Source organism: Meles meles, chromosome 10 (assembly GCF_922984935.1).
Source record: "Meles meles chromosome 10, mMelMel3.1 paternal haplotype, whole genome shotgun sequence".
Taxonomy (NCBI): Eukaryota; Metazoa; Chordata; class Mammalia; order Carnivora; family Mustelidae; genus Meles; species Meles meles.
In genome coordinates, this window is record NC_060075.1 from 17,514,537 (window position 1) to 17,586,625 (window position 72,089).

The window sequence follows — 72,089 nt, forward strand, 5'->3', positions numbered from 1 at the left end:
TCCCAAGGTTGATAAGGGCAGTGCCCTATCATTTAAGAGAATTCTAATGTTATAACCAGTCACTGTGAAGAGTAGTCTGCTTTTCCGCTTCATAAGGTGCTTTTATAGCAATATACCCTTGAGCCTCATTACACGTTTTGGTTTGAGTGTTCCTGGTTTGCAACTGTCTTTTTGGTATGTGTACAATAAACTTTGACTAATGACTACTTCCGGTGATTCATTCGTTTTGCTTCTGTTATGTCTGAACTTCTGACAAACTATTACATAGGTAAAAGAATCCAATGTGAAATGAACTCAACTTTGATATGTACGGAGATGAATGGGTATTTTAGAGGAAGAATGAGAGAGGAAAGCGGAGGCAAGGGGGGGCTCAACTGAGTAAATGCAAGTAGGCCAGCTGTGTATGCCTGCTGGCAATCACTGAAGTTAAGGTTCTACCTTCCAACAGAGACTGGGAGACAGAGGCTTTAACCTCAGGTATCAGCCGAAATGAAAAGAAAAAAAAAATTGGCAACCTTGAGTTTTCTCAGGCAGACACTTTAAGGGGTCTGGGGTCATCTTAGATGTGGCGTTGATCTGTTAGAAACTACATTAGTGTTGGTTCAAGTTTTTTTTCTTTTAAAGATTTTATTTATTTATTTGACAGAGAGAGATCACAAGTAGGCAGAGAGGCAGGCAGAGAAAGTGAGAGGGAAGCAGGCTCCCTGCCGAGCAGAGAGCCCGACGTGGGACTCGATCCCAGGACCCTGAGATCATGACCTGAGCCGAAGGCAGAGGCTTAAACCACTGAGCCACCCAGGCGCCCCTGGTTCAAGTTTTTATATGTCAAGGTTGAGACCTAGTTGAGAACAGGCTCTCAGAGGATCCTGGCTTCAGTTTGGTCAAGGAGAGAATCTTTGCCATATGTTTCTGATTCTGATGACATGTGGTTGGTGATGTTATTCATAGAGAAGGGGAGAGCTACAGGGACAACTAGGTTTAGAATCTAGAGGAGACCAAATCCCATGTTACGTTTGAAACATTTGAATGGCTAAGAAGTGAAATATAAGAATGATTCATAGTAGAAGTCTGAGCTAGAGATATAAACATAAATCAAGGGCTATCATGATCTAACTCAAAGATCACACAGGTGGGAGTGGGAGATCAAGAAGATGTAGGGACTCTAGGATTTGCCTTACAAATTATTCCTTGAGATTTTTTCTGGAAATGTATCACCATTCGGTGGATGGATCTGTGTTTTTGTCAGAAAGTCAAATTAACAGAACATCAATCAAGTTAGCCACTAAATATTTGATTTTTCTTTTGATTTGAAACCTATCTCCATTTACTACTTCTAAACCATAGCAAAAAAAATTACATTTATTGAACATTATTGTTCACATTTAACATTTGTGGCAAACTGAACAGAGAAGGGTTAAATAACTTTTGCCTTACAAAATTAGTAAGGATTGAGTCCTGTATACAAAACCAAGCAATCTGTTTCCAGAGGCTATGATCGGAACCCCTGTACTATATGGCAAGCGTATTTAGTAGCTTGTCTTATTTACTTAGTGGGTCATAAGTAATAGTCTTTTATATACATGTAATAGTTCCAGTAAGTTTTTATTGGATCTATGTTTATGTGTGCATGTCTGGGTCATTAGGGTTGGGCACAATTCACCTAGAGGCTGTGCCCCAAGGTAAAACACACACAAACTCTAAGAAGAGTAGAACTGGCTTCACGAGAATGGCCCTGAAGCTTCAACCCATTAAAAACAAAGGAACGAACTGAAAATAAAAAAAAATAAATAAAAACGCTAATTGTACAGTTGGGTTTGCTTTACCCTACGGCATCAAGCTGAATTCCTAGTCCTAGACGTAATTTGCTAGTCTGGGAGATGAGTAAAAATTTTCCCCCACCACACACTGACGTTTTCTCTCTCCAAACAACATCATACGTGGTTATTTTACTGAATTCACGCGGTTATCTTAAGTATTGAAGAGGTCTTTGATGGTAGGCTTTGTTTTATCCATCTTTCTTACTATACCCTCAGTGGCTAACAGAGTTTAGCATGCAGGAGGAGCCCAGGGATGCCTGATAGTGGAAGAAGAAAGAGAAGTAACAGAAAAGGAAAGAAAGAGGGTAAGAGAGAGAAGGGTTTAAAAAAAAAAAAAAAGGAGTAAAGGAGGGAACGAAAAGAGAAAGGAATTCAAATCGAACATTCCTACTGGACACTTAGAATGTGAGCAAGGTGCCTTCCAAGGCTGTGTTTTAAAAAAAGGTTTTCCCCACGTGTGTGGTCTGCAAAAACCATCCTGGTTCTACCTGAAATAGCCTAACTTGGGCCCCGTCGTGGGCCCCTGCGGCGCACGGACTCGCTACACTGGCATCTCAGTCCCGCCCACTCCCCCCGGACCCAGTCCATCAGCCTGCCTCGCCACTGCGCCTGCGCACGTGGAGCGCTCGGGCGGGGTCCCGAGCGGGACGTTCCGCCCAAGGGAAGAGGAAGAGGAAGTTGGGGGAGGATCCTAGCCGGGAGTGAACCGGAAGTGCAAACGCTCCTGCTTCTCTTCGGCCAGGCGGAACCTGCTCTGCTGGGCCCGGTGGCCGCAAAAGAACTTTCTTTCTCCCGCCCCAACGGTCGCCGCGGCCAACTGCCTCGCCCGCCTGGCAGCCTTCCCCGCCTTCTCTTCCCCTCTCCAGCTCCGCGCGGCCCTGTCTCCCTCTCGCTCCGCGGTATCCGCTTGCTGCTACCACCGCCTCCTCGTCTTCTGCCCGGCCAGGCGGCCCGCCCCGCTGCAGTGATGTGCGACAAGGAGTTCATGTGGGCCCTGAAAAACGGAGACTTGGATGAGGTGAAAGACTATGTAGCCAAGGTAAGCGGCGACGAGTGGAGTGCGCGAGAGCACGGAGGTGGGATGCCGATGAGGACGGGAGCTGGGCTGGCGGGGGTGGGGGTTGGGGTAGGAGAGACAGCCTGGATGGGGGTGGCACCGAGGAGGGAGGGGAGTCTGGGAGCGTCTCAACTGAAGGAAGGGTCCGGATACCACGGTCGCATTCTGTCAGGTAACTGGTCGGTGTGATACAATCAGACTCTTCTTGTCCGCCTGCTCCCTGGGGGAGGGGAGGAGTGGTAACCCTCTTTGAGAGTCACTTCCGAGCACTGGTCATTTGAGTTTGGCCCTCTTCTGTGGCGGAGTTACTTAAATCTTTCTTTGAATGGAGGTAATTCTCCATCTTGGACCTGCCGGTTGCTGAATGAAGTAACCTGAGTGATTGGAATCAGAGGAACGTTTTCTTGAACTTTGAACCTGTTGAGAATTTAAAGTATTCATTGACCCTGGAAAAGAGTGCCGAAAATAGCAATGGTTGAAATTTTGAAACTCCCTATCACTTCACTGTGAAGTCTTAACTTTGGGTGTGGCCTTTTTCCTCTCCCACACTACAATAAATAGGTATTTGCTTCAAGTGGTGAGGTTGTCAGTCAGCACCTGGCAGTGTTTAAGATAATCAGAATCGTTTTCAGACAAGCACGCTGACTTTAGTTACTCCATGTTTATCCTCGATCCCATCTGAAATACTCAAATGTGTAATAAATAGTATGCAGTGTAGTCACGGTGAGTTTAAGGGTAAAATCGTGATGAAGAAAGCTCATCTCAAACCTAAACTCAAAATAGAAAGTTGAATCTGCTTGGTGGTGGAACGGCAAGCTTAGAATCCCAAACTGACCTGCCTCTGGGCCCTGAAACTGTGCCTTTTGTAATCGTTAGAGAACTGACCTGCGATTATAATATGATGGTAATGTAAAAACAAATCTCCCAAAACAAAAGTATGACCTTATGAGGTAACCATGGAGGGCGTCTTCTGAAAAATACAATTTTATGACATAACCAAGGAGGACATCTTGCTCACCTCCTAAAAGTGTGAGAACTGGATCTGGATTTTAGTTCTTCAAAGGATATGACCACTGGTATGTTGTTTTTGCTTCAGAGATCTGTGTTAGGAAGCAACTAAGCAGAAGCAGTGTTTCTTAAAACTTGCAGGATTGTGCAAGGCAAACCACTGCTAGTTTTTACTCATTTAAACCATTACAGTTTAGATTTTTGCGTGCAGGATATGTGTTGTTAATTTGCAGTGGATTCGTAGGACACCATTTGCTGTCTTCTCAGCTAGTGGCAGTCTGAAACCTGACTTATTGGATGTTTCAATGGAAGATTGAAAGGAAAACATTGCTGGGATAACTTTAATCCATGGTACACTTCCCAGTGATGGGACACTGTGGTACTCTGGAATCGAGTGGGCTTTTGTTTTTCTGTTATGGCAGAAGCTAGGTTATTTGATATACCTGAAATATGAAAAGTTGGTAAATATTAATGGAGCTTACAGCTACAAAACAATACCATTTATGTGGTGCCTTCCTGATCCATTATTTTATATCATCCTTGTGAGTCTTGTGAAAGTCCTTTTCCTAATCCCATTTTACAGATAGGAGTACTGAGATGCAGAGTACTTAAAAATCCAAAATTACAGAGATAACAATAATGAAGCCAGAACTGCTGACTCCAAAACTTAGGCTCTTTTAACTGCTCCATGCAGTCTCCCAATATAAACTGTAATTATGAAAGTATATGATATCAAGATTCTAGTAGGACATTACCCAATTTTTTTTTTTAAGAGTATCAAAATCAGGTCATTATGTTCAGTTTGATTTTGTTCTTTCCCTGTTACTACCCTACTGCCTATTCTCATCAAAAGAGAGATGCATGAGCGGGAGGCTGGGCATTCAAAGAAAAGCAAAAGGAAGTAGTAAGAACTGGCTTATCTGAAAAGTTTGACTGTAATGTAGTCCTATGAACAATGAGCTTTTTCCTTAGTTTTATTGAGTAACTTGAGTCTCTTAAAATATCTTTTGTTAGTGAAAAATACCCCCAAAACCCAAAACCGCCAAAACCCACCACTCTAGTGTTTACTGAGTTCCCTTACAGTGCTGTTCATACTCAGGTGCTTGTAACATAGTTTCTTCTGCTCAGCAGCCATCTTCCCTGCTTATTCATTGCCTCATCCTTTTCATCTACCAATTTATGAACACTCATTATGATACTGAGTTTATGTAATGTGCATTTATATGAGTAGAAGTATGTAAACAAAGTACATAAAGGAAGTTTGGACTCATCTAATTTTCGTTGTAAGCGGTGAGTCTTTAAAAATATTCTCCTCAGTACTCCTATGAAGATCTCTCACATTGTTAATACATAAGAATGGACCCATAGGTGAAGTATTTTAGTATTTTCCCTTTTTAAGACTAGTATTTTAAATAAATCCATAATCTGGGGCCCCTGGGTGGCTTGGTTGGTTAAATGTCTGCCTTTGGCTCAGGTCATGATTTCAGGGTCCTGAGATCGAGCCCCACATCATGCTCCCAGAGCCTGCTTCTCCCTCTCCCACTCCCCCCGGCTTGTGCTTTCTTTCTCTCTCTCTCTCTCTCAAATAAATAAAATCTTTTTTTAAAAATACCAATAATCTTACTTTTCTACCTGCTATTGACTTCTATACAGAAATCTGAAATAAGGATAGGCATAAATTACTGGTTTAGAGTGAGTTCTTAACTCTGAAAAGTAAGTTCAGAGTCCCCAGATCATTGAAAAATCTATGTTACTAAATGTAAAAAGCAGCATATAAAGAAAATTTTAGGTTAATCTGTATTAAATGTTCATCTGGAACATTAAAACAGTATCTAAGACACTTTGGCTTCTTGATTGACCTGAAGACCGCACTTGCTTAGCTAATTCATTTTTATTAGGCATCTTTCAGGTCCCAAGCACTCTGCTAGGCCTGGCCCGATAGTGAAGCTGGACACGGTACTCAGTAGACTTAAGCATTTACATTCAGCAGACTTGTAGGGGGCAATTTTCATACTTTTAAAGAAGTATGAAAACTATAAGTAATATCTCACTTACATAACATTCAGTTTGTCCAGTTGGAAAACAAGCGAAAGCCAGAGAGTGAGATCTTCTTGAGCAGCAGTAGTAGAGACTCGTAGCCCCATCCTCGATCTGTATACTTCTGGGTGACATTACCTTTGCCTCATCTGCCATTTCTACCTCTATGTCCATTTCTTCTGTCGCAGTTAATTCTGCTTTCACCTGAGCTCCCATCTGCCAAATGGACGCCTTTGTTCACATAAAATCCAGATTGAGCCCACACTGTCTTCTCGGGAACTTTTTCATTTTTGTTGTCTCCATTTTGACTAATGACCTCCTGACCCAGCAATTTGCCCAAATGAGAAATTGGGGGATTTTCCCCAACTACTCAGTGTTGTCAAGACTACCCACTTCATCTCTCTCTTTACTCTCATTCTTATCACTACTACTTGTGATTAATTGCTGCATCTTTCCCGCCTGAGAAATTGGGGGATTTTCCCCAACTACTCAGTGTTGTCAAGACTACCCACTTCATCTCTCTCTTTACTCTCATTCTTATCACTACTACTTGTGATTAATTGCTGCATCTTTCCCGCCTGAACTGTATTTTCCTTGGCTTTGGTAGTCCTCTCTTTCCTGGTCAGTGTGCACATCTTAGTTGGGGAGATCCTCTGTATTGTGAATTCTGACCATGTTATCTTTTTCAGCCAACCTCTTCCATTGTCTTTAAAATACTTTGTGATTCCCCATTATTATTTTTTCCCCATTAATTAATTTTAAAAAGGGCCAGTTACTCCTTGGTTTGGAGGACTAGGCCATTATGACCTGGCCCATGCCTACCTTTCTAAACTCTTCTCTCTACAAACGCTCTGCTTCAGGCTGTGCCAGGCTGTTTCTTGTATATCTTTACACGTGCTCTTTTTATCCTCCTGGACCAAGTCTGCGCACCTCAGTCCCTAACCCCCAACCTGGTGATCCCTTGTTTATCCTCTGAGCTTAAATTTCACTTCTTCCAGAAAAAAAAAACAAACTTGACTTCAGATGGTGTACTGCTTCTTTTACTGTTTGACTTCTCAAATTGCTGTGACTTTGTTTACATGTCTGTCTTTAATTAGGCTCTGAGCCTCTGGAGTTTGGATATTACATTCTTTTTCATCTTTGTATCTCTAGTACAGTGCCAAGGAATTTCACACATTAAAAGCATATGTTCCAAGAAATTCTTTTTATTCTTGACTTAGCTACAGTTTCAATATACTTCATTAGCTGTATAATAAAGATTACCATTAACAGAGTGATTTATATTGCCAGGTACTAGAAGACACTCTGCACGATCTTTACCTAAGTTTTCATTTGCTTTTTACCCCAGCATTTCCATATAGCTAATAGTATTCCCATTTTAAGGATGAGGAAATTGAAACTTAAAGAAGTTAAGCAACTTAACAAGGTCGTAAAGTCAGCATAAGGATTTAAACATAGAGCTGTCTGAATCTACTGCCCGTATTTTTTTTCACTGTATCAGTCTGCCTTGAAATGGTTATCTGGTTTCTTAGCTCAGAGTGGCTTAGCATCAGCACCTTAAGAAAAAGAAAGGGGCTTGCAAGAAGGAGGTACAACAAGTTATCTCTGATTATAAATAAAGACATAGAAAAAAATGGCTATAATAGAAATAGCATAAAGACAGCATCTCTTATAAACTTTTAAATCTCCTCAGAGGCTCTCTTTGCTCAAGGTACTCTCTAAAGAGACTGATTATTTGATAGCTTGTGGAAACTTCTGTATTTATAGTCACACAGTCTTTTTTTTTTAAGTTTTGTTTTATTTTTAAAATATCTACACCCCGTGTGAGGCTTGAACCACAACCCTGATTCAAAGAGTTGCACGCTCTACTGACTGAGCCAGCCAGGTGCCCCTGTAGTCATACAGTCTTATAATTTATATTCCTAGTGATGACCCTGTGCAGTGCAGAAAAGGTTAAATTGTGTCTGCATTAAGAAACAAAGTAGACTAAAGTATTGAGCTCTCTATCCAGAATGGTTTCAATTAACAAATAGCACTTTTTTTTCCCAAAAAGTATGTTTTTAAAATTTTATTTGAGTACTGTCATGCCATGTATAAATATAATTTCATTTACTTATCAAATCAACCCATGAGCATAGTTAATGTTGTCAAACCCCCATTTTAGAGATTAAGAGACTGAAGCAAAGATTAAATAGCTTCCCTAAGGTCATAAATCTCGAGTAGTGAAGCTGAGATTTGAACTCTTGACTTCATAGCTCCTTGCTGTATACTTCAGCATACCATTGACCTCATTTCTCAAGAATGCTATGTAATTCAGGGGATACTGTTTTATGCAAGTCTTAAAAATTATCACAGCAGGATGGTAATTATCCATTGAGACTACTTAGTGGTGAACTTTGTGGTAGATTTTGAGGATCCAGCTATCCTAGGGGTGAACGTTTTTGAGTTGTATTAATGGTCCCTTATAACCTCCAGTAGGTCTGATGTGTGTACTCTCTTGTTTACATGTGCTTCTGTTTCACTTGCTGTGAAATACTATACATCAGGTCTCTTACTTCCCTTTCTCTATGGTTTCCTTTCCCTCTCCAGCCTCCATTCTAATTACATCTGCCTTTGACACTCTGATAGGTTTGAAAAGCCACAATTGTGCACCCTTTGAAAGGATAGGATCTCTTGAACCTGAGAAAAGTATCAGCTTTAATCATTCGAAATTGCAAGACTTATTGGGATTGCTTTTCACTTTCCTAATAAAATAGGCAACTTAAAAGCAGTCTTAATTTAATCTGTCTTGCATTTATTTATTTTAGGCAGTTTCCAGTTTTCCCATTCGTTTTTTAAATTAGCGACTTCTTTCTTAATAAAGATTTGTCACTGTATTCTGCCCTTTCTGCATCAGGGCTAGTGACTCAGTCAGAAAAGCAGATATATCGGCTTGTATAAATAAATATAGGTGCCCTCAGAAGACAGAGAAAATTTAGTGTAGATACACTTTTCTGTCTGTTAGCCTTTTTTTTAATGTAAAAGAAGATCTTTTTATGTTGGAAGGCTAGTGTTCACTCTGATATATAGTGTTTGGTTTGTAAATTGTAGACATTATCCTTACACTAGTGCAGGCAGTTAAAAGTATAATATATTAAAGCTGATTTGATTATAAAAATATGTAAAAGATAACACTGCACTAAATAAAATAAATTGAAGCTAAGTGTCCCATTGCCCATTTTCCCTGCCCAAGTAGTTTCTTAAATATAGGTTGTATTAGGTATTTCTAAGACAGAAAAGCATAAAAAGGACAAAAATTGCCCCATTATTCTACTACCTAGATAATTCCTTTTAACTTTAAAAAGTGAAATTAATTCAGGAACAGATTAAAAAATGCAGCAGCTATGACTTCCTTCTCTGGTCTCTGTGAACAAAGTGAACCGACAATTTCACATAATTTCAGAAAAACACTGGAAATTCAGTTACTCGTCTGTTTCCCCACTTAAAAACAGTTCTGTACATACTTCTACACTTGCGTTTTTAATTTCCTTGATAATTTTTCTTAAGTTCCACAGTGACATTTATTCATTCCCCCCCCCTTTCGTTCACTGGGGCATAGTAGTTTATTTTATGGATATACCGTAATTTATTTGACTAGTGTTCTATGATAAATATTTTTTCCAGCTTATTTTTGTAATTAAACAGTGCTATCATGATTACCTTTGTATACATACCTTGGCAGCTTTTGAGGTTGTATCTGTATTACTCTCCTGATAAAGTTTTATAAAGTTGGGCACACATCAGTAAGCACATTAGACTGATTATTCCCTGACAACATCAGCAGCACTGGGTATCATCACACTTTTAGTTTTTGCCATTTGAATAAGTTGCTTCAAATTCCATTTTTTAATGAGGAAATCAAACATCAAAACTTTATTAGCATTTGTGTTCTTTCCCCAAAATTTTTTGTTCATATCTTTTGTTCATTTTTCTATTAGGTAGTTGGTCTGTTTTTTATTGATTTGCATGAGCCCTTTATAAATTAAGGAAGTTCGTTTTGTCCCATACTTTGTAATTTTTTTTTTTCTATTTTATCTCTTGACTTCATCTGTTTTGTTGTTGTTCTGTAACAGTTCTTACTTTTTATGTGGTAAATATATCACTCTTTCCCCTTTTGTGACTTGAATATTTTCTCCTACTTACAGACACCTCTTTCTTCTCTGTAAGATTATAGATAAATTTGGTCTTCTAAAACTTCTTTTTTCTTTCTTTTTTTGGTATTTTAGGCATTTGATCCTTCTGCTATTTACTTTGAAGTGTTTGGTTTTTTAACAGTTTGTTTCCATACCATTTACTGTGTAATTCTTCTTTCCTTACTAATCTAAACTGTTATCTTCATCACTGGCAAAATTCTGTGCTTGAATTTCTTGCTCTGGTTCTATCTATACTAAATTGTTTTAATTACTGTAGCTTCATAATATATTTTAGCATGGAATGGAGCCATTTTTCTCTTATATTCTCTTTAGAATTTTTGCATGAGGGTTCCTTTAAGATTTTTTTTTCCTTTTTTCTGTTGTCTCAGTGAAAATATGAGCATTTTTCGAACTACCTCAAGTTTAACCCTTATATCTCCATAAGCATTATACATTTTTCTCTTGCATGTTGACATGTAATCTGAAGGATTACAGATCAGAGGATATAGTACAGTGTGGGAATATTCTGTATCAAGTATTTGAAGTAGTGAAGTTGTGTTGAGGTAATCCGATCATAGCTGAATTGATAATTTTAAGAGTTACTCTAGGTACCATAGTAAGGCCACCTTGTAATGAGAAGTAAGATAAGAATTAATTTTTTTGCAGCCGTATCTTTACTATATTAATAGTTTTGATAGCTTGGAAGCTTGATTTTTGGCGGGGGGGGGGGGGGGGGCGGTGGTCCACAGAACACTACCAAGAGTGGAGAGGAGCTGTGATTATTGAAAGCAGTGAAAGAGGAAGCAAGCATAAGCTTATCCTAGAAAATGAAGGAGCAACGAGTCATGTGACCTTAAAGTTCTAGAGGCCCATACAATAATTAACATGTATGGATGTAACCTTGAGCTTCAAGAAAAGTTTAAGTTTAGTCTACTTTTCTCTTATTTAAGAAGTCAGAGATGTATAGGATTTATTTTGGAAAGATTTCTATTTGACCGTACAAGATAATGAACATTTTGATACTTAGATCTAAATTCTTGACCTTCTAAAAAATTTAGATATCAAAGAAAGGGGATTGTAGATAATAAACACTTTACCCATAGTATAATCGAAGCAATAACAGTCTCCTTAGGGAATTTGAAATTTCATTGTTGGGTTAGCCATAATGTTAATGGCTTTGGAATTAGACCCTCTTGGCTCTGGCTCCCTTAACTAACTGGATTGTGTTGAGCAAATTAGTTCCCTGCTCAGAACCTGGGTTTCCTCAACTGGGGAAAAATGAGGCTATTAATAATACCTACTTGGTATATGTCAACTGTGAACCATTTTCCCTGGCATGCGGTGATTGTTAGCCAAGAAATGTTAGCCACTGTTACTCATAATAATAACCATAATTTTTTTAGAAGCAGAACTACATAAATACCATGTAGTCCACCTCCCTTATTTTGTAGATGAGAAAAAATAAGTCATTAAACAGCTTGACCCAGATCATACTGCTAATTGGGATTAGGACTTTATGGCAGTTTTCTGGAACCAGAACAGGTGCTTCCCCCCCACCTACCAAACTATGGTATTTTATAATAAAGTATTTTGTACTTTATACTAGTTACTACCTCTGTTGGAATGTTCTTTTTTGCCCCACCCTATCTGCATAGTAAATTTCTGCTTATTTTTTAAGTTCTTGTTCTGTATAGCACTCCCTGTTTGTGCACTTAACTCCTCATTTATGCCAGTGTGGTATAACATAGAACTTTTTTAAGGTGTGCTGCTATAGTGCAGTTTCTTTAACTGGAGAGCTATAGGCTCCTGATTTGACTGACAAGTCCCTGGACTTGAATTAGAAAAATAGTGGTTTAAGAAATTCAAATCTTGTTCTGTGGAAGTCCTGCTCTTGTCTTTAAGTTTTGAATATTCGAAAAGAGTTTTGTGTTAATGACTGGTTTAAAAAAAAGTGCCATGTGGGAGTGGCTCATTTGTTACCATTAAGATGTTTGAATAGTTTGTCTCAAACTTGAGAACTCAGAGATCACCTCCCCCTGAATATTTCACATCTTGATTTAAGATAAAGTGTTTGTAGTGGGCCTTTTATCTTTGGGGGGGGGGTGAGGCTTCCCAGAATTTGAAGGCCCTTCCTGTGTTTGAGGAGTTCACTCTTACATGGTATGAATCTTGGTGAAATGCAAGACCTACCACAACAAAAGCCAAAAAATACAGATAAATTTCTTTTTCCTGCCTACACTTAGAAAATAGGCCCCAAATTCATAATCCTTGTTGGATGTTTTTTTTCTGGAGCTGATACAAAGACTCTGGCACTGTAAAGAATATAGCAGCAGCAGTGAAATATGCAGTTTCCAAAAACAGAAGTCATGCTATGCCCGTTGTGGTATCTTCTACGCAGGTGCTTCTTGTGACAGATTTTGGGTTTATTTCTTGTTTTGAAGCCTCCTTCATGCCTGCACATTTACTGAGCTTGGATCTTGCTTGATTTCCAAACTCTGGAATCTCAAGAGAAGGCTAGTTACTGCAGTTTTCATTGGTTCATTCATAATTCATTCAGCATATCATTTGGATGCCTATAATACCAGCCACCGTATTCAGTAAGCCTAGGAATAGTGATTGTTTCTGAGGATCCATTTTCTTTAGTAGGCTCAGTTAAAAGGGTATACACGACAAACAATAAATAAGATAGTTATATGGGTTCTGAATAAATTATTTTCTTACTTAAAACATGACATGAATAAAACTTAGAAAACAAACATACAAATACGTTAAGGAATATACAACCATATAAAAATAATAGACTGCTATAAGAGCCAAGAAAAAGTCATATTTGATTACAGTATAGAGGAGAATCAGTGCTATAGAACATCAGACTCAAAATGGAAGATAATGGGAACAGAATCCCTTCTCTTTGAGGGCTTTCTCTGTGTCAGGTATGGTCCTACAGAATAAGGTAATATACATGTAGATAATGCATATAATTTAAACTGTCTGCCCAGGTAGGCTTTATCTCCATTTTGTAGGTAGAGAAATGAAAATTCAGTAACTTGCCTGAAATCCTACAGCTAATAAGTGGAAGGACAAGATTTGATCTCATTCTAAAAGAGTATTCTTTTCCATCATTGGCACTGGAAATTTTCAGAACTACAAATGGAATACATAGATGGAGATAATTAAAGATTATTATGATATGTAAAGCATTGAGATAGAACCAGCAAAAGATAGCATAAGCAAAAGAACATACAAGTTTGAACTGATAAATAGAAATACAAGTTTTCACAACTGAAAAGAATACCCACAATTGGAAATAGAGGGTCCCCACATTTTATTCAAAATCGGTGGATGTAAATGAGGAGCATAACACATCCTGACTAAAATGATTAACTTATGAAGATTTTTTTTTTTTAGTTTGTATGCTTATAGGCAAAATAATAACATGAATTTTGAGGTTAAATTGTCTTACCTTTAGATTTTCTGTGATAGTACTGGAAAATAGTGAAACAAGCAATTCTGTCAGGAATAAAACATATAATCAAGTTGTCACTCATATATGATCGCGACAGAAAAACAATCTTAAGATATATACACCCCCTTCCCCACTCAGTAGATTTCTGCAGAGATCATATTTCAAATTTTAGAAATTGAATTACTTTTTCCCTTCTGTCTGTCTTCTCTCTTGCCCCCTCTTTTCCTTCCCTTTTCCCTCTTTCTCCCTATTGTGGTTTTTTTTTTTGCAGATATAAACTTTAGGAATGTAAACCATTCGATCCAGACACGAAGATATTTCCCAGGCTACATAAGGTTTTAGGAATAAATTCCAGCTGTGGAGCCATGACTTAGTTTCTTGAAAATGAAGCTAATTTTTTATCATACTAAGTTTTCTAAAAATTGAGGTACTACCATAATATTTTGAATGGATTTTTTTAATTTTGGTAGTCTTTTTTCATATAAATGCATACATTTTGTTAAATTAAAATTTTAATTTTATACCACCAGTAAGAATTTTAATACTTCACTGTTTCCATCTGAAAATTTCTAAATGTGACTGATTGCTTTAAAATCTTCCAAAGAAGAAAAATCAAGTGAGCTTTTAATAAGTAAATCAGCTATATAAAATTAATTTCAGTGCCAGAAGTAGTCATCTTGAAGAAAAAAAAAATGAACCTTACATTGAAAGTTCTGTGTAGTGTACAGATGAGGGACTCTACCATAAGATTTGAGCTCTTAACTCTCTGGGCTTTCATTTAAAAACATTTTTGTTAGTAAAAAAAGTAGATGCTTAATATTTCCATTAGGTAAAAAATACTTAAAAACAGTCATGCATTATGTTTACACTTAAAATTTTTTCCAGTTCACATTTTGATTTTCATTTGTGTGATACTAGTAAGTAAATTAATGAAAATGAACTATAATTTGAATGTATACTTCCAGAACCTTGAATAGTCCTAACTAAATTAAGAGTCCTGGAGACAGAAAAGCATTGTTATTTGCATAACTATTTTAAAAACACAGAACATTGTTTTATTTTATAGTTCTCATCTTTACACAAGGTATATGTGGTTTTTTTCTGTGAACAGTTTTTTTCAAAATTTTTTGCCAGATTCTCAGGCATCCATTAACCATTGAAATATGTTAAAAGTACTACCATTTATGGTAATTTTTTCAGTGAAAATAACCTGCAGTTGGGAATGTGTTTGGGGTGACTGATCCTGATAGATTTTAGAAGGTGATTATTTTGGTCAGAATCAGTATAGTAAGGATTTTAACTAGTAATAAAAAATTGTTCTTCAAAACAATTTAAAATGTTTTCTGTGGATGCATTATTTATGTACTAAGTAGGTGCTCATTAAATGAATGCTTATTATGGATATTATTCTGTTCTTACTTTGAAATGAGTTCATTATAATACTGAAAGTTTCATGCATTTGGTATGGCAGACCTTTACTGAAAACTGTAGAAAATATGTAGAATTAAGAGCAAGTGATTAAATATTTCTCAGACCGTCTACCTTTCTCCTGTGCTGTCTGCTTGTGTTACCAACTTTTTTGTTTTCTTTGGTCCTCAGTGGTAAATTATACATTTGAATCCACTGCTTTGTAATTTATAACTCTGGTACTTTTTATCCACTAATATCACTAGTGGAGTATTACATAATTTTTTTTTGGCAAAGTTGTATCCTGAGGCAAGGACTTGTACCCTCGTGGGGCAGGAGAGAGGACAGAGGGACAGTTGTAGGAAAGAAGAGGCCATAGCATTCATCCAGTTCTCAAAAGGCTCTGTCATTATGAATATACTTAATACTACAGTCTTAAGGAAATTTTGAACTCTGAGTGGGGAAAGGTTAATACTTAGCTGTAACTGAATTACTGGGTACATTGACTCAACTATATAGAATTTGTTAAATTTAATAGTTTTACTGCATTCTCCTGTCAGTCAGGTGTCCAGTATTAACTTACCTGCTGTGCTACAAAATGGTCACACATATGCTGATTTAGTCTACTCTTTGTTGAGTAGCTTTTGAGGACACCGGTTTCTTGTGACAGTACAGTCTGTACTTAGGCGGCTAGAACTCAATTGCAGTAACATCGTAGGTATCTTGGAGATCAAAGGAAGCAAATTACCTGTGTATTTTCGCCTGAAAATAGTCCTTAAAAAGAGTTCTGTGCAAGAGTCAAATGACCATTTCATTTGGAAATATTGTAAAGAATGCTATCCCAGTCTGAATGTTTATTATTCAAATGAACCTAATGTGTTGTAGAGAGCTGCAGGAAGTACTGCATCTAGTAAATATCACGCCCAAACCCCACTTCTGCAATGCATATGAAAGGTTTTGCCATTGGGACACCTAGGTGGCTTAGTCCCAGCATCTGTCTTCAGCTCAGGACATGATCCCAGGGTCCTTGGATCAAGCCCCACATTGGGCTCATCCTGCTTAGCGGGAAATTCATCTGGTCAAGTAACACCTGTTACTTGACCTTCTCCTTCCCACCCCACCCTCCTTGTGCTTGCTCACTCATTCAGATAAATAAGTAAAATCTTTAAAAAAAAAAAAAAGATTTTGTTGGGTTATGGATATTGGAGAGGGTAGGTGATATGATGAGTGCTGTGAAGTATGTAAACCTGACGATTCACAGATCTGTACCCTGGGGCAAATAATATATTCTGTGTTTAAAAAAAGATTTTGCCATTAAGGACAGGCAATCTGAAATTATTGAAAGTATGTACGTATTTATAAATGTGTTTTTATTCTATATTAAAACCATTTAGGAGAGTAGATAAGGCAAATATTGAAAAAAGCTGGGGAAATCTGGTGAGATGAAGATATAGAAAAATAGAAATACAAAGTGAACTAGACTAGGTGAATGGACCTACTCTCTATTTGGACTGTGAATGATAGAGATAGAGCACTTCATATCACAAAGCCCCTTGAATTGATTTTTTAAATTCTCTATTGTACCTACCTTTTGCCACTTATTTGCCTCAAACTTCCAGAAGATACACTTAACAGTGAGGTAGTACTAGCACCCACCGGAAGAAAAATTACTCTCTGGACCATATAAGTGATTAAAATGACAATATTTCTAGAATATAGGTAAAGCAAACCAAAGACCTATACTTGTCCTGTGTTACAAATAAATATAATGATATTCTAATAGCCACCAGGTAATAGTAAGTTATTTGCAGAGTGCTTTGTCTACATTTTCTTAAATTCTCATAAAAATTGGTTTAAAAAAGACACCATGAAAGATTGCTTTGACAGATAAGGTAAATGAGAATTGAAGAAATTTAAGTAATGTGCCCAGGTTATAACCAAGCTGGTAAACGACAGAGCCAAGATTTGTCTCTAGGGGTTTGATTCCATAAACCACTCTCATTCCATGTCATGAACAGGAGTTTTTTTGTTGTTGTTTTTTTTTGTTTTGTTTTGTTTCTTTTGAAAGACTGAGGGGGTAGAGAAATGGAGTTTCGAATTTTTTTTTTTAATGACGTAACACAAACCTGTTGTCAGAAGAGAAACTTGTAGAACCACAGTGACCGTAGTCCAGCTCATGCTATGCAAATTACACCTGTTACTTGACCTGATGAATTTGTGTCTTTTTGTTCACTTCTGTACTTTTCTACCACGTAGAGTATTATCTCGCTTAGTGGGAGCGTATAAATATTTGTTGGATAAATGACCAGATAAATGACTAAGGAATGAAAAAAAAGTGTGAAGGTCTTATAAAAGACTAGAGCTGTGCATGTGATGGTAAGAGTTTATATAGAAAGAGCTTGTAGTTATTCTCTCTCCAGAAGATGAAATCGAGATCAGATTAAGGATTATCAGCTTGAGCTGAAAGTCACTGGCAAGACCTGAGTCTCTAAATGGCAGGAAAAGGAGAGCATCCTAAATCTAGACAGGGAATAAAATGTTAACAGACAGAAACCAGGTGAACCAGTTCCCCTTCATGTTGGCATTAGCAAACTGGCAGAAAAGGGGTCTGAATCATGGTGAAGGGGAGCTACAGTATTGTCTTGGGATTTAACTCTTGTCACCCAGTACATTAGGGTTCTTCAGTGCTTTTAACTAGTTTCTAAGGTGTAACACAAAAGATAAGGAGATCAAAAAATAGATGCCCGGCCACTTTCAGTTACTCATGTAAAAAATCATTTATTTAGGGGTGCCTGGGTGTTTCAGTGGGTTGAAGCCTTGGGCTCAGGTCATGATCTCGGGGTCCTGGAATTAAGCCCCGTGTGGGGCTCTCTGCTCAGCAGGGAGCCTGCTTCCCCTCCCCGCCCCCCCCCCACCTGCTGCCTCTCTGCCTACTTGTGATCTCAAATAAATGAAATCTTTAAAAAAAAAAAAATCATTTATTTAGATCATTATAAGACTTCATTACCTTTGATAGAGAACATTGCTCATTATTTTTTTTTTTTTATAATTTGTTATTCAGGAAGGAACAATCATATTATTACACAGTACCACCAAAGCCAGGTATTTGTTTGCTGGTTTTGCTTAAAATGAAAGATGAATTCAGCACCTCCTTTGGCTCCTAGACTTTGACTCAAAATATTGACTCCTTCTTTAAAATAAGACTTGGAGATTTTCTGCAGTTAGTCCTAAAAGTGCTGTATGCTGTTAATTCTTGTTTTCATTCCAAATACTCATTTTTTATAAGGATATATTTTGACCAGATTCTGGATAATTATTCTAAAGGAAATAGTGGACTCCGTGTGTGTGTGTGTGTGTGTACATACATTATAAATACTGGGGTTTTTTTCCAAGCATTGAAAACTCTTAAATGCACTCTTATTACTGATATTTATGAAATTAGAAAAATAGATTTTTGAATTTGAAATCAGATGTTTTGAGGTTAATTTTCTTTGGAAACAAGATGGATTGGATGATGTTTCTGTATAGGTTTTTCTAATGGATTTTTAAGTTTGTAAAAATTGTCATTACCTTTTAGCGAATATGGAAAGTTACCAGAATTAGTATACTTAAAACTTTTGTTGTTGTGAGATCTAGGCAAAATAATAAATGTTTTCAAAGTCTAATGTGAATTAAAATAAAATTAAGATTTTAAAAAGCCTATAACTTTATATTAAAACTCTTACAAAAGCTGTGGTTTTCCACAGTTTGGGGCCTAAAGGTAATATTCTTACCTTTAATATAATAATTTAATATTTTTATCTTTATTTTTAAAACAGTAATTTTCCAGTATTGAGCTCTTCTTTGCTTCATCAGTAATTTAGGACACTCACTATTGGTTCCATTGTGTGTGTGCATGTTTATGTGTGTAAATTCGTGTGTTTTGCGTGTTATTTTTGTTTTTTCTTCCTTTGGTGTTTTTTGGGTCTTGGTTTGTGTTTATGTTAAAGTTTTCTGGTATTACTTTATAGTTTTATTGCAGTGGGGTTAGAGAATAGGTTCTATAAGATTTTCAACTTCAGGAGGTACTGAGGTTTTCTTTGGTCTATTACATTCAAGTTTTGTTAATCATTGTAAGTTAAAGGTGTAGTTTCCATAAAGTTTGAATTTCCACAAAATTCCATATGTATTAATTCAGTCTTACTGATTGTTAATCATGCCTGCTATAGTCTTACCTGCCAAACTCTGATAATATATTAGTCTCTCACTACGGTGCTAGTTTGTCAGTTGTTTCTTGCTATTCTTCGGTAGATTCATGACTAACATACATAATTTTTAAATGTAAAATCAACATCTCTTTCACATATACTCTTCTTTGCCTTGAATTCAACTTTGTCATGTGTTAATATTACTCATTAATTTTTTAGATATATGTGCCTGATAGATTTTTGCCCATTTGTTTATATTTTTCACATTTTCTCATAGTATTTTGTTTTAAGGTGTGTCTCTCATTGGATTTTTGTTTGCTTTCCTTTTACCAATGTTACTTAACAAAACCCAGATTCATTCTTCATGTTTAAATTTGATAGTTAAACCTATTCACATTTGTTAACATAACTGGTCAGTTTAAGTTTTCTTTTTAGACTTTGAATTTATTTTGTTTAAACTTATTTTCTTTTTTTTTTTTTAAAGATTTTATTTATTTATTTATTTGACACAGAGAGAGAGATCACAAGTAGGCAGAGAGACAGGCAGAGAGAGAGGGGTAAACAGGCTCCCCGCTGAGCAGAGAGCCCGATGCGGGGCTCGATCCCAGGACCCTGAGATCATGACCTGAGCCAGAGGCAGAGGCTTAACCCTCTGAGCCACCCAGGCGCCCCTGTTTAAACTTATTTTCATGTTGCCTTTTTTTTTTTTTTTTTTTTTTTTTTAAGCCATAGGAATTTATTTTCTTGGCTTCCTTTTTTTTTTTAAGATTTTTTTTTTTTTTTTTTTTATTTGACAGACAGAGATCACAAGTAGGCAGAGAGGCAGGCAGAGAGATAGAGGAAGGGAAGCAGGCTCTCCACTGAGCAGAGAGCCCAATGTGGGGCTCGATCCCAGGACACTGGGATCATGACCTGAGCCGAGGGCAGAGGCTTTTTAACCCACTGAGCCACCCAGGTGCCCCATCTTGGCTTCCTTTTCTTCCATGACTTGAAAGATACTTTTTTGTTGTTGTTGTTCTACCAGAACTTAAATTTCATCAGAAAAAAAAAAGTGTTTGAGTCTAAATTTTGCTAAGCAGTAGCCTTTTTTGTTTTTGTTTTTCAAAACAAAAATCTGTGTTGCTTTAATTGAGTAGAAAAGTAATGGATTTTTAAATTTGTAGTGGATTTTTCAGTTTTAAAAAATATAACATTACAGTTCAGAAAATGAGAGTATTCTCATGGTCCTTGTCTCTAAAGATGACAACTAATAAATTTATTGTATGTATTCTTTGAAATTTTTTATGATTATAGATAAACATATTTTTCTGGGTTTTGAAGTAAGTGGGATCATTCCTTAATTCATTCAACAGAAATGGTCATCTCCACATGTCAGCTGCACAGATTACCTTCATTGTTCCTCAGTTTCCTTGTAAGGGAATAGTGGTACTAATTTCCTAAAGCTTTTGTGATAATTAAGTGAATTAATACCTGGAATATACTTGTAACAGTGCCTGGCCACATGGAAAGCATTCAAGAACTATGTTATTTTCATCTTAAATGGTTCTGCATAGTATTTCATGGAGGATATGCCATCATTTATTTTAAAGTCTCCCATGTACAGTATTTAGTTGTGATTGTGCCACTTAATAAGGCTCAAATTGAATAGAATCTAGTCGATTTTTATTTCCTCACCTACTTTCTGTTTTATATAAATGTGTGATTGTATGTGTGTGTTAAATTCTGTCTTCTCTCTCAAGACTTCTTTTTGACATCTGTATTATCTAGTTTTTAACCATATTTGCTTAAGTAAGGACTTAATTGGCTTTTCATCATTAATTCTTTGATGCCCAAACTCCCTAATCTTGTGTTCTGATTTGGAATTCATTTCTTCTATTTCACTAAAGCAGCAGTTCTCAAAGTACTGTAGTTCTCATAGATCTCGGGGGGGGGGGGCGCCTAGGGATCCTCTTCAAGACATCCGTGAGGTCAGAATTATTTTCATAAGAATATTGAGACTTTCTTTGCTCTCTTCGCTATGGTGACGCTTCTGCTGATGGTGCAGAAGCAGAGTTGAGTAAAGCCATTGTTAAAATCAAGGCAGCAGCACCAAACTATATGGCTGCTAGTCATTGTGAACTTTACCCAACACATGCACAATTAAATAGATGCCAGTTTCCCTTCAGAACGCCCTTGATGAAATGCTAAACAGTGCACTTTTCATTAGCTCTTGGCTATGGTGTACACTTCTTTCATATTCTGTGTGAAGAAATGGGAAGTGTTCGTAAAGCCTTTTGCAGTTGGAGCTGCAACCTGAACTAGCTGCCTGTTTGATGGAGCAAAACCCTGCAGATTATAAATTCGGTTACTCAGTCTTGGATATTTGGCAGGTATTCTCTTGAAAATGAAGTTAGTGAGCCGAAGAAAAAAGTCAAAATTTGGAACATTTGCATCTGCCATTTTGAGCTTGACAGCTTCCCAGTACTTGACGGCTTTACTGATGAGATTGGAAGTGTTATCAATGAATGTGATTGTTTTGATATTGAAGAAAGAAGTGTGTCAGCATTTGGAAGATCTGTGAATCTCAATAAACCGGTACTTTCTAAAGGACCAACTCATTACAAAATCATGCATATTTATAAAAGATCCATCCAAAGTGTAAATAGACTGATTAGTTTTAATGTAACAGTGTGAAGTTCATTGCTACAGTGACAGATTCCACATTGTAAGTGATCTTTAACAAGCTACCACTTGTTGAGTTTTAGTGTAGAGTCAAAGAAAATCCATAATTAATTAAAAAGGCTGTTAAAAACATGTTAAATATGGGGCGCCTGGGTGGCTCAGATGGTTAACTTTTGCCTTCAGTTCCTTCAGCTCAGGTCATGATCTCAGGATCCTGGGATTCAGACCCTACATCTTACTTGCTCAGCTGGGAGCCTGCTTCTCCCTCTCTGTCACTCTCCCTGCTCGTTTTCGTGCTCTCTCTCAAATAAAATCTTTTTTTTTTTTTAAGTTAAATTTTTTACTTGTTCAACTACATATCTGTGGGGGGCCAAATTTTCTTCATACATTTTGCCCAAAACAGTATGTCAGAACAAATTGAATGTGACAGCAGATATGAGAAGTCAGCTGTCCCCTATTAAAGCAAACATTAAAAAGAATTGCAAAAAAAAAAACAAGGGTAATGCAGTGTCGCCCTTCACATTTTGGGGGAGAGGGGAAGAGGAATATAGTTATTTTTCATTTTTTAAAAACCCATTTATGTTAACATGCAGTGTGTTTCTTTTTGTTATTTCTAAATGAAATTTTTTTTTTTTTTTTTTTTTAGATTTTATGTATTTATTTGACAGTGAGACACAGCGAGAGAGGGAACAGAAGCAGGGGGAGTGAGAGAGCGAGAAGCAGGCTTCCTGCCTAGTAGGAAGCCTGATGTGGGGCCCAGTCCCAAGACCCTGGGATCATGACCTGAGCCAAAGGCAGACGCTTAACAACTGAGCCACCCAGGCGCCCCTAATTAATAAATATTTAAAAGGCTGTCTGCCTTAACAAATACCCATAGATAGAACCATTATAAACAGAAATAACTTTGGGATGCTGAGACTAAATGTTGGAGAATTTACTGCACTAGAAGTCCTAAGATACTGCTCACCTCCTCCTCCCCTCATGGGAGCATCAGTGGTATATTTTCTGATTTGCTGGTGCCCAAGACTGCCTTTGCCTTTACACATGAATGTTGATTTGCTTGGTGCGGAATGCATGAGTCATAATTTATTCTCTCTCAGCTGCAGATCAGAGATTCCATAGACCTTCTGCCTACCCCCAACATATTTAAAGGACACCTCATACATCCCCCATTAGTGTCGGTGTCAGTAACTCTCCTCAGAGGCTTAGACCTGATCCCCAAGTCCTCTCCAGAAAGCATTACTATAGATAGTTTCTGTCTCTTGTCCTCTGGAATTCAGTGTTGGAGAAAGAGACTAGGCTAATTTAATTTTCTTTAGAATTAACATATCTTTTACTTTTTTGTTTTTATTTTTATCCTTGTAAAACAGAAATTGCCAAACTGTACTAATGGGCGCTGGGGCAGGTGGTTCTATTGAATTTTGTCAGTGGGCTTTTATGATCTGCAGGTTTGGGTCTTTTTTTTGAACTCAAAAAGTTTACTTTTATAACTTTCAGTTCCCCTTGTTTTGACAATGTATTATTTATAGATTTTAGCTTTACTATCATTATATCATGTAAATCATTTTTATTTGTTTATCAAACCTCAGTATTCTGGGAGAATTTCTTAGTTAATTCTTTATTTAATTAAGTTTTCTTAACTTAGGCTTGGTAGTATTACCCAGCTCTGACTTTGGTGCAGATTTTAATTTTGCCATTTCAGTTTTAATTCTCCTGTCATATTTCACTTTCTCAACCAGTTTCCTATTCCCCAAAGCCTGAATCTCCATTTGTTCACTTTGCATATTTGCTTATTTTCCTCTTAAGATACTTTTTTCAGAGAAACCATGCCTTTTGGATTCCATCTTGATCACTCTGTGAATGCTTTCTAAAATTGTCTTGAGTTTTCAGTATGATTTTTTTTCCTTTGTTAAAGTTTTCTTGTAGTTTTCATACACCCTGATACTGTTTTTTTTTCCTCTAAGTTACCCTTTAAAGGGGAAAGCTATCCAGATTGAGGGTATGCAAATATGCCCAGAGTGGAGCTTAACATGGCACTTGATCTCACAACCCTTAGATCATGACCTGCACCGAAATCAAGAGTCAGATGCTTAACCAACTGAGCCACCCAGGTGTCCCCATTCTGAGCTTTTTGAGTTGTCTTTTTCTGTTCATTTTCACAGAAGTTGAAGCAGACATATCAGGAATGTGACCTGGAGAATGTATCAGTTAACACTGGAAGACGGTTTGCTTTCCGTTTTAGTTTGTGGACACCGTTTAGATGAAGTCAGAACTTCCATTTAGTATTAGCATTAGGATTTAATGTGTTCCTACTAGTTTTAATTTATTTAACATCTTTATTACATTATTAACATATGAAATACTCTATTCAGTTTCTGAACTAGAATTGATGGCACGCTCTCACCCATTTTCCATTAAATACTATGAGCAGGTCTTGCCTTCAGTGAATTTTGCCATTTTCTGTTCCCCAACTTTTTTTTTCTATCTTGTAACCTGATTTCAGAGATGTTAAAATACAGGAAAATGCATGCTTTGGAATAAATGAAATATATGATATGGTTTATGTTCTATAAAATAAGAACTTTAATGGTACAGGGTATTTGGTATTAAACTACATTTTCAGAATTAGAGTAATAAGGTAAACTATGGCACATCTGCTCGACAGCATATTCTGTAGCTGTCAAGAATGGTAACAAGATAAGATACCTCAGGGTTAAATAAGTGTTATTTACTTTCATAGAAAAAAAGTAAACAGAAGGACAGCGAGGTAGTAATGGTTGTGTTTTAGATGGCAGGACTCACTAGAAGATCTCTTCTTTCCAAATCTTAATGAATGTGTTACTATTTAAGTATTTTTGTGGTGGCTGTGGGGTTTTCTGTAACACATACGAAGGGATCAACCTTTTTTTTGCAGTTCCTAGACTACTATTAGATAAAGGAAGTCTCAGTGGTTCCATTGAAGAAAATTTTTTTTAAGATTTTATTTATTTATTTGACAGAGACACAGATCACAAGCAGTCAGAGAGGCAGGCAGAGAGAGGGAAGCAGGCTCTCTGCTGAGCAGAGAGCCCGATGTGGGACTCAATCCCAGGATCCTGGGATCATGACCCGAGTCAAAGGCAGAGGATTGAACCCCCTGAGCCACCCAGGCGCCCCTCCATTGAAATTTTTATGTTTTAATGTTATGCTTTGGGAAATGATGGTAAAGGATGGTGGGATAAGAATGTCATGAACTAGATTCAAGACTATGTGAATGGTCGTATCCAAATACTCTGCCTATTTCTTTATGTAGTGAGCTGAAGGAAGTTTCCTGAATACTGGTGGGCCTCCTTCCTCATCTTTTCTCATTTTCTAATAAATGTCTTAGGTCACTGTAATGAAGATAGGTAAGGTACAACTAGAGGGAGGTTGGGGATCAGAACTAACAAATTCCTTTTTATAAGAATCTAGAAAGAACTTGGTAGCCTAGAAAAATAAAATGGCCATTTTAAGTTGAAATTTAATAGCAATTAATGTAATGACCCAGCGTGTATACTCAGAAAATCTGTAACTGAAGTTCGGGGTAACAGCAAATCATATAAAAAGATTTCATTTTAGTTATAATTTGATGTGGCTGCTAAACATAATAGGTAATCTAACATGAAACTAGGGACTGCTTGTTCCATGTGCCCCCAAGGGGTAGAACCAGAACTATAAAGTGGGAATGATCTGATCAGTAAGATCTTGAGTTTCCTTTCATTAGAGAGGTTCAATTTTAGGTTGGGCATACACAAACAAGGATTCAAACAGAGTGGGGAATTGGGTTAGATGACATTCAGAGTCCTTTCTAACACTGAGACTCTGTGACTTTCAGACCCACTAATGATATTTTTAAACTACCTCTTTGTGGAGTAGGAGTTGTTGTGGTAAGCAGCAGGTTCCATAGTGTGACAAAGATGCTGTAAATGACTGCACTAATTCATTAAATTGGACTGTTGGCACAAGTCACCCATAGACATCATAGGTGATATGTGTATAAGTCAGGCACTCTCCTTTTTTTAATGGAGTTTTTATTGAAGTACATAAATAACAAATACCTAATTGAAAAAAGGTAAAATATAGTAAGGGACATAAACTAAAAACTGTGAGGATTAAAAGAAGGGAATGATATATCAAGAGTATCAAAGGGGGAGAAAGAGTATCGGGTAAAAGTTTTACGAGAGAAAATAGGTCTCGAAAAGTAAGTGGAATTTCAGCATATCAGGACATGAAAGGAAGTGGGGTAACCCTGGCAAAGAAAGGCAACAACATGAAGTTTCCCAGAAGCAGGAAAGCACTGATGTGTTGGGAACGGTGTAGTATGAGATAAAATGTCCAGAAAGGCAAATTGGGGTTGAAGTGAAGAGGACTTGAGTGTCATGATGAGAATTTCCTATAGAGGTAGCAGTTGAAATTTTTTGAGTGAAGAAGAAGCATGATCAGTCTTACTTTTTAGGAACATTGATGTACTTGATCGACATTTGCTGAATTGTTGAAGGTGGAGAAATTGAGTGGAAAGGCATCAAATGAGAACCATCGAGGACTCTGTTAATAAAAGTGTTTGGCATTATTGAGTGCTCACTATGTGCCAGGCACCTTAACGTTACTTCAGTGAAACCTCACAACTGTGTCATGTGGTAGGTACTTTCCAAATTAACATTTCCTGGATTTCCAGGAGGAAATGCCTATGAGAAATCCATACACCATAATTAATTTCTGCAGGCGTATTCTCTTATGTGCACGCATGCTGTGTTCACCCACACTCTCCAAATCACCTTAGTGAATACTGTTACGTCTTAGTGTAGCATTTTACAACGGCTGTCAAAACCAGCAATCACAAATTATTGAGGTTTAAAAGTACCATATTCGGTATTGTGGTAGAAATAAAAGAAGTACAAGATATAGTCTCTGACTCCTAAGGTAGGCACACCTACCTTACGTATTTATGGTATAAATTTAGGTATAAATTCTACTTTTTCGTACCATACGCATGCCCAGCACAACATGCTGCTCAGTAGATAGTAGTTAATTTATTGATATTAAAAGTAGAACTAGACCATTATACCAATAATTTTCTAGTCAGATAAGAATTTATCAGTATGGCTCAGGCTCTTAGTTATTCAGAACAGTGATACTTGAGAAATGAAGCATGATTAGCCTTCACAAATGCCAGTAATGTTATTTAATTTTCAAAACCGCCCACTGTCCAGCCCTAAAATGTCGTGTTTCAACATTGGAATAAAGGATATTGCTTACAGTTTACTCAGTTGTCCTCTTAACATAGACTTCACTGATTTATTGATATAAGCTAGTCATGCATTATCACATTTTTTTTTTCTTTTAGTTCTATAAATAGTTTTAATTAGGACCAGGGAAGAATTGGAGCAGGTAGTCTGCAGTCTTCTTGGGTTCCATTCAATTTGGAATGTCACATAGACTTTCTCCTCCCACCGTAATCTAAACCCCCTTACTTGAGAGGCACCAGGAGTCAACCTGTCCTAAAGCATGTCATAGTGACTACAGTGCTTCTGGATAGAATGTACTTAATTTCAGCTGCTCACCAGAAAATACTGTGAAGTTTATTATATCTGCCATATTACACATCTGGAATGTGCCATGCTGAGAGAAAATCAGAATAGCTTAAAAACAACTTAGAAGAAAAATATGGTAAAATATAACTGTAATAGAATAAAAATCTGTGTTGTATATTTAACAACCAACAGGCTTCCTGTTGCAATAAAAGTGTAAAATGAAACTGGATAGATCATTCTTATTGAAAGGGAAAGGTAAAACTAGGCAAGTCTTGATGTGATTACAAATTAGGTGTGTCAGTTTGCATTACTTCACCTGTGTATGAAGGTGGTTGAAGAGTTGTGTGTGTGTGTGCAGTTATTTGTGACCTTCATAATTACTTACACATGTATCATGATGAGAAACAGTCTCATAATCACAGTGTTACTGTATGGTAAAGTCTTTAGACACATGTAAACTTTAGCCCTAAGGAAGCATTTGTTATTCAAAAAAATTTCTGGTCAAAGTATTTTGATATAGATATTATTACAGGACTGTAAAAGGATGGCTGAACTTAAAAGCTGTTTAAATTACATGTGATGAAAATCGGAAATCATAACCAAGATCCCCAAAATTTGTTTTAACCTCCTGGTTGTCCTGTGTAAGTCAGGAGAGGTAACAGAGAAGCAGTAGTCAGTAATGTGGTGTAGCTGAAGCCAGGAGAGAGTCTGTTTAAAAAAAGGAAGAAATGATCGACTTTGTCACTTCTATGAGGTCATTTAAGGTGAGGACTGAGATAACCTTTGCATTTTGCGACATGGAAGTCATTGACCTCAGTGAAAATGGTTATGGTTTAGTGTTGAGTGTGGAAGTCAAATTAGAACAGAAGGTGAGAAATTGGAGATAGCGGGTATGGACTGTGTTTTTGGAAAGCTTAGCTGTGAGAGGGAGGAGGGTGAACAGTAACTGAAAGGTCTAAAGGTGGTAGGTCTAAGGAGAGGTTATCCTGTTGTATTTTGCTTGTTTAGCGAAAGAGTTGTGGATGGCACATACTGATGAAAAGGAGAGAGTCCTGCGGAAGAGGTTGAAAACACAGACAAGGGGCGCCTGGGTGGCTCAGTGGGGTAAAGCCTCTGCCTTAGGCTCGGGTCATGATCTCAGGGACCTGGGATTGAGCCCGGCATCGGGCTCTCTGCTCAGTGGCAAGCCCACTTCCCCCACTTCCCCCTCTCTCTCTCTGCCTACTTGTGATCTCTCTCTGTGTCAAATAAATAAATAAAAATCTTTAAAAATAAAGAAAAGAAAACACAGACAAGAAAAGGGATAAACAAGGGATTAAATTTTCTAAGAAAACAAGAAAGGATAATATCCAAAGCACAGTGAGAGTTTGGCTTCAGATAAGAGGAGAGATTTGTCAGTTGGAGGAAGGTGTGGTGGAGGGAAGTTCCTGAGGGAGTGGCTGTCTGAAGGTGTCTTCTGTGTAAAGAGGGTGTGATGAGGTTATCTGCTGAGAATAAAAGGGAACGAGGAGATGAGAAGTAGAAAGTGGATTTTAAAAAGTGGAAGAAACTTAAAATAGTCTCTGTGGAAAGTGGAAAAGCAAGAAAAAAAGGAAAACATGGTAAGATTGTCATGTAATGCTAAGGCACCCCTTGAGATAGTATATCTTTCTTTAATCCCAGAATCTGGGAGACTGAAAATTAGGGTTAGATTTTTCTTTGTAGCCGGTAATGTTTCATTAAGTTAGAATCAGTAGTACAGAACAGGTGTCTAACTTCCTTTCTGGTGATGTCACTAACGCCTAGAGTATGGGCAGCGGGTAGGGAGAAAGGAACTAGATAGAGCACTATCTTCCTTCCGTATTTTATCACCACTGCTGCAGTTAAACCTATCAAGGCTGCTGAAACCTGGTGAAATTCTCATTGAAACCCCCTACTTCGCTAAACATACCATTGATCTCAAGTTACTGCTGCTGTTACTAGATAGTTAACTAATCCCTGTTTGCTTGAAATGGAAGGTGTCCTGTATGACCTGCTTCCAAATCTATTACTTGAGCAACCTCACCATTTCTTCAGCCAGAAGCTTTGTCATATCAATATTTACCATATGTCAGAAACTGTACTAGGCCTTGGAGATGCAAAAGTAAGTAATAGAGCTCCAGTACCTACCTGACCTGTGTTCATAGCGGATACTGATATCGGCAGTTTGAGTACAATGTGATAAGTGTTAATGTCAGAGAAATGCAAGGTGCTTTGGGCACACCTGTGAGGTTCACATTACTCAGGGCTGAGCTGAGGTGGTTAGAGATGACTTTCCACAGGAAATTGTATTAAAGCCTGCTTCTAAAGGATTACTAGGAGTTAACTAAACAGAGGAGGGGAGGGGAGGGGAGGGGAGTGGGGTGCTGGGGGAGGAATGCTGTGGGAAGTGATGTTGGAAGGGCAATCACCAGATGGATGACTCCAGATCTTCTAAACTGTGTTGTTTAGACATTATCCTCTAGGAGCGATGAGTAGCCCTCAGAGGACTTTTTTTTAAATTATCAAATAATATATTATTTGTTTCAGGGGTACGGGTCTGTGATTCATCAGCCTTACACATTTCACAGCACTCACCATAGCACATACCCTCCGCAGTGACCATCACCCAGCCTACCCTGTCCCTCCCCATCCTCCCCACCCCCAGGCCCAGCAACCCTCAGTTTGTTTCCTGAGATTAAGAGTCTCTCCCTCCCCTCCCCCATCCCATCTTGTTTCATTTTTCCCCCTTCCCCGACAAATCCCCGCCCTGCCTCTCAAATTCCGAGGACTTTTTAAAAGGGAATGATGTGATCACATTTTGTGTTTAGCAGGTTCTCTGTAGTTGCAGAGTAAAGAATGGAGTAGGCAAAATAGTGCTAGAAGTTGGGATCTTGATAAGGATATTTTTTCCAGCAATTCAGACAGTTGTTTCGATCTCTGAAGCCTGCCCAACAGGTAGGAGTCACCTTGGTCCTCTCTCATCACACTTTAAAACAGGTTCCATGTAGTTAGTTGAGGTATAGGATATAGAAGGCAAGAGGGAGCTGTGAAGGAGCTTGACTCAACTAGCTATTGCTCTTTCAGTCTCCTATGAAGATTGTTAGCCCTGCTCTCATCCTGTCTCAAATATTGCTTTGTTAGCCATTTTGTAGGAATAGAGCCGCAGAGGTTTGTTTTCAGGAAAATCTGTTATTGAGGTATAATTGAAATAACAACAAACTACAGATATTTAAAGCATACAGTTTGGTAAGTTTTGACATGTATATACCTGTGAAATCAACACCACAATGAAGATGAAGACAGAGCCGTTAGCCTCTTGCTCTTTTGTTATCCCTCCCTCCTATTGTTCCTTCCCTCCTCTCCCCTTCCCTCAGGCAATCACCTATCCGATTGCTTTAGCTGTAGTGATAAAGGTTTGCATATTTCCGAGCGCCTGGGTGGCTCAGTAGGTTAACCCTTCTGCCTTTGGCTTAAGTCGTGATCTCAGGGTTCTGGGATTGAGTCCCACACGGGGCTCTCTGCTCGGCAGGAAGGCTGCTTCCCCCTCTCTCTCTGCCTACTTGTGATTTCTGTCAAATAAAATCTTTTTTAAAAAAATAGAATTTTATGGCAATGCTATACCTTCTTGATTACTTCAGTTTCTAATAATTCTTGAAATCATGTAGTACTAGCCTTCCAAATTGTTCTTTTTAAAGTGGTTTTGGCTAGTCTAGATTCTCTACATTTTCAGATCAAATTTAGGTCAATGTGTCAGTTTCCTAAAAAAGCCTGCTGTGGTTTTGACTGGTATTGTGTTGAATCTACACGTCAGTTTGGGGAGAACCGACATCTTTACAGTCCTGAGTGTTCCAGCCAACAAACATGGTATATCTCTCCATATCTTTAGGTGCTCTCTAATTTCAGCACTTTTTAGCAGTTTCGGGGTATAGGTATTTCACATTTTTGTTAATTTATCATTAAGTATTTTATATCCTTGGATTCTCTTGTAAATAATACTGGTTTTAGTTTTGATTTCAGGTACTCATTGCTAGTATGTAAAAATGCAGTTGATTTTATATATTGTTTTGTCCTGAAACACTACTTAAGTTACTTACTAATTCTAGTAGCCTTTTGGTAGCTTCCATAGAATTTTCTACATAAATGATCATATCACCTCCAAATAGAGAGTTTTACTTTTTTTTTTTTTTTTCAAAATGGATTTTTGTGGGGGTTGTTTTTTTTTTTCCCTTTCTTTCCTAATTGCACTGGTTATGTTGAGTAGAATTGGTAAGAACAGAGATGCCTTGTTCCTGATTTTTAGGGGCAAAGCATTGAATATGTCACCAATGAAGTATGATAGTTGTAGGTTTTTTTGTTTTGTTTTATTTTTTTGTTGTTGTTTTTTGGTGAAAGCCCCTTATTAGACCAAGGAAGTTTTCTTTTCCTAGTTTGCTGAGCTTTTTATCAGGAAAGAGATTTAGGGTTTTGTCAGGTACTTTTTCATTTGCTAAGATGATCATATGGTTTTTCTTTCCTGGTTTGTTGAAATGATGAATTATGTTGACTGACTTTTCAGATATTTAACCAACTTTGTATTCCTGGGATAAACTCCTTTTGATCATGGTTACAGTCTTTTTATATATCTTTGGATTCAGTTTGCTAAAATTTTGTTTAGAATTTGTGTTCATGAGGATGAATGCCTGTAGCGTTCTTTTGTTTTGTTTTGTTGTAGCGATCTTCTGTATCATCATTGTTGCATTTTGAAGAGTAATGCTGACCTCATAAAATGAGTGGGAATGCGTCCCATCTTCTGGAAGAAGATTGGTATTACTCTTTTTCTTAAATGTTTGGTAGAATTTACCACTGGAGCCCTCTAGGGTGTGGGAGTTTCTTTGTGGAAAGGTTATTAGTAAAGTCTGATATTAGCACTTCCTTTATTCACTCTTTTTTTTTTTTTTTAAGATTTTATATATTTATTTATTTGACAGAGAAAGGGACACAGTGAGAGAGGGAACACAAGCAAGGGGACTGGGAGAGGGAGAAAGAAGCAGGCTTCCTGTGCTGCTGGATCTCAGGACCCTGGGATCATGACCTGAGCCCAAGGCACTTAACGACTGAGCCACCCAGGCACCCCCAGTCTTTATTTTTCTGATCACTCTGGTTAGATATGTATCAGTTATATTGATCTTAGAGAATCAGCTTTTGATTTCTATTACTTTTTTGTTTTCTGTTTCAGTTGTTCCTGCTCTTTTATTTTTCCCTCTGGCTTACTTTGAATTTAATTTTCCTTTTTATAAAAATAAACTTTTTTGGAGCATACTTAGGTTCACAGCAAAATTGAGCAGAAGGTACAGGGGTTTCCATAAACCATTTTTCTTCTCCCTAGTTTTAAGTTTTTATTTAAATTCCAGTTAACATACAGTGTAATATTAATTTCACATGTACAGTATGGTAATTCAGCATTTCCATGTATCACCCTGTGCTCATTCCAAGTGTGGTTCTTAATCCCCATCACCTGTTTCACTCATTCCCCCTCCCACCCCACCTCTGCTCTGGTAACCATCAGTTTGTTCTCTGTAGTTAACTATCCATTTCTTGGTTTGCACCTCCCCCCCCCCCCCGCTTTTTTTTAACCTGTGCTCATTGCTTGCTTGCTTGCTTGCTTGCTTGCTTGTTTGTTTCTTAAATTCCACTAGTGAAATCATATGGTATTTTTCTTTCTCCAGCTAGTTTATTTCACTTAGCATAATACTCTCTAGGTTGTGTGTGTGTGTGTGTGTGTGTGTAATACTCTCTAGTTTCTTAAGGTGAAAGTACAAAAATCATTATTTTGAGGCCTTCCTACTTTTCCAGTACAGATCTTTTAGTATTACAAATTTCTCTGAGTACAGCTTTTGCTAAGGCTCCACAGAAGAAGATCCTTTTTTTTCTTGTCCGTCATACAAAGCCTTTCTGATATTGTCATCTTTTGTCTGCTAAAATAAGAGTTGTAAAGATATGTCTGCAGGGATAAAGGATAAAGTTTAAACTTACAACTCCATTTCATATGCATTTCCATATTTAGACTAAGTGGGAAGATGCCACTTTGATTCAAGAATGTATCTTTTTGACAAAGTCATCTGATTACCTACTACAAGCAGTACTTTCTTTTCATGAAAAAAGCACCTATCCAGTTAATGCTCTCTAGCTAATATTAGTAATGGAAAGGAAATACTAATAATATAAGGAAAAATATATTTGAGAATCACTGAAGCAGTATTTCCGTTTGCCTCAAAGCCTCTCATTTGTGCAGTTGTGAGTAAAGGCTAAGGTGGCATATCAAGTTGCCCTTACTATTTAAATTTGTTTCCAAATAGCAAGTGTATTACATTAAGTCATACCTTTAAATCTCAACCATTATGCAGAAACCTGCCTTTACTCAGTTTGGGTGGTCTTTTAGTGCTTGTATAAACCAACATCAGGGTCCACAGATATAGTAGCTGACCTTTATTAAACATTTTATCCTGTGTCAGAAACTATGTTAAATTGCATGGAGTGGCTTAATGATGCACTAAAACCTTGTGAGGTCTAAGCATTTTTATTCCCATTTTACAGATAAGGAAACAGATTTGGAAAATAACCAGTCTAAGGTCCCATACTACAAATAGAAAAAGTAGAGTTGAAGCTTCAACCCCATCTCCAGTGACTTTAAAAATGTTGTACACTTTTCTTCTGTATCCATATAGAGTGTGTTTGAAAGAACAGCTTGTAATGGCCATGGAATGATAGGGGTCTGAACATCTTGATTCAGAATATGGTTTGATAAGTAGTTGACCAAACCAGTGTAAGTTGAGAAAATAAATTGCTTCAGACATGTTGCTACTCTGAAAATCTGAACTTTGCTTAAGAAAGAATGGCAGATACTGAGTTGGAGGCAACATGAGTTTAGATCTCACCTTTTAACTGAGCCACAGTAAATTAATTAGTTAACCTGATTTAGCTTCAGCCTTTTAATTTATTAAATAGAGACTTTCTCCTTTAAGGTTGGTTTAAAGATTAGAGGTTATGTATCTAGCACAGTACCAAACCCATAGTCACTGGTCAGCAAAGAGGCTGGTTGTATTTGTTACTCTTAGAATCTTCTCACTGAATGAAAAGGTTTTTTGAGGCCTTAAGTTCATTCTCTAACATGACCCACTCCCCATCCATCACCAAGATTAATCCTGGTCTTTTTTTTTTATTTCATTTTATTTTTTCAGTGTTCCAGGATTCATTATTTATGTACCACACTCAGGGCTCCATGCGATACGTGCCCTCCTTAATACCCACCACCAGGCTCACCCAACCTCCCACCTCCCTCCCCTCCAAAACCCTCAGTTTGTTTCTCAGAGTCCACAGTCTCTCGGGGCGCCTGGGTGGCTCAGTGGGTTAAAGCCTCTGCCTTCGGCTCAGGTCATGATCCCAGGGTCCTGGGATCGAGCCCCAAATCGGGCTCTCTGCTCAGCAGGGAGCCTGCTTCCTCCTCTCTCTCTGCCTACTTGTAATTTCTGTCTTTCAAATAAATGAATAAAATCTTTAAAAAAAAAAAAAAAGAGTCCACAGTCTCTCATGGTTTGTCTCCCCCTCCCATTTCACCCAACTCCCTTCTCCTCTCCTTCACCCAATGTCCTCCATGTTATTCCTTAGGTTCCACAAATAAGTGAAACCATATGATAATTGACTCTGCTTGACTTATTTCACTCAGCATAATCTCCAGTCCCATCCATGTTGATAAAGTTGGGTATTCATTATTTCTGATGGAGGCATAATATTCCATTGTATATATGGACCATATCTTCTTTTTTTTAATTTAATTTTTTTTATAAACATATAATGAATTTTTATCCCCACGGGTACAGGTCTGTGAATCACCAGGTTTACACACTTCACAGCACTCACCATAGCACATACCCTCCCCAATGTCCATAACCTTTCCCTCTCCCGACACCTTTCCCCCCAGCAACCCTCAGTTTGTTTTGTGAGATTAAAACTCACTTATGGTTTGTCTCCCTCCCGATCCCATCTTATTATGGACCATATCTTCTTTATCCATTTGTCTGTTGAAGGGCATCTTGACTCTTCCCACAGTTTGGTGACTGTGGTCATTGCTGCTATGAACATTGGGGTACAGATGGCCCTTCTTTTCACTGCATCTGTATCTTTGGGGTAGATACCCAATAGTGCAATAGCAGGGTCATAGGGTAGCTCTATTTTTAATTTCTTAAGGAATCTCCACACTGTTTTCCAAAGTAGCTGCACCAACTTGCATTCCAACCAACAGTGTAAGAGGGTTCCCCTTTCTCCACATCCTCTCCAACACTTGTTGTTTATTGTCTTGCTAATTTTGACCGTACTGACTGATTGTAAGGTGGTATCTCAGTGTGGTTTTGATTTGAATCTCCCCGGTGGCTAATGATAATGAACATTTTTTCATGTGTCTGTTAGCCATTTGTATGTCTTCTTTGGAGAAGTGTCTGTTCACATCTTCTGCCCATTTTTTGATGTGATTATCTGTTTTGTGTGTATTGAATTTGAGGAGTTCTTTATAGATCTCAGATATCACCCTCTCACCCTCTGTACTGTCATTTTTTTTTTTTTTAATTTATTTGACAGACAGAAATCACAAGTAGGCAGAGAGGCAGGCAGAGAGAGAGGGGAAAGGCAGGCTCCCTGCTGAGCAGAGAGCCAGATGCAGGGCTTGATCCCAGGACCCTGAGATCATGACCCGAGCTGAAGGCAGAGGCTTTAACCCACTGAGCCACCCAGGTGCCCCTGTACTGTCATTTTTAAATATCTTCTCCCATTCCATTGGTTGCCTCTTTGTTTTGTTGACTGTTTCCTTTGCTGTGCAGAAGCTTGTGATCTTGTTGAAGTCCCAAAAGTTCATTTTCGCTTTTGTTTCCTTTGCCTTTGGAGACCCATCTTGAAAGAAGTTGCTGTTGCTGATGTTGAAGAGGTTACTGCCTATGTCCTCCTCTAGGGTTTTGATAGATTCCTGCCTCACATTGAGTTCTTTTACCCATTTCAAGTTTATCTTTGTATATGGTGTAAGAGAATGGTCAAGTTTTATTCTTCTTTACATAGCTGTCCAATTTTCCCTGACCATTGAAGAGACTGTTTTGTTTCCACTGTATATTTTTCCTGCTTTGTCGAAGATTAGTTGACCATAGAGTTGCAGGTCCATATCTGGACTCTCTACTTTGTTCCACTGGTCTCTGTGTCTGTTTTTGCGCCAGTACCATGCTGTCTTGGTGATCACAGCTTTGTAGTAAGGCTTGAAATGAGGCAACGTGATGCCCCCAGTTTTTTCTTTTTCAACATTTCCGTAGCAATGTGGAGTCTCCTCTGGTTCCATGCAAATTTTAGGATTGTTTGTTCCAGCTCTTTGAAAAATGCCGGTGGAATTTTGATTGGGATGGCATTGAAAGTATAGATTGCTGTAGGCAGTATAGACATTTTAACAGTGTTTATTCATCTGCTCATGAGCATGGAATGCTTTTCCATCTTTTTGTGTCTTCTTCAATTTCTTTCATGAGTGTTCTGTAGTTCCTCGAGTACAGATCCTTTACCTCTTTTGGTTAGGTATATTCCCAGGTATCTTATGGTTCTTGGTGCTATGGTAGATGGAATCGAGTCTCTAATTTCCCTTTCTGTATTCTTATTGTTAGTGTATAAGAAAGAAACTGATTTCTGTACATTGATTTTGTATCCTGCCATGTTACTGAATTGCTGCATGAGTTCTAGTAGTTTGGGGTGGAGTCTAAGTCCTGTTCCTCTGATAGTATATGTACAGCACTGAGTTCCTTTCCTTTATAACAGTAATATTTTGACTTTTTTTTTTTTTGGTATAAGTATTTTGTGTTTTTCTTTTTTGTTAACATTGTTTAATTATGTGCCTATTTGATTAATATCTTCCTCCCCACATCCCCACACAGATGGTTAGTTCCATCCAATCAGAAGCCATGTCTGATTTTGTTCACCTTTGTCTCTGTGCACGGTGCCTGCCATATAGTGGGGCTTTAGTTAATATTAAATGAAGGAAATGGTTCTTAGTAGCAATACTAACTACCTTGTGATAATGATGTCTGCTTCCTTCAAAGTCATCATGCTTTTCCTTGAATTATAATACATGTCCTGTGATCTGCACAGACTCTCAGTATTTGAACTTACCAGTCTTCTGTGGTCACATCTTGATATTAGGCTGACTGAACTCCTTAGAGTACAGTAAAGTATTTCATGACAGTTAGCATTATTGTCTGTTGTTTTCGGTTTGGCTAGATGTGATTGAATTACCTTCATACTGTATGTGTGCTACTATGCAGAATTTAATTTCAACTTCTTGGTCACTTATTTCACCTCACAAAAAATGTAATTGTTTCATGAAATTCTTATGACTTAAGAAGGAAAGAATACCGGGTATTTTCATGTGCCATCTTTAGTCTACCATCCATCTAAATATCATTTTCATTTGGCTTCTCTTATAAGGGAGAAGATGTCAACCGGACACTAGAAGGTGGAAGGAAGCCTCTTCATTATGCAGCAGACTGTGGGCAGCTTGAAATCCTGGAATTTCTGCTGCTGAAAGGAGCAGATATTAATGTATGTAAAGAACAGTGTCACTTTAGGAAAAAAAAATTTGTTGTATGCCTTGAATAATTATTTTTCTATAGGCTTGTAAAATAAGAATAAAGTCTAAAATTATACCAAATTTCCTGTAACTTAGAATTTTTTAAAAAATAAGCAGCACAGACAGACTTTTAAAACTACAGGTAGCAAATGGCTATCGTGCAGTGGAGGACTCTGCAGTCCTAGGATAAATCCAGATTGGAGTTTTGGACAAAGGTCAATAGGCAGAAGGTCAGAAGAGAGCAGTCATCTCCCGGCTCTTGCCTTTTTACAGCTTTTCAGAGTTTTGGACAAATGTTTAAGTAACCATGATAACAAGTGAGATACACTTTACACATTTTAGGGGATACCATGTCACCTGGCCCCATTGTGGCAGTCTTTTACCTCTTCAGCAGCTAATTTCTACCCACCTCTTCCCTTCCTGGACCTCACTGGCATTCCTACAATAGTGAGGACTTGGGGCTCAAAGAGGTTAAATAATCAATACAGTAAGTGGCAGAGTCAAGGTCTGAGTTGAGGTCAAAACCCTGTGCCCTGTACTTCACTGCACTGATACTCAAGGAGATATTTCTTACGGGCTTGGGCCTTGGCTGCTGTTTAAATAGCGGGAAACTTGTAGCTATGAAGCAATTTTGTGTAACAAGGCAAATAGGAAAACATTGATAGTTCTCTAAATAAATCTAGAAAGAAGGGAGAAATGAAAAATAAAGTTTTTTATCTCATTATTTCATAGGCTCCAGATAAACATCATATTACCCCTCTTCTGTCTGCTGTCTATGAAGGTCATGTTTCCTGTGTGAAATTGCTTCTGTCAAAGGTGAGGTCAATTGCTAATTGTTTTTAAGTTTTTATTTAAAATTCCACTTAGTTGATGTGCAGTGTAATGTTAGCTTCAAGTGTACAATATAGTGATTCAGTACTTGCACACAACACCCGGTGCTCACCACAAGTGTGCTCCTTTATCCGTGTCACCCATGTCCCCCATCCCACAACCCTCCTCCCTTCTGGTAACCCAGGAGTTTGTTCTCTGTAGTCAGGAGTCTACTTCTTGGTTTGCCTCTCTTTTTTCTCCTCTTTGCTCATTTGTTTTTATTTCTTAAATTCCACAAATGAGTGAAATCATGGTATTTGTCTTTCTCTGACTCATTTCACTTAGCATAATACTAACACCATCTGTATTGTTGCAAATGGCAAGATTTCATTCTTCTCATGACTGAGTAATATTCCACTGTGTATGTATGTGTGTGTATACATCTTCCTTATTCATTCTTCAGTTGATGGACACTTGGCCTGTTTCCATAATTCGGCTATTGTAGATAATGCCACTGTAAACATTGGGTGTGTATATCGCTTTGAATTACTATTTTTGTATTCTTTGGGTAAATGTAGTAGTAGTAGTCAATTTGCTGAATCATAGGGTAGTTGTATTTTTAACTTATGAGGAACCTCCATACCATTTTCCAGAGTGGCTGCACCAGTTTGTTTTCCCACTAACAGTGTGCAAGGATTCCCCTTTCTCCACATCCTCACCAACACCTGTTGTTTCTTGTGGTGTTGGTTTTAGCCATTCTGACAGGTATGAGGTGATATCTCATTTTAACTTTGATTTGCATTTCCCTGATGAAAAGACGTTTAACATCACTTGTCATGTGTCTGTTGGCCATCTGGATATTGTCTCTGGAAAAATGTTAACTCATGTCTTCTGCCCATTTTTAGTCAGATTATTCGTTTTCTGGGTTTTAGGTTTTGTAAGTTCTTTATCTTCTCCCATCCTGTAGGCTGCCTTTTAGTGTTGTTGATCATTTCCTTTGCTGTGCAGAGCCTTTAGTTTAATGTAGTCCCAGTGGTTTATTTTTGCTTTTGTTTCCCTTACCTCAGGAGACATATCTAGAAAGTTGCTATGGCCATGTCAAGTTACTGCCTGTGTTCTCTTTTAGAATTATTACAGTTTCAGGTCTCACATTAGGTCTCTCATCCATTTTGAGTTGATTTTTTATGTCCAGTTTCTTTCTTTCGGGTGTTACTGTCCAGTTTTCCCAACACTGTGTGTTGAAGACACTGTCTTTTTTCCCATTGGATAGTCTCTCTTTGTCAAAGATTAATTGTCCTTATAGTTACGGGTTCATTTCTGGGTATTCTATTCTGTTCCATTGACCTGTATGTCTGTTTTTGGGCCAGCACCATACTGTTTTGGTTACTGCAGCTTTGTAATATAACTTGAAGTCTGGAATTGTGGTTGCCCCCAGCTTTGTTTTTCTTTCTCTGGCGCTGCTTTGGCTATTGGGGGTCTTTCATGGTTCCATACAAATATAAGGATTCTTTGTTCTGGCTCTGTGAATAATGCTGTTGGTACTTTGATAGGGATTGCATTGAATGGGTATATTGTTTTGGGTAGTAGAGACATTTCAACAAATATTTGTTCTTCTAATCCATGAGCATGGGATGTCTTGTCATTTCTTTGTGTCATCTTCGGTTTCTTTCATCGGTTTTTATCGCTTTCAGAGTACAGGTCTTTCACCTCTTCGGTGAGGTTTATTCCTAGGTGTCCTATTATTTTTGATCTCAGTTGCTAATTTTTATTGTTTCTTTCTATTACTTTGTGACTGTTTAGGCTAAGTATATGGTTGGTCAGTTAAATTGTGTGCCGCATCAGAGATAGAAAACTAGAGGCAATATTTAAAATTGAGGTCTAGAACAAGTGTTATTCCAAATAGCTGGTCCACAAACTGTTACCAGTTCATGCTGGATAAGGCTAAACTCTAAATCAGTCCAGTCTCCTTCATCAAGAATATCTTGCTATGAAAAAACAAGTTAGCTGAACTAAGCATTATACTTAGTGATGTAGATAATGTCCTAGACTACTAAGTTTGCAGACTGGTGCCAAGTTCACAAACCACATTTTGAGTAGCCCTAGTGTGAAATGTGTAAGCTTCATTTTCTGTTGTACATACCAAGTGAGATTATTAGGGGCAGTTTGCTGTAAATAAGGGCCCTCCAAGTCATCTGGTGTCTTGATATGCTTGTGGTCCTGGTAAGTTTGGAATTTTCCAGTGTTAACTCTAAGTGGAGTTCAAATTCCAGTCTCAACAAACCAGTCAGTTGCAAATGATGGAAGACAAGATCTTTATAAACAGGGCACCAGTATTAATCCCAAGCTTATCATCTTATGGCATACTCTAGAAAATACTGTTTGTAGCATTTCGCTTGGGATTTTCAAATAAGTCCTGCTAAAGGAAGAAAGGTACAGAAATTAAATGAGTAAATGTATATAAAGTATTTTGCCACAGTACCTGACAACGATCAATAAATAGTAGCTCCTATTTTAACTAAGACTGAAGAGGATTTTATGCTTCGTAGATTTAAAAAAATTAGGAGAGAAGGCTAGCACATTTGTCTCTTAACTCTATTGATAATTTTTTTGAAGATTTTAAGGATTTAAACTGTTCTGAATGCAGTTAATTCAGGTTCTCTAAAATTAGGGGTTTTTCTTCCCATAGCGGCATGTTAAATACCATTATTAAATTTCATTAAGTGTGTGGTTGTTACTGGCTTGGGGTCGGGTTTTTATTTTGGCAGAGGGAGTATAAATCAATAGTAATTTTTAGATACTATGCATTATACTGATACGAATGATGTGATTCTCCCAAAGCCAAAACAAATGAAAATATCATTCTTGATCACTGCAGTGGATCCAGAATCTGTGGTAGGATGTGCTCACAGAGATTTCTAGTCACTCTGTCTTCCTCCTCCACACCCATGGAAAGATTCTTTTGAAAGCTGGCAGCTTTGTCTTCTTATTATCACTAGTGCGTGAAGCGTTTGACTTGCCCCACCTGCCTTTGAGTCTGCCAAAATGCAAGGCTTGGTGGCTGACTCCCCCGCCATGGGAAGCACAGAATAAAAATACCTTATTTTTCTCCTCAAAAAGAAAAAATAAAATAAAGTACCTTTGAAAACTACTGGACCATTTCATCCCTGGGAGAATATTTTTGCTTACCATATTCAGAACTGTTTGTCACAGGCTACAAGTATTGAATTACAGTTTGTTAAAGATTTATGTAATTCCAATATTTTATTAGTTAGAATTCTTTATATTGCACGTAACTAATCCTGCTCAGGTAGGCTTAAACCAGTAAAAAGATCTTGTTGATTCACATACCTACAGTTGAGGCACACAGCCTGACCCTGGGCTTAAGCCATATTACCAGGATCTGATTTCTCTTTGCTTCTCAGCTCTGTTCCTCAGCATGGACTTAATTTAATTCCCCTGGCCTCAACCTGTCTGCTAAGTGTATAGTAAAAGAAACAGTAATAATTCTGTCTTACAAATTTGAAAATTACTGAGTAAATCTTAAAGTTTATTTCACATAAGAAAAAAAACTATGTGAGGAGGTGATAGATGTTAACTAAACTTTAGTGTAATAATCATTTTGCAATATATGCATGTATCAAAGCAAACTAATGCAACTTAAACTAATACAAATGTTATATGTCAATTACAGCCCAAAATATAAATTCGTAAGTCAGAATAAAAGATAAAACAAGATTTCTTCCTCCCCCTTTGTCTCTCTTTCCCTCTTATTTTTCTACGCAGCTAAGGTTCTGTTCTCTGAAAATAAAAACTCCCTAATAAAAACCTCATTTTTAAAACTAAAAAGGAATCCTTTTTAGCTTAGGCTCTGTGATCATTAAATGAGATGCTCCTAAGCATGCTCTTTCTTTTTAGCCATATCTTAGGCTCTATTTCTTTCTGATAAGCCACTCTTTCTCCATGGGACAAACAAAACAATTACTGTTTTGCTAGAGAAGTCCCAAACCATCGTTGGTATTCCTTACTTCCAGAGCATGATGCTCCAGGTCACTGAGACATTGCCGTAAGATTCCATCGTTAAACAATCTTCTGCCTCGGTTTGCATGTACATTAGGCCCTAATGTGTTTTCTTAGAAGGGTCTCTGTAATTATATACAATGTTGCTACATTATTGATTGTAAGTTGGGTGTTTGACCTTTAACTAGCTTATTTTTTCTTTCACTTGTGACTCTAATACTGTTCTTTTGTTTGTGTCTGAGCCTTGATTTTTGAAGGTAAGTGACATTCAGAGACGGCTCTGTTAATGGCAGATGAATTGTACCCATGCAGAGCTGATATTTTAGATGAAAGGGGTTTTTTTACCTTTATGAAAGCATAGTAAAATTCAGTTCTGCTTTTTCAAAATTACTTTGATTTTTTATTATTGCATAAGCTTCTTTAATGGATACCCTATAGTTTTGTTAGCCAAATACTTTTTTGGAAATTGATTGTGCTCTTTCAAAAATCCTTAGTTGCTAAAATAAGGCTATTCCAGAGCACTTTTTTTTGTTGTTAAAATCAATGTTTCTATTACAAAATCTGGTTCTGCCTTTGTCAAAAGTTTGAATCCTTATCGATTATTATGAATTCATTTTAAAAGTACTTAGTTGGAAAAGTTTACCAAATTGACATTTTTAATATATTATCCCACTGGTATATTGTAAGTATAGGAAAAAAGCCAAAGTAAATGAAGTTGAAAACTTAGTATGATTACAATTAATAGATGTGAAAAGAAAGAAAAACCACAAAAACAAAAGAAAGAGGGTTAGTAGAACACTCAAAATCAAACTATGTGATATGCTAGATCACTTACTGGACAAGTTTTTTTGTTTCTAATTTAATGCAATGGAAGATGAAGTTTATGACACAAGTGGGAATTAGAAAGATTTACTTCTTGATTGTCCATATAGCAAAAGAAGAAGCTAACATCTTTGGAGAACATAATATGTACAGGCACTTTGTTTACCTTACCACCTCTAATTTCTGTCAACCCAAATATATAGGTATAGTCATCTCCTTATTATGGATAAGAAAACCATTTGGCTCAAGACAGTTATGTATCTACCCAATGTTAAACAGAATACAATGGAATTGAGATTTGTTCCAGGGTTATGACTCGGCAGTCCATGTTCTTTCCCTATGAGAATTATAGGCAGGGACAGTTACAAGAATGAAACACGTTTACTTCTGTAGATAAAGTTATTTGGCCTGATCTTTTATTTTTGAACTAGTAATAGTTTTTTTAAAAAGATCAATACATGTGGAACTTCTACTTCAAGACTGAGGTATGAGCACATGCCATGGTATCCCCTTTTTCCCTCCTATGACAGAAAAGTGGTTTTTAAAATGAATGAATCAATATTTGCTTTGGAGCATAAGCAGGGCTTCATTAGAGAAGTTATAGTGAATCCTTGAGACACAGAAAGCAGAGGGGTTGGGGTTGAAGAAGAAAACATTCCCTGAAATGAGCAAGAGTATTGAAAAGGTAGGAGCTGATCCAAGACTGCTCTAAGCCCAGAAATGGTGAGCATCCTGAGTAACAAACAAGTGAAGATTTGGATGCGCTTCAGAAAGAAACAGATTTCAACCCAAAGAGAAAAACTGAGATGCAAGAAGGATCAGAATCAAGAAATTAATCTGTGAATAAATCTAAATGAATATGAAAATACAAAGCAAACACTGAAGTTAAAAATATAAGCTATTATATGATTATTAAATAACAACCTATAAGATGGAAAGGAGTACATGAAAAACATTATATAAAACTGGGGAGAAGAGACCAGGGAAAGGACATAGGTGAAACAGGTTAAAATGCAGCCTCAAGAGGCATCCTGGGAAATGTAGCAGTAGCAGAGGAGGAAGCAGCCCAAGCAAGAGTGTGAAACAAACTTCGGCATAGAGAAGCAGCAACCAGACAGCACAGCAGTCCATGAAAAAAGGCCAAGCCTAATTGACATCAGCCTGTTTTTCTCAAAGCAAAAAATTATTTTGAATTGTAATTTTCTCAGTTGAACAAGGTTTTTTGTTTGGTTGGGTTTTTGCCCTAGAAAATCTCAACCAGGAAATTTGAGGAGTAAAAGTGATATTTAAAAGGTGATTAAAAAAATATATCCTATAGTCTAGAGGTTGGCACATGTTTTCTTATAGTCACGTATGACTTTGCAGACGATGTGGTCACTGGAGCTCTAACGCAGCCATGGACAAGCTAAAAGAAGTACAGGAGTTTGTATGGAATCACAGAAAACCTGAATAGCCAAGGCATTCTTGAGAAAGAACAAAGCTGGAGGCATCATAACCCCTGATGTCAAGATAAATACTCCAAAGCTATAATGAAACGCTATGGTACTGTCACAGAAATACACATTCTGTTCAGTGGAACAGAATAGAGTCCAGAAACAAACCTGTGCTTAATATGGTCAATAAACCTATGACTGAGGAGGCAAAAATATACAGTGAGGAAAAGAAAGTCTCTCCAATACATGATGCTGGGAAAACTGCACAATCACAGAAGAGTAAAACTGGACCACTTTCTTATATCAAGTGCAAAAAGTAAACTCAAAATGGAATAAAGACCTGTAAATGGGACTTGAAATTTCTCAGAAAAAAAAACGTAGTAATCTTTTTGACATTGGCCTTAGCAACATTTTTCTAAGGCGAGGGAAACAAAAATAAACTATTGGAATTACACCAAAATAAAAAGCCTTTGCACAGTGAAAGGCACTATTAACAAAATGAGAAGGCAACCTACCGGAAGAGAGATTTAAAAATTATATATTCAGTAAGGGGTTAATATCCAAATTATATAAACATACAGCTTAACACCAAAAACACCCAAATAATCAAATAGACATTTTTCCAAAGAACGCGTGCAGATGGCCAGCGGATACATGAAAGGATGCTCAGTATCACTAATCATTAGAGAAATGTAAAATCAAAACCACAATGAGGTAACAATACCTTATACCAGTCAGAATGGCTAGTATCAGAAAGATAAGGAATAACAGGTGTTGTCAAGGACATGAAAAGAAAACTTTTGTGCACCATTGGTGGAAACATAAATTGGTACAGCTATTGTGGAAAATAGTATGGAGGTTTCCTAGAAAAATTAAAAACAAATACCGTATGATCCAGTAATTCCACTACTGGGTATTTACCCAGAGGAGACTCAAACATTAATACAGAAAGGTATGTGTACTCCTGTGTTTATGGCAGCATTATTTACAGTAGCCAAGATATGGAAGCAGTCTACTTTCGTACAGAGATGAAAGAAATCTTGCCATTTGCAACATGGACAGATCTAGAGGGTATTAATGCTAAGTGAAATCATAGACAGATACCATAGGATTTTGCTTATATGTGGAATCTAAGAAGCAAAACAGAAAGCATAAACAGACCCATAATTACAGAGAACAAACTGGTGGTTGTCAGAGGGGATGGGGCAGGAGGATGGGCAAAATGGGTGAAGGGGAATGGGAGTACAGGCTTCCGGCTATGGAATGTATATGTCACAGGGATGAAAAGTACAGCATAGGAATATTGTCAGTGGCATTGTGATAGGGTTGTATGGTGACAGGTGGTAGCTACACTTGCGGTGAGCAAACCATGATGTGTAGAGTTGTCCAGTTACTATGTTGTGTACCTGAAACTTATGTAACATTGTATGTCAACTGTAGTTGTAAAAAAGCTGCCATAGAGAAAGGACAGGCATGACTGCATTCAATAAAACTTTACTTACAAAAACAATCATCTGGGTCATAGTTTGCACACTCCTCTTCTAGTTCATGAATAGTTATAATAGCTATAGCTATATTTTATATATGTGTGCTATAATTTATAGCATACATCATTTTAAAACACCAGCCCTCAGTGGGAAAGTGATCTTTCCTAAGTGATACAAGTTGAGAATGTATCTATCATTCTGGGTACTTTTATTCACCTATGTTAATACTTATTTGTTGGAAAGTTTTATTATCAGTTAATGGAGCCAAACAAGAGCTTTTAGGACAGCGATCTGGAATATTCCTTATTTATTACTGATCTTCCCTAAGATCTCACTCATCAGTAGCATTGTTTCTTTTTTTTTTTTTTTTTAAGATTTTATTTATTTATTTGACAGACAGAGATCACAAGTAGGCAGAGAGGCAGGCAGAGAGAGAGGAGGAAGCAGGCTCCCTGCCAAGCAGAGAGCCCGATGCGGGGCTCAATCCTAGGACCCGGGACCATGACCTGAACCGAAGGCAGCGGTTTTAAACCCACTGAGCCACCCACGCGCCCCAATAGCATTGTTTCATGAAGACATTATTTAGAAGAGAGTTAATCATGAAATGATACTCTTGAATTATATTATTAGCCAGTGGACTCTCATAAGTCCAAAATTCATTTCTTTCCCACAGCTACATATATTTTGGTATACATATAATTTGGTATCTTAATTTTCTGAGAGAAAGTTTGCCTGTAGCATTAATACACTGTCATGTTAGGCATTTCCTATAATATTGTTATGATATATATTGTCTAACATATAGCAACATTTCTATATTAATACTAAAATTCCTTATAATTTATGTAATATCTTATAATTTATATAATAATTAGATTTTAGGAAGTATCCTTGTTTCCTAATCCTAAGAAAAACCACTTCTAAATAAACCAGTGTGAGTGAAAAGGGAACTATTTAGATGTTTACTTCTATTCCTCTTTCAAAGATGTTAAGTTTACTATAATTTTGTAGACGGGTAAGCTGAGTCATCTACTCTGGTGTGTGTTTGCATTTTGTCCCCATGTAAGTACACTACACATCGCTATTAAAAATGACCACTCAACTTCCTGTGAAAATAAGAATTCTTTTAAATAAATAGAAAAAGTTGTACCCTAGCATGTGAGAAGAAGATCTTGTAAATTGAAAATGTAATCCAAGTTTTGAAAACATGGTAATTACAGTTTTCCTAGATTAACAAACCTACAGCATATTTCAACTGTTATTATACACAGTCATTTGTTAGTAGTGGTAATTAGCACAGTAAGCTGTATCTGAGAAAGAAAGCCAAGAAACTTGGGCTTTTTTTGTTTTCCATGATTTCTCTGCTTCACTGTGTCAATGAAGTTCCATCCTTAGCAGGACATACCTGCTATAACCGTATGGCAGGTGACCGCCGATGGTGCAACACTAATTGTAGTGACTCCTAGCTGTTGCAGACAACTGAGTTGTCTGCTCCTGTTTGAGTAGGACAAATGAGATACCTTCCTCTTACAAAAAGGAAGTGAAGCTATTAGTGTTTTATGTACAGTTGGTCTAAAGAGTAAAAAATACTAAACAGTTTAAAAAAATTTAGAAGACTATCTTATAACATTGATGCTTTTGCAAAACATATTGGCATTGTATTTTTAAAATGCAGCAGCCAGTTAATGATAAAAACTGAATACCCCCTCTCAAATACCAGCATTGTCAAATTTTCAAAGTGTCTGTGGTACAGATTTTGCTGCTGAACGGAGAATCTAATGGATAAGAGCCAGAGATTGGGAAGTCCCCCCTTCTCCGCAGAGACAAGTCTGTGCTTGCAGGTAGAACCATTTTTCACTCTAATTACTCCTTGCTCCACCCCCAGTAAAACCTAGACACTTTTACATACCCTCAAGCACAGCTTCTGTGATTGCTCAGAACCCGAGTTCTGTTCCATTTCACAGGGGCACGTCTGGCTTTTTTTTTTTTTTTTTTAAAGGGATATAGTCAGCTCCTTCTCTTTCTTTTTAAGATTTTATTTATACATTTGACAGACAGAGATCACAAGTAGGCAGAGAGGCAGGCAGAGAGAGAGAGAGAGAGAGAGGAGGAAGCAGGCTCCCTGCCAAGCAGAGAGCCCGATGCGGGGCTCGATCCCAGGACCCTGGGATCATGACCTGAGCGAAAGGCAGAGGCTTTAACCCACTGAGCCACCCAGGCGCCCCGCGGCTTTTAAAATGCTTTAGGACAGGGGCGCCTGGGTGGCTCAGTGGTTTAAGCCGCTGCCTTCAGCTCAGGTCATGATCTCAGGGTCCTGGGATCGAGTCCCACGTCGGGCTCTCTGCACTGAAGGGAGCCTGCTTCCCTCTCACTCTCTCTGCCTGCCTCTCTGCCTACTTGTGATCTCTCTCTGTCAAAATAAATAAAATCTTTTAAAAAAAATAAAATAAAATAAAATGCTTTAGGACAGATGACTCTCAGAGAAGCCAGCAATGCCTTTCTGAATGGCCAGAATTAATACAGCCTCAAACTTTACTCCCTCAAATGAAGAAATCAGTTGTTACACTGTTTAATGTTACCCGAGTCTCATACACAGATATGCCCATAGTAAGCTCGTTGGTTTTTTTTTTTTTTTTTCCCCATTTAGATCTTTTAGTCTGGAGTCATTATTGAATAGTTTTTGGTCAGGGGTGTATACTGGGGCTCTGCTGGTTCCACACCAAAACCCCCCTACCCCGCCCCACCCAGTTTAGCTCTCAGTTCTGCTTCTTAATAGCTTTTGTGGTTTTGAGCAAGTTCCTTCACATGTAAGCCTGGTGAGTGTTCGTTCTCTCCTGCAGCAGGGAGCCGGCACAGTAGTCCCCCCCCACCCCGCCCCATCCAGAGTTTCACTTTTCACAGTTTCAGTTACCCTTGCTCAGCCACAGTCCAGCTTCAGATGAACCTCCTCCTGACTGTCCGCGGAAGGTCAGTAGTAGCCTGATGCTGTGGCCGTGCTGACATCGTTCACCCCCACATCTCATTATGTAGGCCCGATCGTCTCATACCACCACCTTTCAAATGAGCAGCATGCACCTAACTCTTCCTTTCACTTGACCCCTTAGAGGCCATATTAATTGGCTTAATATCATACTGTGTCTCAGGGAATAGGGAGGCTGGAAGAGAGGGAGACAGGCAGGGGAAATGGCCAGTCAGTGCAGTAGTCAGAGCGCACATACCGGCTATCGATTAAGTTCGTCATCTGATATGGGCACAATTCATGGTGCCCCAAAACAGTTACAGTGGGAACATCAAAGATCACAGATCACTCACGATCACACACACATCACCAAAACAGAAAATGAAAAAAATTTAAAAGTATCCGAAGTGCAATAAAGCAAAGCACATTAAAATGAGGTATGCCTGTCCTTGCAACAGAGTAATGTTTTGCATATGTGAGCCTTTCCTTTGTCCTCTCCAGGTTGTGAAAATATGCAGAGAACTGACTTCTTGTTCTCTTTAATGCCCCAGAATAGGAGTTGACAACCATTTTCTATAAAAGACCGAATAATAAATATCTCGGGCTTTGCAGGGCACATGGTCTCTGTTACAGCTGCTCAGCTCTGCTGTTGTAGCACAAAAGCAGCCATAAGCAATGTGTGGGGGGAAAAAATGAGATGTCTGTGCTCTGGTAAAATGTTACCAAAACTGTGTCTAGCAACGAATAGAAAACTTCATAAATATATGTTGAATAGTCTTAGGAATTGGTTATCTATAATAATGTTTTTAACTTGAAAGTGTTCAACAGATGAGATACTATATACATAATTGTATAAAGTTCTTCATTTTCCTGTAGGAGGCACAAAAATACTTAAAGTTAATAAATTCTTAAATCTGGGTCTCACCCTGATGTTTTTAGGAGAAAAGCCATAGGTCATTTTTAACTAAAGATAGCATGGAACACAAAATGTATAGTCAGAAAGCTCTAGTTTCTTTAACTTGCTAACTGACTTGGGCCAAGTTTCTTAACCTCTCTGAGCTTAGAGTTAAATCTCTTATTAAAAAGAGAGAATGGGGCACCAGCGTGACTCAGTTGGTTCCGTCTCTGCCTTTGGCTTAGGTCATGATTCAGGATCCTGGGATCAAGTCCTGCATTGGGCTTCCTGCTTGGTAGGGAGTGTGCTTCTCCCTCTGCCCCTCTCCCCGACTCTTGCTCCCTCTCTCACTGTCTCTTTCTCTCAAAAATAAGTAAATAAAATCTTCAAAATAAAAAAAGAACAGTACCTACTTTACAGGGCTGCTGTGAAGATAAAAGGAGATGATGTATCTTTAGTATTAGATAAAAACTCAGAACTGCTACAAAGAAACCTAACATTCAGTGCGTTGAGTATTGCATTAGATTCTTTGGGGTACCCAGAAATATTCTTACACTTTATCTCCTGTATCATAATGTAAATTAAATGTGCTATTAAATCCTATACCCGTAAATAACATTATACAACATGTGTAAATGTAGGTATTTGAATAATTTTTTTAATGTTACTCTTTTTAGTAGATTTCAAAATTGAATTGTGTAAGTTCTATGGTAATGGTAATATTTAAGTGTATACTCAAACAATTGAAAGTTCCCAGATTCTGAGCACTTTATCATACTACTATGGAACTATAAAGAAATGCCCCAAATTATGAGATAAGGGAGTTCTTAATGAGCAGTTTCTCAAGACTGTTCTAAAATGCATATGAATTTATTCAAAATAAATACTTTGCAGTTCAAAGTATATACATGTATATACATCAGATGGTAGAAAGGTCTTTTTTAATGTGATGGATGTATATGATCACTAAGGGTAAGATTGATGTTACTAATATTCCCTTGCACTGTGACCCACGTATGCATTTTTGTTGAGCAACTGTTACACACCAAGCATCTTCCTAGGTGTTAAAGGTACAGAGGTAAAGATAACAAGACCCCTGCCCTCCTGGAGCCCAGCCTAATATGGGGGAGACAGGTCTTTTAATATAATTAAAGACTGGTAACTACCTAAAGAGAAGTAGAGTTCATCTGTAACAAAAACTCCTCCTACAGTGATTCAACCAAGAAAGTAACTCCTAACAAGATGTCTGAGGTGTGTAGTCCAAGGCTGGGCAGCTGGATGTGCTGCGTCATCAACATCCCACACTCCCTTCTCCATCTTCCCCAGACCTTATGGTCACAAGAGGACTGCTGAACCTCCAGGCTTTGTGTCGGTGTTCTGGGTAGGAACAAGAGGAAAGAGCTAGGGACTGTCCTCCTTCAATAAAGAGCTTTATTGAAGAAGGAAAGGCCTCCATGGGAGAGGCCAAATTTGTGTCAGATGGCCATCTGTAGCTCTGTAGGCATCTGGAGATTCAGTTTCTTTTCAACCTCTGAAGCAGGGAAGAGCAAAGTGCAGTCTAATAGAGGGTCCAGTCCAGTCAAATACAGAAAACCAGTGCATTTAAAGTGTTGCTGTGGCAGTACTTTATATGTGACATAGTAGGGATTTGAAGGAAGAAGAGGTCAAGTGTGGTCCTGGAGGTCAAGGGCATGATGTTATAAATAAGGATGCCATTACAGCTTCGGGCACCACAATTCATAAAGCAGTTGTAATGAAATTCATAAAGCAATTGATACCTGAGCTGAATCTTAGAAACTATGTCCAGGAATCTAACATATTATATAATATATAATCTAACATATATTGTGGGACCATTCTAAACAGAAGCAACGTGTTAGAAAAGTCACAGGGACAAAGTGAGGCCTTGATGCATTAGGGTAAGATAAAAAATTATTCACAGCTACAACATACACTAGAAAGGATTTAGCAAGAAATATGACTGGACAGGTAAATAGCAAATTATGCCTCATTTGTCATATTATTTATCTCTATTCTCTTCTGTTAGGATACCATTAAGGGTTTTTGGTAGGTGGGTAGTATGATCAGACTTGGATTTTAACAGACATCACCCAAATAAGTGTACAAAATCTGCATTGAAATGGTGTAAGAAGTGAAAAAAGGGGTGCCTGGGTGGCTCAGTCAAATGTCTGCCTTTGGCTGAGGTCATGATCCCAGAATCCTGGGATCACGCCTGGCATCCGGCTCCCCTCTTAGCAGGGAGTCTGCTTCTCCCTCTGCCCCTCCCCCCACTTTGTGCTCTCTCTTTGTCTAATAAATATTTTTAAAAAGTGAGAAATGATAGGAAATTATTGAATTAGGTTTCTGTATAAAAATCTTGAACTAAGGGGCGCCTGGATGGCTCAGTGGGTTAAGGCCTCTGCCTACGGCTCAGGTCATGATCCCAGGGTCCTGGGATCGAACCTCGCATCGGGCTCTCTGCTCAGCAGGGAGCCTGCTTCCCCCTCTCTCTCTGCCTGCCTCTCTGCCTACTTGTGATCTCTGTCAGATAAATAAATAAAATCTTTTAAAAAAAAATAATTTTAAATCCTGAACTAAGAAAGTAGTGATAGCAGGGACAGCTGAGAAATGTTAAGAATAGTCTGTTCTAAAGACTTGGTGACTGATTATGTGGGAAGTAAACAAAAATTATATGATGTCTGCACATTTCCTGGAAGATGGTGGTATTCTTTACCATGATAGAAGAAAACTGAAAAACGAGCACATCTGTAGGAAAAGATTATGGTGGAAGCACATGTAGACGTGAGGCAGCTTGAGCCAGACGAGGAGAACAATAACATAGGAAAAGGGACCTATATCCCTAAATGGCCTTATAGGATGGAACCACCCTACCAATCTTAATACTCGTAGCACTAGACTGTTTGAGAGAATAATTTATATTGTTAGAATGCACATAATTACCCCAAATCATTGACTGTCAGTGCAGTCCCTATCAAAACTCCAGTGGCATTTTCAAAGATACGGAAGAAGAAATTCCCAACTTCATATGTGGAACCACAGAAGATTCCAAATAGCCAAAGCAATCTTGAGAAAGAAAAACAAATTTGGAGGCATCACACTTCATAATTTCAAAACCTATTACAAAGCTTATAGTAATCAAAACAGTAATGTGTTAGCATAAAAACAGACACACACAGGAAATAAATGGGATAGCACAGAGCACCCAGAAATAAACCCACATGTATATGGTCAACTAGTTTACTATACAGGAACCAAGAACATACAGTCAGAAAATGCCAATCTCTTCAATAAATGGTGTTGGGAAAACTGGACAGCTGTCTTACGCCTTACATAAAAATCAACTAAAAATGGATTAAAGACTTGAACATAAAACTTGAAAACTGTAATATTCCTAGAAGAAAACATAGGGGTTAAACTCCTTAACATCTGTGTTGGCTCTTTTTTTTTTTAATTTGACACCGAAAGCAAAGGCAAAAAAAGCAAAAATAAGTAGGTGGGACTACCCCAAACAAAAAGCCTTCTGTACAGCAAAGGAAATAACAAAATGAAAAGACAACCAATGGAATGAGAGAAAAGATTTGCAAATCTAGTATATAAGGGGTTAATATCCAAAAATATATAAAGAATTACAACTCAGTTGAAGAAGAAACACAGTCTGATTAAAGTATGGGCAGAGGACTTGAACATTTTTCCAAAGACGACATACAGATGGCCAGCAGGTATGGGTAAAGGTGCTTTCCCCAGTCATCAGGGAAATGCAGATCAGAACCACAGTGAAATCTCACTTCTCACCTGTTAGAATGGCTGTCCTCAAAAAGACAAGATACAACAAATGTTGGCAAGGATAGGAAGAAAAGAGAACCCTGCTGGTGAGAATTTAAATTGGTGTAACCACCATGGAAAACAGTGTGGAGTTTCCTCAAAAAAATTAAAATAACTTCCATATGACCCAGCAATTCCACTTCTGGGTATTTATCTGAAGAAAATGAGATCAGCATCTTGAGAAGATATCTGCAGCCCCCATGTTCACTGCTGCATTTATTGACAGTAGCCAAGACATCCAAACAACCTAAGTGTCCATCTGCAAATGGATAAAGAAAATGTGGTGTATAATACACAGTCACGTATGCACACACGCACACAGGAATATTATTCAGCCATTAAGGAAATTCTGCCATTTGCAGCAACATCGATGGATCTTCAGGGCATGGTATAATAGTGAAATAAGTCAGAGACCAGTACTATATAATCACTTATATGCAGAGTCTTTAAACACACACACACACACACACACACCCACCCACCCACCCACCCACCCAAACTCAGAGTGAGCTGATTGATGGTTGTCAGAAGTGGGGTGTTGGGGAATGGACAAAATGAATGAAGGTGGTCAAAAGATACACACTTAAAAAACAGTTGAAAGGGGGAATCCTGGGGATGTAATACACACCATGGTGACTATAAGAGGTAAAAAAGAATCAAAAGTGTTCTTACAGAACAGAATGTAAAAGTTGATCTTGACAAAATAGAAAAGCTTAAGTGAAGAAGTACAGGGAAAGTAGAGAAAATATAAAGTAGAGGGATGAGAAACTGTCAGAACTGATGGAACAAGAAATATAAATTTAAATGCTAGTTATAAACCGCTAAAGAAACAAACTGATATTTTAAATATAAGAAATAGGACAGTCTGGGGAAGAAGGTGGTGGTGAGCCAAAGCCTCATCCATGTGGCAGGAAGTAAGAAGATAATATCCAAAGTTAATAATGCAAATAAACGTATTATTTAGAGCTATGAAAATAATCACTAGAATTAAAAACAAATGATTAAAAAGGCTTTCCTCAAGGAAGGGGTGAAGTCAAATATACTAACTTACATAAGTTTGCTAGTAACTGCATTAAGCACTAAAAATCATTTTAATATTCTTATCCACAATAAAATTGGTTCATCATTTTCAGAATTGGTTTGACTTTGTTAGATTTATTTCTACGTATTTTATTGTTTTTAATGCTATTATAAATGGAACTGTTTTCTCAGTTTCATTTTTGAAATTTGAATATTGAACCTTTTATTTTATGAAATGCCCTTCTTGGTAGTAATACTGGTTTATCTTTTCTGTTGTCTGAGATAAAGGCACTCTAGTTCTCCCAGGGTTACTCATTTATTTTTAAAAGAAATACCTATATGTGCATATTTGGAACAAAAGAGTAGCAAACACTAAAATGCTAATGAAAGTATGTGACCTATAGAATTAAGAGTTTTGTGGAGAATTAAAATTAGGGAGAAAGGGTGACTTATGCAAATGAGCTAGATTTTTGTTATTGTCGCTACAAAAGGCAGCAATTGACTCTACCAGGTAGAAAAAGCAATTTTTGAAGATATTGGACTAGTCGTAGAACCAACAGGATAGCTGGGGGACTAGGCTCCAAAGAGGGAGGAGCTCCGGCAGCTCCAGGTCTCTGTCTAGAACCCGGCGTGTATAGCGACATGGCACATGGCATGTGAGCATGATGAGAAGTTCCGTAGGATTAGAGCACAGAGAGGTTAATGGGAGAGGAGACTGGTGAGTTTGACTAGAGTTGGTCTTTAAAGGGCTGTTTATGTCAAGTTTAGAGAATTCTCTAGGCCTTAGAGCAGAAGAACAGTGGAGTGTGGCCAGGGGAGGAGGGCAGGCTAGCGGCTGTTGGATGGCTAAACACTGGTTGGGGCTGGAACTAGCAAGGAGCACTTCAGCTGGTGCGATGCGGGGTCTCTGGGAGTTAAAAAAGGTGCAGATGTGGTTTGGGAGCAAATTCATCTCCCAGATCCTAGGCACTTTTCTAGGTACTGGGAACTTGGGAGTCAGTAGCACAGAGGAGATGCTCCCCTGGAGCTTCATTCTAGTAAAGACAGCTAAAAACAACAGATAGACAGAAAGCTGTATGTACACATTCTCAGAATTGAAACGCCAAGATGCAAGGAAGGTATTCTAGAATCACACTGTCCAGGTAAAGCTTTGGAGTAGGCCGGAGAGGATTTCCCTAGCGTACAGAAGGGAGCCTCCTTTTATAGCCCACATGGCAAGCATTAACTGCTCAGTTTTTATAAGTAGAATGTTCGGTGTTACACCGTGTTCTTTAGGAACATGTCTCAAGTAAATGGTTTGTAAGCTCTGAATTGTAGAAATAGATGTGTAGTATTTATGCACTCTCCACAAGGTGTTGGAAAGAAGTCATTTTGTCACAGTAATACTTCCTTTAGCAAAAGTGATTTTCCCCATATCACACCTAGGGAAACTCTTTTCTAAAGTTTTGTGAATGCATGATAGTAAAAATGAAAGGCAGTCGTTGCCTGTATTATTGGCAAGTTATGGTCGTAGCTTACAGTTTCTGGTGCCTGAAAAATAATCTGGCATTTTCACCACTTAGTCTACATACTTGCCAGATGTTTGGGGTTTCTTTTCAGTAGAAGGGACCCCATTAGTATAGAGATGCTTCATTCTTGATCTACACATTAGCCTATGCAGGTGATGGAGTCTCTGCTTTACAGAGGACTCATTCAGTATTAATGGCCATTTCCTCTCTTTTCAGGGTGCTGATAAGACCGTGAAAGGTCCAGATGGACTAACTGCCTTTGAAGCCACTGACAACCAGGCAATCAAAGCTCTTCTTCAGTGATGGACGGATGGGCTGACAGCTCCGGAAGAAGGGCTCTCCTGTGGCCTCACACTGCTGCCTGTCTGTCTGTCACTCTCTATCTGCCAGCTTCTTCAGCTAAATACTTTAAGAGGGGTGAGGGGAGAGAGAAATTCATAACAAATCAGACTACCAGAAAAAAACAATGTTTGGGAAGAGAGGAAAAAACCGTGATCAGGCTTTTACTCGGATTCCTGATCAAGTCCGCCTCTTTTCCATTTCCAACAAAACATACAGCTTATGCCCAAGGGAGAGCAAAGACAAAACCTACCAGTACCATTTGACCCTTTCAGCTCCCTAGCTAGTTTATTCATGAGATGGTGTCCAGGGTCTGATCCTACCAAGGCCAGCTCTCCGTGCGGGGTAGCCGTAACTGCGCGAGCAGTGGCGGCTGCTGGGACCTAACTCCGGGTGCTGAGATAAGCAATCAGCTCTAGCCTTCTGCCTTAAGACGCACTCTTCTGGGGGCCTCCTGGCGTAGTTAAGAGCGCTGCCCGTGGTCGGTGACCAAATCTTCCCTCAGCGACTTTCAGCTTTCCGTGGGAGCTCAGTTAAGGTGAGGGGGCACACTCCTAAATTGCCGGATGACTCAACTTTGGATTTCCTCTCCCCTTCCACATGGATTTCATGTATCTTTAGATAAAACTGACTAGTTTTATTTATAAAATCTTAAATTTTGGAAGCGTAAAGGAGAAATCATTCCAGTGTGCATATTTTTTTCTCCTCTAGATTCAGACGTTTATATAACATTGAAACACTTTCAACCTCCTGCTGGTAGTAAAAGGGGATTTAAACTTAGAATCATAGCCATAGCCTGTTAGTATCCTATAGAGAACAGTTGTCTTAGTACCTCTGGATTTTCTTTATTTGCTCTTTGAATGGATTGGCCTCGGTTATATTTGGAGAATCAAGGAACATTCTTTGGAAATCCTCTCTCAGACCTACCTTGGATGCCGATTACTGCACCAACGCTGTCACTGGGGTGAGATTTACGATCTGGACAAATTGAGCCCTGTCCCTTCAAAAGTATGCTCATGACCAGGTTTCCCCAGCTTGTCAATAGGCTTCTGCTGAACATTTGCCAGCCCACCTGCATAACAGATCTTTTGTTTCTTTACTAAACCATGCATCGCATTAAATGTGACCCCTTCAAACTGTATTGTGTTCTTGAAAATACAGGGCCCTACAGTGGGTGTTCTGACCTGCAGGAAATATTTAGACACATGTTCAGGTGTTCATTTCATGAGCAGTACAACGAATTAAAACATACACCCTTAAATTTGCTATCTTGCATTTAAAATATTGACTCCTTTGACTTGCCATCCATAAAAGCTTGCTAAAAATGTTAGGGTTTTTCCTTAGCCAAATCATGCAATAATTGAATGTACCTCAAATTTTTAAAGGGGGGGTTGGGTTAGGGGCTTGTATTCAGATTATGGATAACAAAGAATTAATGATTTTTTTAAGGCAATGTAGCATTCTAAAGCAGGGTTAAACTAGTATCAAGAGTAGCCAGCTAATAACAAATTTTAGTGATCAGTTGCTGATTGGTTGTTAGGGTGGGTTTATGCGTGTGTGCGTGTGTGTGCGTGTGTGCATGTGTATTTTTCCCCCATGAAACCTTTTTTTTTTTTAATCTTGTGACTTTTTGCTTACAACTAGCCTAACCCTGTAATTTTCCTGCATCCAAGAAAACAATCATAAAGTAGCGGTTTAAATACTTCAATATATTTGGCTAATTCTGCTGTCTTAATACAGCTTATTAGAGTTGTCTCAGAAGTCTGCAGACAGACTTCATTACGCGACTGAATGGAAGCAGAGCTATCCTCACGAAGATGGAGGGCGTCTTAGCGGTCTGCACGCTGGGCGCAACAAGGTGTTTCAGGACCTTCGTTTTCACCTCTTGGCATAATGCTGTTGACAAGGCTTGGGTTTTACCCGCTCTGGTTGTTACCTTTCCTTTCTAACCGGTGTGTTGCAGTTGGCTGTTGCAGAGAGTGCACTGTGTCCCGTCATTCCTAAACCTGGTCTGCTTTCCTCAGTCACCTGGCGTGGAAAGCACGTGGTTCCTTGTACAGTTCATCGTGCCGTTCGTGTCGCAGTAGAGGCTCCTTCGCCTTCCCTCTTCTTTCTCAGCCATTTTGTAAGCCCCGTAACCCCGGGGCGACTGCTTGAGAAAATAACATAAACATAGAATAGACTGGCCGACGTGGTTTACACTTTTCTTTCTTTTTTTTTAAACTAGGTTATTTATAATGTATTTCTGAACCACTTGGCAGAGAAATTCACAACACTTAATGTTCATTTTTTGAGTAAAGGAAGCTAAAAACAGGTCTGCTTTTTGGTACTACATGCATTAGTGAAAGGTTAAGTAAGTTTTGTTCTCCGCTGAATATTTAACATCTCAGAAGAAATCTTGCATGTTCTGTAGTTTTTGTATTAAGTCAGTCATTTTGTATGCACTATATCAAGTAAAAACAGGTGGTTTACCTGTTTACATTAGTATCCTAACAACTCCCCCCCCCTTGGCAGCTTCAGACTGGTATCTAAGTAGACTTAGAGTTCAAACACAGCACCCGACAATACCCAAGTCGCCCTCTACGCATAGCTCACCTTCCACACCCAGCGGGGCACAAAGGAGACGTAGGCGGGTACAGTGTGTGCAAGCTGCAAGTAAGGCCCTTTACTCATTGATTTCTTTCCCCCCAAATAACGGATCTTAAATCTAGATGTACCGACTTTTTTTTTTTTTTCTAAAACTTCAACTGAGCTGCTCTTTACTTCCTTGCAATATTGTGTACTCGGTTATGTATAGAAGAAGCTGGTGAGAGTGCCCTCCTACCTAAGCAATTACAGTGTTTTGCATGCAAAATTTTAAGAATTTAAATCGTCCTGATTCTATTTCGTAAATGGAGAAACAATCGTATCTTTCTGAGCAGTACTGAAGGAAGACTAGTGCTTTGTGCATTTTGATATATTTGAGTTTATTTTTCCCATCATGTAATACTTTTGACACAGTTGGGTTTCTCATATGATCCTAGTTCATGTACATCCGAATGCTAAATAATACCGTGTTTCAGTTTTGTGTTGCAAGAACAAATGGAATAAACTTGAATTGTGCTACAAGGAACGAGTCGGCAGCTTTTCCTCCCTCAGCTCCTGCGGCCTTCCTATCCAAGCCCTCCTCTCCCAGCTCAATGCAGCCTGTGATTGACTCCAACTTTGGTATCATCCATATTCCCCCTTGTAACCACCCAATGCTAGAAAAAAAGTGGAAAGAAAATAAGACAGGCAAGGTTTAATTGAAGAGAACTGTGCTCCTGGAAGCTTTGCTCTTGTATCAGTCTCCTGATGCAGACTGGCTCACTTACAAAATGTTCAGGAATCCTGACTCTCTAAAAGCAAGGGCTTGCCAGCATGTCCTGGAGCATCCGGGCCAGAATCATGGGCAGCCGCTCAGAACTTTCCTGTGCTCACCGAGGTTGCCGCACATCCCAGGGTTCACCTTTACCAGACATACTTGACCATGAGCGCTCTCTTAGCATGTACTCCTCAGAACAAATGTTCTGATTTAACATTAAATCACTTTGAACCTCAAAATCTGAACAAGATTATATTCAGCTTGATTCTGTTGTAATCTTGTCAACAACCTCAGACGACCGTGTATTTTTCTTTTGAAATGGCCAATGAATAATAACAATATGTGCAGGCGCTCAAAGGCAGCAAAAGCCATCTTTCAGGACCTTCCTATTGCCAGCCAAGGTGTAAGCACGGGCCACTATGTAGGAGTGGATGTGAGCGTTCAGATTTTTTGATCAATGAAAGCTTAAGAATCGGGTGCCTGGATGGCTCACTTGGTTAAGTGTCTGACTCTTGGTTTCAGCTCAGGTCATGATGTCAGGGGCCTGGGATCCAGCTCCACACTCACTGGGGAGTCAGCTTGAGATTCTCGCCCTCTCCCTCTGCCCCTTGCCCCTGCTTGCACACACTCTAAAATACATTAAAAAAAGGGGGGGGGGGGGCGCCTGGGTGGCTCAGTGGGTTAAGCCGCTGCCTTCGGCTCAGGTCATGGTCTCCGGGTCCTGGGATCGAGCCCCGCATCGGGCTCTCTGCTCTGCGGGGAGCCTGCTTCCCCCTCTCTCTCTGCCTGCCTCTCTGCCTACTTGTGATCTCTCCCTCTGTCAAATAAATAAAATATTTAAAAAAAAAAGAAGGGTCCATCTAAGTGTTTAAATCTAGTTAAATATGTGTAAAAGGGAACAGAGCATCCTCTGTAATCACTGAAGAACAGACCAGCATTAGTCAAGGAGGGCATACGTCTAGGCGAAAAGCACTTAGAGTTACTATGAAAACCTTCTGCAGTTAGACACCAGCAACCACAGGACCGCGACGCAACACAGTAGATGAGATGGTTACAGGATTTTTTTTTTCCTTCTATGAGACTAAAATGTCCCTGGCCTAGCCACGTCACTGCCACCTGAGGACTTGATTGAGGTGCCCAGGCCAGGCCAACCGAATCGCAACGTGGCTGAGCCCATCAGTCCACGGTGTAACAAACCCTCCAATGCACACTGGAGTTTGAGGACTACTGTAAGACACCATGAGAGTCTAAGCACATGGGACGTCATCGAGGGGGGCTTCCTAGAGATGAAGTAAAGGGAAACCTTTAACATGGGAGACACAGCAAAACGGAACACCCAAGAAAATCTTAAGATGAGCCTCAAAGGCGCTGGGCAAAAGAAGCAAAGCCGTGGGGCACCTGGGTGGCTCAGTAGTTTAAAGCCTCTGCCTCCAGCTCAGGTCATGATCCCAGGGTTCTGGGATCGAGCCCCGCATTGGGCTCTCTGCTCAGCAGGGAGCCTGCTTCCCCCCTCCCCTGCCTGCCTCTCTGCCTACTTGTGGTCTCTGTCTGTCAAATAAATAAATAAAATCTTAAAAAAAAAAACAAAGACGTAACAACTGCTCCAAAGAGACAATGCTTGTGAGAATGACCCTTTGTTATTAGGGGTTTTCCCCTGCACAATGTCCTGTCAATTGCTGTGGGTAGTATTTCCACAGGAGCCCAGGGTTAAGGTCCCCATGGCTGAGTTGCTTGAGCCCTCCCACAGAGGGGTGAGGAGGCATGCGAGGAATTTGAAAAGATAGGACATGAGTCTCCTTACTTGTGCCTGGCTCCTTGCACATCACTGGGATTGCTCCAGTCACTTACCCGGGTCCCTGCTGGTTTCTGCTTGTCCATCCTACAGGAGGAGGTAGTCACACTGGGAGGGCAGTTCCTACTGTCTCCATTGTACCCCCCCAACCCCATGCTGGTGTTAATGCTGTGAATGTGGATCCTTCTCTACGGTGGGACCACCATAGGCTCAGAAACCACCACCTGCCTGTCACCTCACCGTGCTCTGTTTAGGATCAACTCTTCTGCCCAGATACTAGCTTGATCATCACTCATCAGCCATAGGATACTTCCCTCCAAGGCTCTTACTTCATTGAAATAATAAGTAACTGCTTGAGAATAAAATAAATCAACAGCTTTTATAGTACCTGCCCCTTGGTGGACATTCACCATATTTGTTCCGAACTACTACTCCAACTACTCATGTCAAATCACTGCACAGTCGAATAGGACAGAAGCTTTGTTTTCAGTAAATCAGGACTAAAGGATTGCTGTTACGACCATGGGACTACACCTAACTGTCACTGTACCCAAACGGCCCTGTAGCATTGTAAGTACTACTCGGACCACAAACCCCAATCAATGAAGTAAAGACAAATATCACAGTCACAATGTCGCATGGAGGAGTGCTGACCATGGCGTCAAATGCAGGCCACCGAGCCATTGTGGCATATACTAAACACAGCTCTCAATAGAGCAGCAAAACAAAGCACATTCTGGCCACCCTAGCAACTTCCGAACCTTCAGCAGCTGCTGCAGCAGGGATGGCCTTATTTACACAGTTGTGATAGAATGACGGGTCACACATCTAGTGACATCCAGTCACACCTCTTAGAGGACACAAAGGAAAATAATGCGTCGACAATTCCTGATCACTGGGTGCTGGTTTTGAGGATACTACCAGATCACTAGAATGTATTTTTTAAAGCCGCAATATTTTCCTAAGCTTTTAGTAACAAATCTGACAATTTGTTATGTAGCTATAGGTCCCTGGCTGACCTCTAATACTGTCCCATCTCCTGTGGCTGGCTACCAAGTCGCTCTGTGTGCTCAGAGCGAGGCTACCTTTACCACTGAATTTTTTAATTAACACTTACTGGGTGCAAGTTGGGAGCTAGGCTTTGTGCCGAGGACTTTTTACCACACGACCTTATCCAATATTCACAATCATCATTTTAAAAAGGGAGATGAAGAAATGTTCAAGAACTTGCTCACAGCCAGTCAGTAGCTCAGAATAGTAAAAGTTAGTTCTGATCTGAGTGCCCAAGCTCCTTCAGATTAAGTGAAAGTAAAAGGTGTTCTCACCCAGATACCCAAAACCAACGCTCAGACCTACTGCCTTGGCAGAACACTGAGCCATGGAGGACACCGTGTGGCGCTGGCGCAGTCATTCTCAACAGTGGGTCTCCAGAACTTACTTCACATGACAGAAGCATTGCCCCCGCCCCCAGCCCTGGGCACCTGCCATTCTGCTCTCTGATCCTGGGAGTCTACTTGAGTTTTCACATACGAGTGAGACCGTGCAGTATTTGCCCTTTGTCTGGCTTAGTTCACTCAGCAGGATGCTATCAGGGCCTGGTGGTAGTGTTGCATATGGCACGATTTCCTATTCCAAGGCTGAATAATAGGACACCATAAGTCTATAACCACATTTTCTTTATCTGTGCATCGACATTTAAGAGGTTTCCCTATGCCGGCTCCTGGGAATAACACTGCAGTGAACCTGGGAATGCAGGTCAGAACTCTTTAAGATCTAGATCTCAACTCCTTTGGATATACACCCAGAAATAGGATTGCCGGTGTCCCAAGCACACCTTAGAGGTGTATGTCGGTGGTGTCTTTCCACAAGGTCAGCTTTATTCAATCATAAAGTTTGACTATAATTATCAAACAGGTTTAGGATTCCAGACTCAATGACCTACAACTTGGCTTCATACATGTCACACAAAGCACAATACAAAGTCACACAATAAAGAAGATAACAGAGGCATGAGAAGTGAAAGCAGCAAACTCCCAAGTCCGTCCATGAGTGGGTAGTTGAGAGGAGGACTTGGTTCAGTCCAGGTCAGCTCTCAGCACTGATGGTTAATCCCATCCAAGCAGAGGAGGACCTTTCTTTATCATGGTCAGGACTTACTAGGCAGAGCCCTAAGTAGCAGCGGCCTTTTCAGTGCGGTCAGATGTGGGGGAGTCCCAGTCGAAAGTCTAACAGTCTGACAATATGTTACTTTGGCTGCAAAAGTCATCCCTTTTTAAAGGAGTTTCATCAGTCCTGGGCCTTTGCAGGCCCCTTCTGGTTCTCTCGATTACCAGCTCTCAGTTCTTCTAAGCTTCTCAGTTCTTCTAAGCTGTCTTGGCTTGGATGCCTATACAGTTCTGGGGGCCATCAGCCTATGCAGGTTTCGGTGATAACTGGTCTTAGCTGCTCTGCCCCTGGCTGCTTGACATGAATCAGTGCCTGACATGAGTGACTCCATCTTGCTCTCCACAGCTGGATTAAACATTAACTCTAGTTTTGGTATTTTGCGAAACCTCCCCATTGTTTTCCATAGTGGCCACACTAATTTACATCCCCACCAACAACTTGGACAACATAAGCTCCCTTTTCTCTACTTCCTTGCCAACACTTGTCCATTGTTGTTGTTTTAATAAGAGCCAACCTAACATATAGGAGGCAATAATTCATTGTGGTTGAGATTTGCATTTCCTTGAGGATTAGTGATATCGAACATGTCCATATAACTGATGGCTGATGGCTATTGGTAGGTCTTCCTGGAAAGGAAGTTCTTTTGGAAAGGAAAGTTCTCATATTTTTAAATTAAGTTACTTGGCTTGATTGCTGTTGAGTTATGAGTTCATTATATGTTTTGGATATTCACTCCTTATCAGATAAATGGTCTGAAAATATTTTCTCCCATTCCATAGGTTGCCTTTTCATTTTGTTGACGACTACCTTTGCTGTGCAAAAGATTTTTAGTTTGATGTGATCCCTCTTTATTTTTGCTTATGTTGTCTGCGCTTTTGGTGTCCAAGCCAATATCAGAAGCTTTTTCCTGTTTTTGTCTATGAGTTTTATTGTTTCAGGGTTTATACTTAAAAGTCTTAATCCATTTTGAATCAATTTTTCAGTAAGGGTCTAATTTCATTATTTTTCATGTGGCTATCCAATTTTCCCAATACCTTTTAACAGAGACTTTTTTCCCCCCATTGAGTATTCTTGGCCCCTTTGTTAATATTAATTGACTGTATATGTGAGGGTTATTTCTGGCCCTCTATTCTGTTCCACGGATCTATATGTTATTATGCCAATATCATATTGCTGATTGCTATAGCTTTGCAATATCTCTTAAAATCAGGGAGTAGGATACCTCCAGCTTCGTTTTTCTTACTCAAAACTATTTTGGCTGTACAGGGTCTTTGGTGGCTCCCAGTCAATTTTAGGAGTGTTTTCCTATTTCTACAGAGAGATCACTGGGATTTTGTTAAGGATTGCATTGAGTCTAGAAACATGGTCTCCATTTTAACAATATTAATTCTTCTAATCCATGAACATGGGATGTCCTTCCATTTGTGTTATTTTTTTCTGTCAGTTTCTTATATTTTTTAGTAGACAACTCTGTCACCTCCTTGGTTAAGTATCATCTTCTTTGATACTATTGTAAATGGATTTGTTTTCAATTGTCTCTTTGCAGAGTTGTTAGAAATGCAACTGATTTTTGTATCGAGGGACTGACTGAGTTTTAGGTCTAACAAGTTCTTGTAACTATACCGCAACACTATGAACCTGGAAACTGTCCTATACCTATGCTTATCAAAAAATTACCATTTATGGGAGTTAGGGTTTCAGGACATTTTGATGTTTCTGCATTTTAACTGAGCATGTACTATGATCTGGGCACCATTCTAAGTATTTTCGTGGACCACAATGTTTAATCTTCCTAAAAACCATATGAAGTAGGACTATCAGCATCCCTATTGTCAGATGAGAAAACTAAAGCTCAGAGAAGTTTAGTAACTTGACTATGGTCCCACAGCCAGGGAGTGTTAGAGCAGGGGCTTCAACGCAGGCAGTCTGACTGAAGTCTGTACTCGATACCTTATTATGTTGCCTCTCCAACTTTCATTGAACCAAGTCATGACATTTTAGTCAATTAACACAGTTCTTAAAAAGATACATGGAAAACAGTTTATGGATTTAGGATATTAAACAATCAGATAGAAAATATTATGTAACATGTACTCATCAATGACTTTTCATGATGAAATCAAATTCTACAAAGATGACATTTAATTTTCGTTTGAGAAGCAGCAATATTTGAGTGTAATATACACGTAAATACATATTGAGTATAACATACATTTTTTTTTTTTGGCAGTCTAAGAGATTAATATGCAGAACAAGAGTCAGCAACCTACAGTCCATAGGCAAACCTAGCCCACCTGTTTTTGTAAATAAAGTTTTCTTGGAGTGCAGCCATTCCTGTTCATTTGCTTATCACATATGGCTGCCTCCACATTTCAAGGGCAGAGCAAGCAGTTGCACAGCCTATATGGCTGACAAAGCCTAAAATAGTTACTATATGGTCCTTCATGGAAAATATTTGCCAACGCCAGTCAGAGAGGTTTAGGTGAGCTAGACTGAGAAACACCCTCCGTGAAAACACCTTTAGGACCTAGTTCTAGAGTGATGAGCAGAGTCAGGAGAGAATGTAACGTGCTTGTTGAAGCAAATAAAAAACCAAGCCCATCAGTAAGGCACCTCTTTACAGCTGTGGGGAGACGGTTACGGTAACCACGCCCAGTGACTCATGCCTCCCAGCATGGGTGCTCTAGGGTAATCCCTCTCTGCATGGGGTCTTGAGCTTGGCCATGTGACTTGCCAACAGAACCAACAGAAGTTAAACATGTACTTCCTCCTCGGGGTTTGGATCTCGCAGGAGAAAGATGAACTCTTCAGGAGAGGCCACGCGGAGAACAGATGTAGCCCAGACTGCAGGCCCAGCTACCCGCCGCCCGTGACTGAGGCCATCTGGGCAGCCACCTCCCGGCCTAGGAGTGACACCAGGGGAGACCAGCAAAACCCCACTAGCTAAACCCAGTCCAAGCTGCAGAACTGTGAACAAACAGTGGTGGTTTGAACCCATTAGCTTCTGGGTGTTGTTGAGTTTTTTGTTTGGTTTGGTTTTTTGTTTTTTTGGTTTTTTTTAATGCAGAGTACAGGCTGGCAACAACACCCTAGCCGAAGGGCATGGGGAACCAGTGGCGTAGCCTAGGGATGAGAAAATATGTCTAAATATCAAAGGGAAAGTGATCACACACACACACACACACACACACACTCTCGCTTGCACGCGCATGTGCACGCACACACAGGAAATACCATAATGGCACCAAATACCATTAAGGACCCAAGATTGCCTTTTCTTTCAAACTCCTGAAAGGAAGGAGAATAGATTAAATGAGAAGAATCTGGGGCGCCTGGGTGGCTCAGTGGGTTAAAGCTCCTGCCTTCAGCTCAGGCCCTGATCCCAGCATCCTGGGATCGAGCCCTGCATCCACCTCTCTGCTCAGTGGGGAGCCTGCTTCCTCCTCTCTCCCTGCCTGTCTCTCTGCCTGTCTCTCTGCCTATTTGTGATCTCTCTCTCTGTCAAATAAATAAATAAAATCTTTAAAAAAAAAAAAAAAAGACAATCTTTGTCTTTTTAGGGAAGGTTAGATGCTGTAAATAATAAACTCTCCTCTTTTTTTTTTAAAGATTTTATTTATTTATTTGACAGGCAGAGATCACAAGTAGGCAGAGAGACAGGCGGAGAGAAAGGAGGAAGCAGGCTCCCCACTGAGCAGAGAGCCCGATGCGGGGCTCGACACGGGATTCAATCCCAGGACCCTGGGATCATGACCTGAGCGGAAGGCAGAGGCTTTAACCCACTGAGCCACCCAGGTGCCCCTAAACTCTCCTCTTTCTAGAGAATCTTTATTCCCTTCTGTCTTCTGAGACAGAAAAGGAATCGCTCCCATCCCTGCAGGGCTTTCTTTTTGCCTCTCGGAGGAGTCAAAGACTGGTGAGGATTTACTGGTATGAGCCAGATACCCACGCCAAATTAGGCACGGCAAGGCAGAGAAGCAAGCTGTGGTTTAAGTGGTGTGTGGGGGAAGGGGCACCCGGCGGGCAGGGAGAGGCTGGAAAGACAGGGCAGCGCAGAACAAAGGGGAGCTACAAGGGCGAAGACCCTCACCAGAGATTCCTGGGCAAACTGCAGGGTGAGCCAGCCCTGGCTTCCTGCCCCAGATGAAGGCCAGGAAGGCCCTCAGTGCTGGCCAGCAGGGGTGGGGGTGGGGGGGCTGATGCCCGCACCCGGGGCAGGAACCTCTCACACTTCAGACTCCCACTTCATGCAAGCATGCACTCTCAGCCAAGACCTGGGAAATCTGCGAAAGCAGCCCTCCTGAGATTCATGCCAGCCTCGAGCCCAAAACTGCGTCGAAGAACTCTAGAAGCTCAAGAGTGCCTCTGACAAGGAGACAAGATGGGAGGGGAAGGTTGCAGGTCTGAAGGAGGAGGGACAAAGTGAGGTGGGATGGAACTAACAAAGGGGACAAAATGTCCACTACAAAAGCAACTGGGGCCATTTCAGCTCAGAATGAAATTCATGAAGGGAGGTAGTGAGGCTTGTTCTCCAAACTGTGAGCTCATTCATTCAGTCAGCACGTATTTATAGCCTCAAGGTGCCCAGCTCGGTTGTGGGCCCTGCAGACAGGACAGGACTCCTGCCCAGCTAGGGCTTACAGCCCATGAGGGGAGAAAAACCAAACAGTAACAAGAATGCGAAGTCTACTCCTAACAAGATCATGACAAGTCCTGATGGGTGCCGGAAGGAAAGAAGCAAGCTGGCTGAGAGCACAACCTGGGGGTGGGGGGAGATCGGGAGGGGGCCTCCTTGCTCCCGGGGGCAAGCACCTGTGTAGTGCTCAGGTCTGTGCCCCTCCCAGTGTTTGTGCATTTGAATGAAGTGTTTTGGCTTCGGGTCAGCAAAGCTCCATGCCGTTAGACTTTTCCCGCTTTCCACTCTATGGTCTTGTGTGACGCTGATGCAGGCTACGCCATGGTGGGGGAGGGGCACCAGCAGCTTAGAGACCAGAGCAGATGCTGAGCAGGCCCTGCAGCGGACTCACCGGGTTCCTTGCTAAGGACCCTGCAGGCAGGGACAGGGAACAATGCTCCAATGCCATCTCTGCATAGGAACATCACCGAAACTAGAGCCAGCAGCATGGCCCCCCGCACACTGAAGGGTTCTGCTCCAGAGTGCCCTAGATCTTACTAATGGGACCACTCAGGAGACAGGAGCCCGGCTTTCTCTGTAGGGAGCTAATAATGCTGCCCATTTCTGGGGGAGGACGACCAGGCTTTGCTCACTTTACAAAGCAGGAACGTGGTCCCTAGGCTTTATCAACCCGAGGAGGACGGGTTTCTAACATCTGCTCCTCACACGAAGCAGAGAAGCCCTGGAGATTTGCTTTTCATCTTTTTCTTACTCTCCCTTTTTTCCTGAGTGTACCATTACATAACGGCACTATAGATCATCTCCGTTCAGTAGCTAGGAGTTTAAATCTTCTTTCATGTCATTATTAGCAATTCTTTTCATAATGATAGCAATGCATAAAAGCCCCCAATTGAAACCTGGACATCCAAACGTGTCACTGTGGTTTGATGGCATAGAGGGGGGGAAAAAAAAGGAATCCCTCTCTGAGGATAACCAGACCCAGCACAAATGTTTTGGTTGTGCGACCCGGTGGATTATCTTTTAAATGTTTAAACTCCCGGGTGCCTGGGTAGCTCAGTTGGTTGAACGACTGCCTTCAGCTCAGGTCGTGATCCTGGAGTCCCAGGATCGAGTTCCGCATCAGGCTCCCTGCTTACTGGGAGTCTGCTTCTCCCTCTGACCGTCTCCTCGCTCATGCTCTCTCACTGTCTCTCTCTCTCAAATAAATAAAAAATATTAAAACAAAAAAAAAGTTTAAACTCCCTCATTTCAGAATATGCAAAGGGTAGGACTTTAAAGGGCATCTTCCTGATCAAATCTAATACCTCTGGCCCAGAACTTTCATTTGATTAAATTTCACTTCTTGAGATACTAACTCCTGAGTGTCAAATACATGATTTAATATGCTTGCTAAATTATGGAGTGTTGAACAAAGGGAAAGGATCTATTTTTTTTTTCTCTTGCCACCGTTATTTATTTGGGTTAAAGATTGCCTTCTGCTTCCTGGCGTATGTTAAGAAATAATTATGTGAGAGTTGTGTCACATCATGAATCAACCTGACCGTCTTTTCCGCCAAAACTTGCACCTCCACTTTTGGCATCCCTCTCTTTGAAGTTGTCCTCTCTTTGCTAAGAAGAAATAGATGCTTTCATAAGCCTGTGGGCTAATTATGTCAAGGGGAAGGTGGGGAAGCAGGTTCCTAATATAGGTTCAGGGGCTGCACAAGGTTGAACTTAAGCTGACCACGGGAGAGTAGTACTTCCTTTTTTCTCACTGTGTTCTGTTCTGTTCTGCCTGCACTGAGAGACAGCCGTTCTGAGCCTTTAGGTAAACTTGTACTCTAGATGAACTTGTCCAAGTTCCTTGTGCCCACATTTGCCTGAGCTAAAATTGTTTTCCAGGATCCAGAAACACTTTTTTTTTTTTTTTAAGATTTTATTTATTTGACAGATCACAAGTCGGCAGAGAGGCAGGCAGAGAGAGAGGGGGAAGCAGGCTCCCTGCTGAGCAGAGATCCTGATATGGAGGTCGATCCCAACACCCTGAGATCATGACCTGAGCTGAAGAGGCTCAACCCACTGAGCCACCCAGGTGCCCCCAGAAACACTTCTGACACTAACCACCAATCTCTTGTACCCATAAGTCCATCCATCCAATGAAAATTGAATTAAAGGGTCCTTGTTGCTCCCTCTGCTCCCTCCCCCAATGTTTAACCATCTAATAAGATTCAATTAAGACCACCCCGGCCTCCCCCAACCAACGCAGCGGCACAGGAGAGCCACACTTAAACCAGGTTGACTAATGGAGTCAAAAACACCGATGGGTAATCAGGCCAGAAGAAAGGCATGGAGAACACAGATGCAGCACCAATATTGCAACACAAAGCGGTTACGAAATGATTCAAGATATTTAAAGACAGACATTGTTCTGAGAAAGCAGTAGTTCTGGGTATTAGATCAGAAAACATCCTGCTTCCAGTCCCAACTGGGAGGCTTCCAGAAGTATGGTGCCATGAACAAGAGACTGTGGAAATAAGAGTTTTGGCCCAGCTTGGTGGGGTCCTTCTGCATCCTGACTCCTTAAGCAGATTTATCTCCTACTTGAGAATTATCCCCAAAAGCCCAGCACGCCATCAACACAAGGGGTCTCGATGGTATTGGAGAGAGGAGTTGCACGCAACCAGAAGAATTTCCAACACAGATGCTCACCATCAGAACAAGAACAAAAGCCGGGTCAGGACTACAGGCAGTAAAATCAAGGGCACCAGGAGCCCCACCACACACCCTCCACACCAGGGAAATGACTCCCAGATCCACACCTTTCCTGAAACCTCATTCAGGCCCTGAGTCGTTTTCTCCAACTACCTTCTGCACCCAAAACTAAACCCACCATCTGCACTGCCCGCCCACCTCCACAAAGAAAACATTTCTTTCCTTCCAAATATAAAGTGCATTACAATCGAGTAATTGAACATATGCCATAACACCATTCTTTCAATCATGGAGATTGAAACCCAGTCAGACTTGCTGGGTTACACACTGTTTCATCCTCTCC

The 72,089-nt window shown here is 39.4% G+C and overlaps 1 protein-coding gene across 1 annotated transcript; it reads left to right on the top strand.

Moving 5' to 3' along the window:
• Positions 1-2,498: 2,498 nt before the first annotated feature.
• MTPN (myotrophin) lies at positions 2,499-60,226 on the top strand. The gene is made up of 4 exons (XM_046021153.1): positions 2,499-2,856; positions 37,844-37,957; positions 38,718-38,801; positions 56,996-60,226. Exons 1-4 carry the CDS (start codon positions 2,785-2,787, stop codon positions 57,080-57,082), a joined length of 357 nt encoding a protein of 118 aa, XP_045877109.1. The 5' UTR covers positions 2,499-2,784; the 3' UTR covers positions 57,083-60,226.
• The last annotated feature ends 11,863 nt before the right edge of the window (positions 60,227-72,089 follow it).

What these genes read in the sequence shown, in the direction of transcription:
- MTPN (XM_046021153.1), top strand. Translation starts at nt 2,785, where the DNA reads ATGTGCGACAAGGAGTTCATGTGGGCCCTGAAAAACGGAGACTTGGAT. An exon ending in TGAAAGACTATGTAGCCAAG is followed by an intron (nt 2,857 to 37,843) that starts GTAAGCGGCGAC and finishes TTCTCTTATAAG; the next exon opens with GGAGAAGATGTCAACCGGAC. An exon ending in TGAAAGGAGCAGATATTAAT is followed by an intron (nt 37,958 to 38,717) that starts GTATGTAAAGAA and finishes ATTATTTCATAG; the next exon opens with GCTCCAGATAAACATCATAT.